Genomic DNA, 72,089 nt, shown 5'->3' with positions numbered 1-72,089 from the left:
GTTTGCAAAGTTTTACAAGTTCGATACTTTGGCCTCTGAGGACCTTCAGTTTGGTCAATCAGTTCTGCAGGATCCAAAGCACTCTCCGATCCGGTTTGGGAGCTTTGGTACTTCCCCATGGTACTAAATGGAACCCCAGTATCCTCTAGGACATAAGAGAAAATAGGATTTTAATTATCTACCGATAAATTATTTTCTCGTAGTCCGTAGAGGATACTGGGCGCCCGCCCGGTGCTTCATTCTTCCTGCAATGTTACTTGGTTAAGTATTGTTGTTTGGTTCAGCTGTTTCAAGTTTGGTTAGCATGGCTTTCCTCTTGTTGTGTGTGCTGGTTCGGAATCTCACCACTATCCTTATTTATCCTTCTCTCCAAGTATGTCCATCTCCTCGGGCACAGTTTCCTAGACTGAGTCTGGTAGGAGGGGCATAGAGGGAAGAGGGAAGCCCACACTATCAAATTCTTAAAGTCCCCATGGCTCCTAGTGGACCCATCTATACCCCATGGTACTAAATGGAACCCCAGTATTCTCTACAGACTACGAGAAAATGATTTACCGGTAGGAAACTAAAATCCTATTTTCGGTGCATGTCTCAGTCTACGACGATGACCCCATACGCAGAAAACATGGCACCAGTATCTCAGTTCCTGCAGCCATTCTGCACTACCATAGTGTGACTCGGATTATCAAAGTATCTACAACCACCACTCCTTATTTGTACGCAGTTGCTTGGGTCTGCAAAGTCGCCAGTGGGCATCCTAATATATTTCCCGGCTGCTACAGCATTCACATAATTTCTCACATCCGTTGCACACAGCTGCAAATGTATTAGCGTACATCTGTAAATAAGGCCCCCTAGACCAGGGCTCAAATTTACTTGTTTGGGTATCTCTACCGAGGAATACTACTCATTCTAAAGAACTTTAAAATAATGTGGAAAGTATTTCCTTAAGTTGCTGAGCGTCGGCAGGGTGCATGTATTCCTGGTTTACTCCAGGAGACAACAGTGATACATGCACCTGGCTGGTTGCAGTAAGAATACAGGTGATCATTCAAAGTTGTTTGCTCGCTAGCAGTTTTTTGCAGCCATGCAAATGCTATGCCGCCTCCCACTGGGAGTGTATTTTAGCTTAGCAGAAGTGCGAACGAGAGGATCGCAGAGCGGCTACAAAGTTTTTGTGTGCAGTTTTTGAGTAGCTCAATACCTACTCAGCGCTTGCGATCACTTCAGACTATTCAGTTCCTGTTTTGATGTCACAAACACACCCTGCATTCATAGGCGTGCGCAGCACATTTTATTAGGGGGTGCACCATCGGAGGGGTGTGTCTAGCACCGCCTTTTGGGCGTGTCTAGCACCATCTATTGACGGTCAACGCAATATAAAATATCCACCCTTGTACCAATCCAAATAAAGCAGATATATTGGAGGTCATTCCGAGTTGTTCGCTCGCAAGGCGATTTTAGCAGTATTGCACACACTAAGCCGCCACCTACTGGGAGTGAATCTTAGCTTCTTAAAATTGCGAACGATGTATTCGCAATATTGCGATTACAAACTTCTTAGCAGTTTCAGAGTAGCTTCTGACTTACTCGGCATCTGCGATCAGTTCAGTGCTTGTCGTTCCTGGTTTGACGTCACAAACACACCCAGCGTTCGCCCAGACACTCCCCCGTTTCTCCAGCCACTCCCGCGTTTTTTCTGGAAACGGTAGCGTTTTTTCCCACACGCCCTTAAAACGGCCTGTTTCCGCCCAGTAACACCCATTTCCTGTCAATCACACTACGATCGCCGGAGCGAAGAAAAAGCCGTGAGTAAAAATACTATCTTCATAGCAAAATTACTTGGCGCAGTCGCAGTGCGGATATTGCGCATGCGCACTAAGCGGAAAATCACTGCGATGCGAAGAAATTTACAGAGCGAACGACTCGGAATGAGGGCCATTGTCAGATGTTGTGGTGTGCACCAAACAAACACCCCTGATGGCACTCACTGCAATTACACTGCTCCTCCTCAGCCTGGTCTGGCTCCCCCTCTCTTTCCCCTGTTAGCTGCAGCAGCTTACTTACAAGTCAGTCACTCACTGACACTGACAGTCGCAGACTAGTACTGCTGCTGCTGGGAAAACGAGTGACGTGTCAATACTGCTGCCGACTGCCTGCCAGTATTGAATTTGTCTTCCTAAGAGGAACCCTGGCTGCATGCTGATCCTCATCAGTGGCTGGCATTGGCATAGCAAAGAAGGAGAGAGGTGGGCATGTGGCGGGTGTGGCAGGTGGGCGTGCGAGCATGTTTTTGTACATGGAGGTGAAGCCGGGAGTTTGAAAGCCGGTGGCAGTGGCACCCTTGATTAACCCAGGCGTTCGGTCAGTAATGCAGTCCTGACAAGGTGCAACGCAGAGGGGACAGTAATCAGCCTGCTCGGCAATCATTGCATCAGGCATGTGAGATTGGGGTGCCAGACATTAGGGGGTGCCTGTGCACACCAGGCACCCCCCCTGCGCACGCCTATGCCTGCGTTCACCCAGCCACGCCTGCGTTTTTCGTGGCACGCCTGTGTTTTTTCGAACACTCCCTGAAAACGGTCAGTTGACACTCAGAAACGCCCACTTCATGTCAATCACACTGCGGCCAGCAGTGTGACTGAAAAGCTTCGCTAGACCCTGTGTGAAACTACATCATTTGTTGTAATAGTACGTTGCGCGTGCGCATTGTGCTGCATACGCATGCGCAGAAGTGCTATTTTTTAGCCTCATCGCTACACAGCAAACGAATGCAGCTAGCGATCAACTCGGAATGACCACCATTGTGAGCTGTGAGGTGGTCAAAATTGACTGGAAATTACTGGAAATTAATAAACTTCACACGTCAGATGCATTCGCACGCCACTCAACCACACTTATCTTAGTAAATAAAGACACAACAACCGTAATTGGCGTGAAAGGGGTCAGCTTTTTATTTTGACTGAGAGGAAGGCCTATTAATACTAAAACTAAAAATGCAGACTTCCCTCTCTAATTAACGTGGCGGGGAGAAGAACGGTTAATCACGATAAACAACTTAATAAGGGTGATCCAAAATTATATGACAACATAGAGCAATAAACATATGTGTGAGGGGGCCTTCTGCCCCAGATGTTCCGGGATCGGCCTCCTGCCTCCATCCCGAGCAATAAAAAACATGTGTGAGGGGGCCTTCTGCCCCAGATGTTCCGGGATCGGCCTCCTGCCTCCATCCCAGACATCGGAAATCTAAAATCCAAGGACAGGGGTCGACCTTCTGCCACTACCCCTGCCCACCAACAGTTGTAGGGACGGAGGTACGCTCCGCCCCTATGGGGTAAAAAATTGGGCCTCCGACCCCAATATCCACATATGTTTATGATCTATCATATGGGCCCACCAAGTACGGTGGTGCCCATCAATTACTTATAAGACTATAAAAATACCTAAAAGTTCACCCGAACTTACTAACAATAAACTCCTTAAGCTAAACAAAAATAACCGTTCAGAAACCGGCCACCAAAAGCCGACACAAGTAACCCCACTGTAGCAACAAAAAAACAACTCCCCAGGGCGGGAGGGTGGGTCATGGAAAAAACTGGAAGAGGCAGGATGTCCTAGGTCTGAAGACTATATGTATGTCAGACCAGCCCCTATACAGAATCCAGCCAATCATAATCCAGGCAGTTTTCCTTTATGTTCCTCCCACAAAAACTGTAACCCCTTCCGTGCCAGAGTGATGCATTAAGAGGCGTGCAGCAGGCCCAGCTGGTGAGTTTATGCTGTTACGGCCATATTACATGACCTACGCAGTCTTGTTTGGAGGTTAAAAATACTATAGGAACATACAAAGACCCAAGTTATGTAATTTTAGTTTTTTTTCCAATCTTTGAAAAAAATTCAAATCCAAAACCAGTCACAGCGGTTTGGCAAATCCAAATCCAAAGCCAGATGATGAATCAGAGCCAAATCCAGCAAAAATGATCTGGCGCACATCTCTAGTTGCAGTGCCTAGAAACCAGATAGGGCTGCCATTATAGCAGGGGAGTGATTTCAGCTTTGAATCCACTCTCTCTGCTAATCATAGTCTGGTCTGGCAGTCCCAGGGGGATAAACATCTGCCGATGCACAGGTGCATTGTCCCTCACCTGCACACAGGTGTATTGTCCCTCACCTGAACAAAGGTGTATTGTTCCACACATGCCCACAGGTGTATTGTGCCTCACCTGCACACAGACGTATTGTCCCTCAACTGCACACAGGCATACTGTCCCTCACCTGCACACAGGTGCATTGTCCCTCTTCAGGTGTATTTCCAATAATGAAAGCTGATATGGTGTCCTGCGCTTGCTAGGGTTAAGCAGCTCAATTAAAATATTGTAATTAAAAATTGGACAAATGAGTGCTAATGTTGTGTTTTAGAACCAAGTAGCTACAAAGAAAAAATGAGTAGGCATTTTTTTTTAAAAACATAAAATATGTTTACACTCCTTCAGTGAAGGAATAGGTTTTGGTCCTCAGAGCAGTGGTGGCATAACGGTAATGAGGCGCTGTCCCTATCTTACCCTCAACACTTGCGGTGGCTTCGTTCTCCTGAGATGCAGCTCACTGGTCTTTGCTTACACTCTCCGTGCCGTGTCTCCAGCTACGGCGCTTTGGCAGTGACGTCGCGCACCACCTGTGACGGAGCAGGAGGCTTTAGCTGGTGTCTGCTGATGATTGCTCTCTTGGCCAAGTGTCCCCGGTGTCAAACCAATGTGTTTCGCACCCATTGCAGGTGCTTTGTCAAGGATGAAATGTGCTGTTGGTGCAGCTATTTTTATACTTTATTTAACAGGATGTGGTCATCATAAAAACAGGAAGTTGTTTGTTAAAATGGTGGGAAGCACATACTTCATCATCATAAATAGAAATTAAAGATATACAGTTTACTTGGTTCAGAAAAGTATGTAAAAATGTTTTATGTAACAGGCTTGTTTAAAAATAAAAAAAAAAGAATGATATTGTATACCAGCGCGCTGGCTGTTTAAAATCAATCAGATTAAAATAATAGAGAATTATTCGCAGGGCGGTAGGTATTAAAATAAAATAATGAATAATGAATTTAATACACAAAATATATAAAACAGTTAAAATATTATCACAGTGCTAATTAGCATATTATGAATATTAAAGAATGACACATTCGTTTGACTCCTTTTGAAGAAATATCATACCCTGGCTAGGACATTCTCTGGAATCTTATCCACATGAAGTTATCAGAGGTACTGATGTAAAACCAATCGAGACCAAGGTAAGTCCCCAGTTTTATCCAGGAATGTGCAGTAGCTTGGTTTAAGGGGTGCCTCCGGTTCCTCTGAAGATGTTTGTTTTAAAATGTCAGTAAAAAATTGAAATTAACGAAAGATAGTATTTTTACAAAAAGACTGCTAATTCTATGTCTATATTGAGTCCATAAGGCTCCAAGGTTTTTAGAAGGTAAATCCATTCGGTCTTTCTTTTTTTATGTTGTTTACTTTGTATACCCACGATTTTCAAACCGAATGGTTTTTTTTTTATGGAACTTGTTAAAATGGGCGTATGTGTTTCTAAACCTTGCTTGATGTAATAAATATTTTCCTTTTTGTTTGACCTACATTCTGCGTTCCACACGGGCATTCCAACAGGTATATTCTGCCCTCGGTTTCACAGCTCATGTGTGTCGTTTTCATGTGATCTTTCTTTGTTTGATTAGAGTGGATTTTAGTGATTGGTTTTATGCTTGGTTTTTGATTCAATGCAATTCAAACAAAAGTGGATTTATTCTGGGCAGCCTCTTCCTTTAAGTAACTTTTGGTCAATTCTTGATGAAGAATCTTGGCTCTCTTATATATTATTTTTGGTTAAGGTGTTCTCTCTTTTTTCAGTGTTTCGTCCAAAAGTAGTATATGACGGTTAATCGTAAGAATTTGTTCTTTTTCTCGATGGTCACTGCTTTGTATTGTGTGATAAATGATATTTTTGGAAGTCTTGATTTTCTTTTTGTTTATAATTGACGAGTTCTTGTCTTTTCAAGGTAGACAGTTTCCTGATTTCTTCTTCCAGGAAATTTCCTCATAAACTTTTTGTTGAAATTGGTTCTTCATTTCCAAACTTTGAGTTTTGAATGTTGGGGTATCTGTACAATTTCTTTTAAGTCTTCAAACTATCCTCTCTGTACTGAATATTTTTTATCCATTATCTTTGGTGGTTACTGGAAACGGGTATGGGTCGTTGGGTCGACCACTATTGGTCGACATGCATTAGGTCAACATGGTCATTAGGTCGACATGTACTATGTCGACAGGTCAAAATATTGACCTAAGTGGTGTCGACCTAATGACCGTATCCCCTGCAAACTGGTAGAAAGTTGTTGCCATTTCCCTTCTTCCTATGTGTTCTTGTCTGTATTTTATTGTTGTCAATTAAAATTTCTAAGTCCAAGAAAATCGCCATTTGTGTACTATAGTTGGTCGTAAATTTGAGGTATATCCATTAATGTCTATGACTGGATTTGTGTGAACTCCCAGTCACTGATCTTTGCCTACAGTACATGAGAACTCTTTGCCATAGTCCAGTTCTTTATCTTCCGTCGTAAGTGCAGAAGCGATCAAAATGCTTACAACTCTGAGTGCACTCAATTTTTGTCACATGCACAGTGCAAATTCACAGATCATGCGCCGTGCAAACGTCTGTCCTGCTCATCATCTGCCCCTAAATCTATTACCTGCCTATTCACATTTTTCTTATGGACAAAACTAGGGATTGAATGTTTGCAATAAACCAGGATATTTCCTCCATATTATGGCTGCCGAACAAGCTGAGTGACTCAGAATATATTCCTCTGTGTATTTTCCCAGCCTATTACGTGTAAGCCATGCAGCTGCACAACATTCATATGATGCACAAACTGTAATAATCTGCCCTCTTGATGCCTCAAAATTAGCTGGAACACTTCATCCAAAGTAAATATTGGAGCCAACTGCGGAAAAACACATAAATATATGCATGCGCCTCTGGAAAACAAGAGATACTACTCACCAAAATGGCAGGGGAACTGCATACCTCTTCACATTTTTAATTCAGATCAGAAGTTGAATTTTTAAGTGCAAAACTCATAGGAAGAAACATGATTTTAAGTTAAGAACCCTTCACCGGGTTTTTGAAGTGCTGCAGCATTATATATGTATATATAGTGTATATATATATATATATATATATATATAGTTAGTTAATGTTATGGCTTAAAAGAATGTTCTCTGTACAAAAGACTGTTCCAGGTAAAGAGTGCAGAATTCAGCGTGCAACCTTATTACAAAGTGAAAAGGACCATAATTTTAGTGTGGAAAAGAATAGGCGTTTGATAAGGCTGCACATTACTGAAATAACATGTAATCTGCAAAAATAAAAAGAGTCAGGAATTGTAGAGATCTTAAAATAGAGATTGAATTGCACATTTTATAACTCTTAAAATATATATATATTTTGGCCTGAAACACAAAGGAATAGAAAAAGATGCACAGATGCCCCCAAGCCCAACATAAATTGCAATCAGGATTGGGTTTACTGTATATTTCAACATTTTTTGGGGATGACATGTCCTTTAAGGAGAACTGAAACAAGATGTAGCACCTTTTACACTGGGGTCTTGTGGTGTAGGTATACTCACCCAACATTCAAGCTGCCCCCTGCTGGAACAGGCTGGCAACATGGGCTTTGCATGAAACTTGACACAACCCATATGTTCATCACAAATTGCTATGTCAAGTTCCTGGACTAAGAAGATAATCTACACTCCCAGGAATCCAGGAGAACTCACTGAAATTCATGCTCTAACCTGAGATAACACGCTTTCAAGATAACTTTTTCATATTCTGTACAATGCTTCCTCTGAATATTTCTAGAGCTGAACCAAAAGATACAGATTTAAAATATTTTTGTTTTGTATCATGGGGTATGTGAGCTTGGAACTACAAGGGGCAGTGGTACACCATAAAGAGGAAATGCTGTACATCACTATATTTCATTCCTGCTACACTTTAGTGCATGAATTCTAAATGTAATTGTTTAATAAACTAATAGTGAAACCTTATGTGACAGGGTCCTGGAGCCAGGTTCTTACTTACCGAGTCCAGTGGCGCTGGTCCCCTGGGGCTGCAGTGCTCCAATTGTGGGCCAGTGCCAGCCCGCACTCACCACAGTAGTCCCTTTGCTGCCAGTGGTCCCTCTCTCGGCTGCTACAGGGTCTGCTGGCATCATCTTCTCTGCCAGTGGCTGTGTTTACAGGCGGCTGTGGCTCCTATTGGGCCAGGCGCACCAAAAGTGATGTCACGTTTGGTACCAGATAAAAGGAGGTCTCTGAGCACTATTCAGTGATGGAGTATTAGGTTCTATATCTGTTCTCTAGTATCTGTTCCTGTTTGATCTCCCACTGTTCTGATCTGGTTTGTCTGACCATTTTCCTTGCCTGCTCCCTTGGTGATCTCCTGGTTCCGACTTTAGCTATCCCTCTTACCTGATTCTGCCCGCCCCCTAGTACTGCAGTGCCTAATTGGTTCTGACCAATTTCTGTCAACTACGTTCCAGTACGCCTCACTACCTGCCTCCAGTTTCTCCAGCGTCCACCAGTCCCATACATAGAAACTCAGTCAGAGTGCTGTGACCATTGTGGGGATCTCAGGTGAAGGACACTTATGTGGCAGATGCTGCGCCTCTGTTCTGGGTCCACACCAATCCTAATTCACACCATCCTTGCAAGAGTTGAGACACATGTATGCCCTCTACATTTGTTTGGTGATGTAGTCTTAGACTCTTATACTTTCCACTCAAGTCTAGCTCATTCCTATTCTTTTAAGGGTACAATGGCAAACTCATAAACCAGATACAGGTTGTATATCAAAAAAGTTAGATATTTATGAACTACTAACATGCTTAGTAATACAGTACTGTACAAGAGCTGACTGTACACTCAGCACTATCATGGTCTATTATCATCCTAATCTTACTTCACTAACACGTTTTGCCTCGCTTAGGAGTCTATTCATGAAGCAGTGAAAAGTGTGGAGAAGTGAGCCAGTGGAGAAGTTGCCCATGGCAACCAATCAGCATTGAAGTAACATTTATAATTTGTATACTATACAATTGAAGGAGTAGCTGATTGGTTGACATGGGCAGGGATGGACAGACTTACACAAACTCCTCTCAAGAAGATGTTAGTGATTCGCATAAAAAAAAAAGACTCATCGACATACTTAGAACAATTTGTCTGTGGTCCCTTTCATAGGCCAGCCAATCACAAGTGGCCAATGTGGGAAAAAGCTGTTGATTGGATGGTTGGAGAAAGGAATCCCCAGGACTCTTGGCTATAGTCAGACATGGAGTGCAACTGCTATGTTTTTGTATGGGAATTTGTTGTCTTGTTTTGTTTGTTTTTTCTCATTTGGGTTATGACATATCAAGAAAAAAAGAAACATGATGGTGTGTAAATTTCTGCAGTATATAGTGCTATGTGTAGATTACACTATAATGTATACTACACATGCCAGATTAAAGGTGACAGAGACATACAGTGTACTGGGCAAGGCTGTAAAGATAGCAATCACACAATCACACTACGTAAGTTAGATTTAATAAAAAGTGTTAACTCAACATGAGCCAAATGAATCCATATTTTGCATAAACACTAACTTGAGAAAAACGCGTCAGTGATCCTGCCTCTGGCCTACATCCTGCCCCCGCTGCATTTTTATAAAGTGTAAAGCCTCCATAGACCCTGGTTCTGGCGCTGTGGCTCCTCCTCCCACCTGACCCTTTCCTCCATATTCCTCACCACAGCTTCCATATTGAGGCATTCAAAATGGTTCCCTTTTGCCAAAATGCAATGGCCAGACTTGCATGGAGGTATTGGTGCTTTCTCTATAGGTTTTTAAGGTTGTAATAGGCCAATCTTGTGAGATTTCAGCAATCTCATCTGCCGAAGCCACTTCTATAATTTTGTTTGGTTTGAATTTTCAGGCTTCCCTCCAGCTTGTCACATCGCAGCTTGATATAACTGGCAATTTATGAAAAAAACCTAAAAGTGATTAGCGCTGGGTTTGGGAATGACAACTTCGCTGTGATTTTTTGATGGATGCCAAAAAGTGTCAGTTTAAGCAAATCACGGATTGATAAATTTATTCCTAGGAGTCACCATCTTGGTACTCACCCCGGTCCTCTTTCTTCAGGGTTTGATACAGAGACAGCCTGTCATAACTGTAACACCAGGGCCATTGGCAGAGCCGTCCCTAGGCATAGGCAAAATAGGCAAATGCCTAGGGCATTTGGAATGCCATGGGGCACAACCAGCTTCTGCTGATTGAAATGATATGCAGCATGTCTATATTCTTTGTGTGACTGCGGCTCAGTCTATCTGCATACGAAATGCATTACTAATTGTGCGGCAGTATGTGTATAAGGTGTACTACAGTACTTTGTGGTGTAACGTATAGAAAGGGCACTACTGTGTGGTCTAATGTGAATAAAGAGCAATATGGTGTGATGTAATGTAAATAAGGGGCACTACTGTGAGGAGTAACGTGGTACTACTGTTTGATGTAATGTGAATAAGAGACACTATTGCATGATATAATGTGAATAAGGTTACAGTACTGTGTGGAGTCATTTCAACTGGGGGTATTATTGTGTGGCCATGCCCCTTCCCAGCAAGAACACGCCCCATTTTGGGATGCGCACCAAATGTGCACACTGTTTCTATTTAAAATATAGGGGGTAGGAGCACCAAAATAAGGACTGCTATGGGTGAGGGGTGATGGTGCTGGGAAAGGGGTACAGGGTCAGAGGCGGAACTAGCGTCTGTGCAAGGAGGCACCAGCCAAAATCTTGCCTGGGGCATCATATTGGTTAGGGCCGGCTCTGGCCATTGGGACGGCGTACAAGGAAACAGTTGCTGGCAGTGACACCCCTTCAAAATGGTTATGACACGACTGCACTTCTGTTGCCACCCCATCTTACTTCCCACAAATGCTCCCTGTCAAGCACTCTGCATGCAAATCATCTCTGCAAATGGCGTTGGTAATCCTTTGTGACACATGTACTGCGCAGTACAAAAAATATCGTCCATTTCATAAACATTAACATTGCAAGTTTCCGACCATGCCCTCAGTTGGATGATTGACTTTCACACAGATGATCAGTTCTTGCAATGTATTTTTGTTAGTGAGTTCAGAAGGGATCAGCCTGAAAACAAAGGGGGTAATTCCAAGTTGATCGCAGCAGGATGTTTGTTAGCAGTTGGGCAAAACCATGTGCACTGCAGGGGAGGCAGATATAACATGTGCAGAGAGAGTTAGATTTGGGCGTGGTGTGTTCAATCTGCAATCTAAATTGCAGTGTAAAAATAAAGCAGCCAGTATTTACCCTGCACAGAAACAAAATAACCCATCCAAATCTAACTCTCTCTGCACATGTTATATCTGCCTCCCCTGCAGTGCACATGGTTTTGCCCAATTGCTAACAAAACTCCTGCTGCGATCAACTCAGAATTACCCCCAAAGGGGGTCATTCCGAGTTGTTCGCTCTGTATTTTTTTCTCGCAACGGAGCGATTAGTCGCTAATGCGCATGCGCAATGTCCGCAGTGCGACTGCGCCAAGTAAATTTGCTATGCAGTTAGGTATTTTACTCACGGCATTACGAGATTTTTTCTTCGTTCTGGTGATCGTAATGTGATTGACAGGAAGTGGGTGTTTCTGGGCGGAAACTGGCCGTTTTATGGGAGTGTGCGAAAAAACGCTACCGTTTCCGGGAAAAACGCGGGAGTGGCTGGAGAAACGGGGGAATGTCTGGGCGAACGCTGGGTGTGTTTGTGACGTCAAACCAGGAACGACAAGCACTGAACTGATCGCAGATGCCGAGTAAGTCTCGAGCTACTCAGAAACTGCTAAGAAGTGTCTATTCGCAATTCTGCTAATCTTTCGTTCGCAATTTTGATAAGCTAAGATTCACTCCCAGTAGGCGGCGGCTTAGCGTGTGCAAAGCTGCTAAAAGCAGCTTGCGAGCGAACAACTCGGAATGACCCCCAAAGTGTAGAGCTTTGAGAAAGTTTTAGCAATTGTGACCCAGTGTGTCTAAATTATTCAATTTTTATGTGTCTTAGATCTATGTCATTTCATTGTTCTTTATGGTCTTTTATAGACTGATTTCTATGTACTAGGACGGTTTGTATAATCCTTTTGTGTTGTTCATTTTATTTTGAAATATTTACCATGAGATTTATTCATATAATTATATGATAGATCATTTATGTATTGGTAATTAACCATTTTCAGATTCTTCGGGTTCTCTTTTCTATGACTTGTGTTCTGGAGTTGCCACTTGCACTTAGCCCTTGTTGACCTAGCTAGAGATGCTCACACTCCATTAAATTCAGTAATGCGCACAATATCATTCATTACAAAGCAGATGTCAAACGATCGGGCTGTTTCCCAGGAATATGTTCCATCAAACTGCAACCCATCCATTGAAAAGAGTTCCTGTACAGTGGCTACCAAAGAATCCAAAAAGTTGTGTGTATTCTGGCAGCTAGCACTAGATGAGTGGAGCAGATAATTAGCCACTTGTGAAGCACTGTTTAGGAGGTAGAAGGTACAGATTTCCCGGACTGCCATGTGCACTGGAAATACAGTATATATATATATATATATATATATATATATACAGCAAACATTCGGCGGCACTCATGGATATTAAGCAAGTCAAAGACAGGTATATGTCTTGTGACTTTCTTAATGTCTGTGAGTGCCGCCGAATGTTTGCTGTATATTTAATTGAAGTAGGGGGCACTCGGTGCTTATTATTATTACCATTTATTTATATGGCGCCACATGGGATCTGCAGGGCCCAATTACAGAGTACACAAATAAGCAGAACATGAAGACAGTGACTTACAATTCAATACAATATAGGACAAATACAGGATATATAAACATAGTTGCATCAGTAAACAGCACTGAAATAAGTATCAGGGTGGCAGAAAACCGAAGGATTTGGTGCCATAAAGGGAGTATTGAAAAGAAGATAGGTTAAGTAAGAGACGTAAAAGCACATGAGGGAAGAGGACCCTGCTCGTGAGAGCTTACAATCTAAAGGGATCATTATTGAAAGGAAAGAGTGAGTGCCGAACCTTGCTTTACATTTATATATATATATATATATATATATATATATATATATATATTGATAATGTTGATATTATCTTAGACCGTAAAGCTATACCTCTAGATACACTATTACCGTGGAGCCGCTATGGCCGCTAGACTGAATACACGTGCTACGCACCTTGTACGCTATTTGCGTACAGAGTCCCGCACGTGGTACGTACTTGGCGTACACACGCCGCGCTGAGTGGACAGAGTACGCTCAGCGTGCGCACACACAATTGATAACCTTTAAACCTTAATAGTGATACAATGCAATGATATGATTACACTTTAAATCCTTAGCAACAAAGTACTGCAACGATGTTATACCTTAAACCTTAAGTAGCGCTGACGGTATAAAGTACCCGCAGTGCGTACACCTTATCAATACTTATACACCTTATACAGATAAATACACTTTAAAACCCTTGCAGGAAAGTGAAGACACAACACCGATTTGTAGTTGAAACCACAGGGTTCTAAGGCCACCGTGGATTATTCCAAAAGGTAAAACAGTACAAATCATACACTACAGGCTAACAAGATAAATCTAAAACAGAGTAATGGCTACAGAGAATGTACATACGTGAGAATGTTCGCAAGCGCAACCCGGCCGGTCCTCCGCTAGTCAGATAGAAAGCGTTCAGAGTCTTCTGACCGGCCAGGCAACAACGGTCTTTTTATAGACAACTTACATACGCAATACAATGGTCACTGCAATCTCATCGTCCATTGGACACAGAGATGTGTCTTTTCATTACAGGTAAGGTCATAGGTTGATTTGAAAAGGTGGGCGATGTCTTTCCCTAACTGCTCTTGTGGGTGGTATCCTCTGGATTCCCGCCGCATACATAATATACAGTAAATACAGTTAATATCTATATTCTACTTTTGCACATAACTATACGCAGGAACATGCGATCTTTCTCTAACCAACACCGGAATGTTACCCTCAAAATACCCTACAGCTGGATACTAGACATCACCTTCCAACCTTTATCTGACCCTTCCTATCATGCAAAGGCGAATCCCTTAGTCCTGGAACTGTTTAAACTATTGATACTCGCTGATGTGGTGTAGGGGAACTATGGGTACAAAATGCACTATTTGGGTTAAATATGTAATGTTCTAATAACCTCCTATGCGCTCACAAACTCCGCCGTAAATACCCATATCACGCGCATGATCGCCGGAGCGATCCTACGCAAATTGCGGATATGTGCACGCACGGCGGACTGAGTGCACGAGCAGCGGGCATGTGCATGGGGTTAGTACAGGGCATATGCATTACAATATTTTTCGACTTTGACTATATATATATATATATACATTTATATATATATATATATATATATATATATAAATAATGTATTTCCTATGGGAAGCGGGAGTTGCGATGCATTCGCACCCATGTCCCGTTAGCTGGTAAGATGAAGGTAGACCCATCTGTGTTTGTGTACATTTTCTAAGTAATAAGCACAAAACAATACTCTTTACTGAAACACAGAGAAGAGTGGATATGGGATCCTAACACTAATGAAGCATTAGTGTCCGAGGGGGGTATATTTACTAAAGCTTCCAAAATTGAAAAGAGGTGATGTTGCCCATAGAAACCAATCAGATTCTGTCTTTCGTTTTGTAGGATGCAATAGTACAGAATCTGATTGGTTGCTATGGGCAAGATCACCATTTTTAGAAGTTTTAGTAAATTTACCCCTCAAGGAAGAACCAACAAAACACAAACAATATCAAGGGTCCTATTTTTGAAAGTTCACGCTTGTGCCACACTCATCAACATCTCAATATGGCTATTAGTCATTAAAGGGGAGATGTACTAAGCTATGGAAAATGCTGTGTTTAAAAAATGACAGCAGCTGATTGGTTGATAGTTTATCTCTCTCCCCTTTATCACTCTCCTAGGCTTAGTACATCTGTCATGTAGTCATTCTAGAATGGTGCTTATGTTAGGATGCTTTCCCTGCAATGACTCGACACCATTTAAAGCTTACCATAGCTGTAAGGTAGACATGTTGACTTTGCATGCTTGGCATGATAGTTGCAGGAGAAAGATCCAAGGGAACCCTCCCACCTTAGAAAAAACTCAGCTATCTCCTGCAATTCACTTTTGATAAATACCAGAGTAGTCAAGTCAAGCAGAAACTTAAGTTTCTTTATGAATTTCTTGAACAAAAGGCATCTCTAAACAGTCCTCTAAGATTCTTGGTTCCAGTGGATTTATCACAAACAAAGCTAGAGGCAATGGGGGTCTTTCCGAGTTGATCGCCCGCTAGCTGTTTTTAGCAGCCATGCAAATGCTATGCCGCCTCCCACTGGGAGTGTATTTTAGCTTAGCAGAAGTGCGAACAAAAGGATCGCAGAGCAGCTACAAAATAATTTTGTGCAGTTTCAGAGTAGCTTTAGACCTACTCAGCGCTTGCGATCACTTCAGACTGTTCAGTTCCTGTTTTGATGTCACGAACGGCCAGCCACGCCTGTGTTTTTCCTGGCACGCCTGCGTTTTTCTCAATACTCCTTGAAAACGGTCAGTTGACACCCAGAAATGCCCACTTCCTGTCAATCACTCTGCGGCCAGCAGTGCGACTGAAAAGCTTCACTAGACCTTGTGTGAAACTACATTGGCCGTTGTGAAAGTACGTCGCACGTGCGCATTGCAGAAGTGCCTTTTTTTGCATCATCGCTGTGCAGCGAACATTTTCAGCTAGCGATCAACTCGGAATGACCACCAATGTTCCCTCAAGCAGGCAAGCCAGGAGCCTATGGGTCAAATGTAATATGGTTTTCCCATTTTGAACATACAACTCGCCCAATGTAATAGGGTGGGAGTTCTAAACTCGCACATAAAACTTTAACAAAAAAATTGCAGGAAAAATAGACCATATTTACATAGGCGAGTTGTATGTGAGACTTTGGGGGGGAAATATAAAAAAATTACTGTTAAAGCATATTTACATAAAAACAATTAATAAATTATATATCAAACTAGAAACCCATTTTTTAATGATTATACCCCTTAAAATAGTGAACCTAAATGTAAGTGAAAACAACCCATTACACAAACTCATTACCTATAATTAGAGATGAGCGGGTTCGGTTCTCAGAGAACCAAACCCCCCCGAACCTAGGGGATCCGGGGCCATCCGAGCCACAGCTCCGATGTCCCTGCCTGCCCCGGATCCCGAATTTAAACAAAACCTCAGGATTCCACTGTCGGATCCTGAGGTTTTGCCTCGGACGCTGGTCTCCATAGTAACCTATCGAAGGCCACTGATTGGCTGAGAGATCTGTCTGTCGTCTGTCACAGCTCTCAGCCAATCAGCGTTTCATCATAGGCTACAATGGCCCCAAGATGTATGCCCCCACAGCGCTAATAGCGCCGCCGCCCGCACTGCCGACACCACCACCCACACTGCCGACACCGCCGCCCGCACTGCCACCCCGTCTCCCGCACTGCCGACACTACCGACCGCACTGCCGACACTCCCGCACTGCTGACACTGCCGGCACCCCTGCACTGAGGACACTTCCAGCACTCCCATACTGCTGAAACTGCCGGCACCCCTGAACTCCTGCACTGAGGACACTTCCAGCACTTCCGCATTGCCGACACTGCCGACACCCCTGCACTGAGGACACTTCCGGCACTCCCACACTGCTTACACTGCCACACACCTGAACTCCTGCACTGAGGACACCTCCAGCACTCCCGCATTGCCGACACTGCTGGCACCCCTGCACTGAGGACTCTGCCAGCACTGCTGCACAGAGGACACCTCCGGTACTCCTGCATTGCCAACACTGCCGGCACCCCTGCACTGAGGACACTGCTGGCACACTGCATTGGGGACACTGCCAGCACTCCTGCGCTGAGGACACTTCCCACACTGCCGACACTACAGGCACCCCTACACCGAGGACACGTCCGGCACTCCCACACTGCCAACACTGCCGGCACCCCATAATTCCTGCACTGAAAACACATCAAGCACTCCCGCATTGCCAACACTGCTGGCACACCTGCACTGAAGACTCTGCCAGCACTCCTGCACTGAGGACAACTCCGGCACTCCCGCATTGCCGACACTGCCGGCACCCCTGCACTGAGGACACTGCCGGCACTCCTGCACTGAGGACACCTCCAGCACTCCCGCAATTGCCGACACTGCAGGCATTCCTGCAGTGCCGACACTGCTGGCACCACCACACTGAAAACACAGCTGACAACCCCGCACTGAGGACCCTCGGTCACAGTAAGTGCACTATTGGTGTATCTAACCTGCACTGTATCTGACCTGCACTGTAACCCATGCTGTATCTGACCCACACTGTATCCGACCCACATTGTATTTGACCTGCACTGAAACTCGCGCTGTATCCAACCTACACTGCACCCGACCCGGATTGTATTCGACCCGCACTGGATCTAATTAACACTGTATTTGACCTGCGCTGTATCCAACCCACACTGTATTCAACCTGCACTGTATCCAACCCACACTGAGTCTGACCTGCGCTGTATCCAACCCACACTGTATTTGATCCGCACTGTAACCTGCACTATATCCGGCCCACGCTGTATCTGACCCACAATATATACATCTCACAATGTATGCGACCCATACTGTATCTGACCTGCACTTTATCTCGCACTGTATCCGACGCGCACTGTATCTGACCTTGCACTGATTCTGACCTTGCACTGTAGCCAACCCTCATTGTATGCAACATACACTGTATCCAACCTGCACTGTAGCCTACACTGTATCCAACCCACACACTGTATCCAACCCACACTCTAGCCTGCACTGTATCCGACCTGTACTGTATCTTGCACTGTATCCGACATTGCGCTGTAGCCAACGCGCACTATATCCAAGCCGCACTCCAACCTGCACTGTATCCGACTTGCATTGTGTGCAATCTGCACTATATACAACCCGCAATGAATTCCATCTACACTGTATCCAACCCGCTTTGTATCCAACCTGCACTGTAACCTGTAACCTGCACTGTGTCTGTAACCAGCACTGTAACCTGGTCAATATTTAACTGTGTGTCCCAAAGTATTCCGCACTGTTCTACACAGGTACAGATTGCTGTTTTTTTGTGATTAGGGAGAATTTGGGGAGCTGCTCGACAAAATGGCTGATTGGGGCTTTACATGGTCACAGGGTGCCAGTCATCAGTGACCCAGGGTCCCCAGGAGGGAGGTACAGACTTGGCACTGAGAATATGCATGTGCTGGGGGCATGTGCACGTGTGTAGGGGGCATCAATGTCTGCTGTTGCTATTTTACACATGGTTTAGGTTTTTTTTTAAATTTGCTGTTTGGTTACTACTTCAGAGCAATGATATTGTACACACGATTCTGACGAAATTTCTGTGTTGGATTGTTTTCTATTGGCTTGATTGGTTATTGCTAATACAGTACTAATTTGTAAAACATTTTTAAACATCAATAACTGCCATGTGTTTGTGCCGCTACTCTGTTGCTTAGTTTAGCCAGCCAGGCTTTGGCCTCTGTTGGTGAACAATATTGTGAGGTGTAAGGTGGTCAAAATTGACTGGAAATGAGTGGAGATTAATGTTATTGAGGTTAATAATACTGTAGGATCAAAATTACCCCCAAATTCTGTGATTTGAGCTGTTTTTATGTTTTTTTAAAAAATCACCTATATCCAAAACCAAAACACGAAAGGGTGATTTTGGCAAAACCAACCCAAAACCAAAACACGAGCGGGGAATTAGAACCAAAACCAAAACACGAAAAGTGCCCACCGCACATCTCTACCTATAATATTCCCCCTAAATAATGTACTGTATCTACAGCTACATTAGAAAACTCATTACCCAAAATGTAATACCAATTACTGTACACTAACAACTTCACTTTAGAAACACACTTTTTTTAGAACACTTTATTAAATGAATGAAAGATAAAATTGAACATGAACCAAAAAACAATATTAAACATAAATAAAAAAACAGTGCCTCTGCCTCTTCCTGCCCCCTTAGGTGTCCCTCTTGTACAGGAACAGAACCTCGGGGGAGTGAGTGTTGAGGCTGGTAGGTTTGGGAGCTGTCAGTAGATACCGATGGAGCATCTGTAACAGCCCTTTGGCCCACCAGCTCCCTCTGTATGGCCACAAATGGGGCTTTTACACATCTCTCCTGCTTCTGACTTCTTGCTATCTCTGGGTGAGCTGGAAAACCCAGACCTCTGTTTCTCTAGTTGTAGCTGTGCAATTCAGAAAGCCCGGAGTTATAAATCTCCACTGCAGGTGCAGATTGTGCAGGTCTTGATTCTTCTCTCTTGGCGGGAGCTGATCCCACCAGAATGTGGGCAATTGTGGTGAGACACAAGCCCTCTCACCACAATAAATATGTTAGATTATTATGCACAGGACTATGGTGTATTTCCTACAGTGCATTGCTTTTATTAATCTGGTGTATTGTCATGCATGCACTAGCAGTTTTTACTATGTATATTTATCAAGGGGCATAGACCATGCACTCGCTAATGGTTAGCCAATCCTCTAAGCATGGGTCCTACCACTGCATTCCCCCGATAGACCCTTCATGCCCCAGTCCGGCACTGTGCTTTTCTACCTTTCAAAGGACAAAATGGAGGATCAGGGGTTTATATAGCGTGTGTGATGCATAAATCAGGCAACTTTTGGGTGCCAATGGGTGACTTTCTATTAAACTGTGCAACTTGCATCGTGAAACTTGCAATCCGGTTGGTCTAAAAAATGCATGCTTCCTGGTGTGAAATCTCATGAGAAGACGTATGCGTTTGTGTCTGAAACTCGCACCCTATTACATTGTGCAAGTTGCTGGACAAACTTGCACATTTAAATGTGCGAGAATGTGTGACTGTGTCCCACACAAAAACTTCACCCTATTACATTTGGCCTTACTGTATGTGTCAGTTGCCATGACACCACAGTGATGATTGCCTGAGGAAAAAATGTCTTTAGCAATGGAATCTAAGAAATGTCATAATTATATTTATAGGAGTAGCACAGTGGTTCAAACAAACCACAAGCTGAAGAAAGTATTTAAGATCCACTGAAGAGAGCTCCACCACTACAATAAAGGGTGTTGCTGAAATTGGGGAGCTTTTGAAGTTTCATTCTGTCTGCTAATAAGTTACGGCCTTGCTTGAGCTGTCAGATGTTAATCTAACACTGTCTTCCAAAAAACAAATTTCTAAAGATTTGCAACTTACCATTTAATTTAATACTGTTTCAGGCCATGCATCATAAACTACATTAGCAATGTGACTTTTGACAAAGTATATAATAACAAAATAAAATGTAATGCATCACAGAATAGTACAGATCTTAAACTGGATTTAATGATCTTGTTTACAAAGACTGCAGCATGCTAGTTTATCAAATGATTGTTAATAAATATATTTTCTCTCTCTTTCCATGTTTGAATTCAGGCCCCATCTGAATTCTATGTGGGGCAGTATGGATGGTGTAATGGTTAGTATTACAGCCTCACAGCACTGAGGTCATGGGTTCATTTCCCACCATGGCCCTAACTGTGACATGTCTGAGGAAGGGTATACGTTCCTGAAACGTCACCAAATAAACACACACTGAGGGGTCCTGTTTCTTCAGTCTCTGAGTGCCGCCTGTGTTCAGTACTTTATTATAGAGAGAGAGAGAGAGAGAGAGAGAGAGAGAGAGAGAGAGAGATGCATTATCTGGGGAACAGATTAATAATAATGTGATGGGGAATGTGTGACACTGACTTTCTCTTTATCAATACAAGGAGGTTAACAGAGGTAAAATAAGATGTATCAGAGCTAAATATCTCTTACATAAGGGTGTATGCTTTTTTCCCTCTATGATTAATGTGTGCAGCAATGAACTAAGCTGTGGTCAGTCATAGATTCAACTTCACTGTCCAAGCGAGTATGATTCCCTCTTTTTAAACACTTATTCTGACAAACTTGCTCCACAGTAGAGATGAGCGCCTGAAATTTTTCGGGTTTTGTGTTTTGGTTTTGGGTTCGGTTCCGCGGCCGTGTTTTGGGTTCGAACGCGTTTTGGCAAAACCTCACCGAATTTTTTTTGTCGGATTCGGGTGTGTTTTGGATTCGGGTGTTTTTTTCAAAAAACACTAAAAAACAGCTTAAATCATAGAATTTGGGGGTCATTTTGATCCCAAAGTATTATTAACCTCAAAAACCATAATTTACACTCATTTTCAGTCTATTCTGAATACCTCACACCTCACAATATTATTTTTAGTCCTAAAATTTGCACCGAGGTCGCTGTGTGAGTAAGATAAGCGACCCTAGTGGCCGACACAAACACCGGGCCCATCTAGGAGTGGCACTGCAGTGTCACGCAGGATGTCCCTTCCAAAAAACCCTCCCCAAACAGCACATGACGCAAAGAAAAAAAGAGGCGCAATGAGGTAGCTGTGTGAGTAAGATTAGCGACCCTAGTGGCCGACACAAACACCGGGCCCATCTAGGAGTGGCACTGCAGTGTCACGCAGGATGGCCCTTCCAAAAAACCCTCCCCAAACAGCACATGACGCAAAGAAAAAAAGAGGCGCAATGAGGTAGCTGTGTGAGTAAGATTAGCGACCCTAGTGGCCGACACAAACACCGGGCCCATCTAGGAGTGGCACTGCAGTGTCACGCAGGATGTCCCTTCCAAAAAACCCTCCCCAAACAGCACATGACGCAAAGAAAAAAAGAGGCGCAATGAGGTAGCTGTGTGAGTAAGATTAGCGACCCTAGTGGCCGACACAAATACCGGGCCCATCTAGGAGTGGCACTGCAGTGTCACGCAGGATGTCCCTTCCAAAAAACCCTCCCCAATCAGCACATGATGCAAAGAAAAAGAAAAGAAAAAAGAGGTGCAAGATGGAATTGTCCTTGGGCCCTCCCACCCACCCTTATGTTGTATAAACAAAACAGGACATGCACACTTTAACCAACCCATCATTTCAGTGACAGGGTCTGCCACACGACTGTGACTGATATGACGGGTTGGTTTGGACCCCCCCCAAAAAAGAAGCAATTAATCTCTCCTTGCACAAACTGGCTCTACAGAGGCAAGATGTCCACCTCATCTTCACCCTCCGATATATCACCGTGTACATCCCCCTCCTCACAGATTATCAATTCGTCCCCACTGGAATCCACCATCTCAGCTCCCTGTGTACTTTGTGGAGGCAATTGCTGCTGGTCAATGTCTCCGCGGAGGAATTGATTATAATTCATTTTAATGAACATCATCTTCTCCACATTTTCTGGATGTAACCTCGTACGCCGATTGCTGACAAGGTGAGCGGCGGCACTAAACACTCTTTCGGAGTACACACTTGTGGGAGGGCAACTTAGGTAGAATAAAGCCAGTTTGTGCAAGGGCCTCCAAATTGCCTCTTTTTCCTGCCAGTATAAGTACGGACTGTGTGACGTGCCTACTTGGATGCGGTCACTCATATAATCCTCCACCATTCTATCAATGTTGAGAGAATCATATGCAGTGACAGTAGACGACATGTCCGTAATCGTTGTCAGGTCCTTCAGTCCGGACCAGATGTCAGCATCAGCAGTCGCTCCAGACTGCCCTGCATCACCGCCAGCGGGTGGGCTCGGAATTCTGAGCCTTTTCCTCGCACCCCCAGTTGCGGGAGAATGTGAAGGAGGAGATGTTGACAGGTCGCGTTCCGCTTGACTTGACAATTTTGTCACCAGCAGGTCTTTCAACCCCAGCAGACCTGTGTCTGCCGGAAAGAGAGATCCAAGGTAGGCTTTAAATCTAGGATCGAGCACGGTGGCCAAAATGTAGTGCTCTGATTTCAACAGATTGACCACCCGTGAATCCTTGTTAAGCGAATTAAGGGCTGCATCCACAAGTCCCACATGCCTAGCGGAATCGCTCCCTTTTAGCTCCTTCTTCAATGCCTCCAGCTTCTTCTGCAAAAGCCTGATGAGGGGAATGACCTGACTCAGGCTGGCAGTGTCTGAACTGACTTCACGTGTGGCAAGTTCAAAGGGCATCAGAACCTTGCACAACGTTGAAATCATTCTCCACTGCACTTGAGACAGGTGCATTCCACCTCCTATATCGTGCTCAATTGTATAGGCTTGAATGGCCTTTTGCTGCTCCTCCAACCTCTGAAGCATATAGAGGGTTGAATTCCACCTCGTTACCACTTCTTGCTTCAGATGATGGCAGGGCAGGTTCAGTAGTTTTTGGTGGTGCTCCAGTCTTCTGTACGTGGTGCCTGTACGCCGAAAGTGTCCCGCAATTTTTCTGGCCACCGACAGCATCTCTTGCACGCCCCTGTCGTTTTTTAAAAAATTCTGCACCACCAAATTCAAGGTATGTGCAAAACATGGGACGTGCTGGAATTTGCCCATATTTAATGCACACACAATATTGCTGGCGTTGTCCGATGCCACCAATCCACAGGAGAGTCCAATTGGGGTAAGCCATTCCGCGATGATCTTCCTCAGTTGCCGTAAGAGGTTTTCAGCTGTGTGCGTATTCTGGAAAGCGGTGATACAAAGCGTAGCCTGCCTAGGAAAGAGTTGGCGTTTGCGAGATGCTGCTACTGGTGCCGCCGCTGCTGTTCTTGTGGCGGGAGTCCATACATCTACCCAGTGGGCTGTCACAGTCATATAGTCCTGACCCTGCCCTGCTCCACTTGTCCACATGTCCGTGGTTAAGTGGACATTGGGTACAACTGCATTTTTTAGGACACTGGTGAGTCTTTTTCTGACGTCCGTGTACATTCTCGGTATCGCCTGCCTAGAGAAGTGGAACCTAGATGGTATTTGGTAACGGGGGCACACTGCCTCAATAAATTGTCTAGTTCCCTGTGAACTAACGGCGGATACCGGACGCACGTCTAACACCAACATAGTTGTCAAGGACTCAGTTATCCGCTTTGCAGTAGGATGACTGCTGTGATATTTCATCTTCCTCGCAAAGGACTGTTGAACAGTCAATTGCTTACTGGAAGTAGTACAAGTGGGCTTACGACTTCCCCTCTGGGATGACCATCGACTCCCAGCGGCAACAACAGCAGCGCCAGCAGCAGTAGGCGTTACACGCAAGGATGCATCGGAGGAATCCCAGGCAGGAGAGGACTCGTCAGAATTGCCAGTGACATGGCCTGCAGGACTATTGGCATTCCTGGGGAAGGAGGAAATTGACACTGAGGGAGTTGGTGGGGTGGTTTGCGTGAGCTTGGTTACAAGAGGAAGGGATTTACTGGTCAGTGGACTGCTTCCGCTGTCACCCAAAGTTTTTGAACTTGTCACTGACTTATTATGAATGCGCTGCAGGTGACGTATAAGGGAGGATGTTCCGAGGTGGTTAACGTCCTTACCCCTACTTATTACAGCTTGACAAAGGGAACACACGGCTTGACACCTGTTGTCCGCATTTCTGGTGAAATACCTCCACACCGAAGAGCTGATTTTTTTGGTATTTTCACCTGGCATGTCAACGGCCATATTCCTCCCACGGACAACAGGTGTCTCCCCGGGTGCCTGACTTAAACAAACCACCTCACCATCAGAATCCTCCTGGTCAATTTCCTCCCCAGCGCCAGCAACACCCATATCCTCCTCATCCTGGTGTACTTCAACACTGACATCTTCAATCTGACTATCAGGAACTGGACTGCGGGTGCTCCTTCCAGCACTTGCAGGGGGCGTGCAAATGGTGGAAGGCGCATGCTCTTCACGTCCAGTGTTGGGAAGGTCAGGCATCGCAACCGACACAATTGGACTCTCCTTGTGGATTTGGGATTTCGAAGAATGCACAGTTCTTTGCTGTGCTGCTTTTGCCAGCTTGAGTCTTTTCATTTTTCTAGCGAGAGGCTGAGTGCTTCCATCCTCATGTGAAGCTGAACCACTAGCCATGAACATAGGCCAGGGCCTCAGCCGTTCCTTGCCACTCCGTGTGGTAAATGGCATATTGGCAAGTTTACGCTTCTCCTCCGACAATTTTATTTTAGGTTTTGGAGTCCTTTTTTTACTGATATTTGGTGTTTTGGATTTGACATGCTCTGTACTATGACATTGGGCATCGGCCTTGGCAGACGACGTTGCTGGCATTTCATCGTCTCGGCCATGACTAGTGGCAGCAGCTTCAGCACGAGGTGGAAGTGGATCTTGATCTTTCCCTAATTTTGGAACCTCAACATTTTTGTTCTCCATATTTTAATAGGCACAACTAAAAGGCACCTCAGGTAAACAATGGAGATGGATGGATTGGATACTAGTATACAATTATGGACGGGCTGCCGAGTGCCGACACAGAGGTAGCCACAGCCGTGAACTACCGCACTGTACTGTGTCTGCTGCTAATATATAGACTGGTTGATAAAGAGATAGTATACTCGTAACTAGTATGTATGTATAAAGAAAGAAAAAAAAACCACGGTTAGGTGGTATATACAATTATGGACGGGCTGCCGAGTGCCGACACAGAGGTAGCCACAGCCGTGAACTACCGCACTGTACTGTGTCTGCTGCTAATATATAGACTGGTTGATAAAGAGATAGTATACTCGTAACTAGTATGTATGTATAAAGAAAGAAAAAAAAACCACGGTTAGGTGGTATATACAATTATGGACGGGCTGCCGAGTGCCGACACAGAGGTAGCCACAGCCGTGAACTACCGCACTGTACTGTGTCTGCTGCTAATATAGACTGGTTGATAAAGAGATAGTATACTCGTAACTAGTATGTATGTATAAAGAAAGAAAAAAAAACCACGGTTAGGTGGTATATACAATTATGGACGGGCTGCCGAGTGCCGACACAGAGGTAGCCACAGCCGTGAACTACCGCACTGTACTGTGTCTGCTGCTAATATAGACTGGTTGATAAAGAGATAGTATACTACTAATATTATATATACTGGTGGTCAGGTCACTGGTCACTAGTCACACTGGCAGTGGCACTCCTGCAGCAAAAGTGTGCACTGTTTAATTTTAATATAATATTATGTACTCCTGGCTCCTGCTATAACCTATAACTGGCACTGCAGTAGTGCTCCCCAGTCTCCCCCACAATTATAAGCTGTGTGAGCTGAGCAGTCAGACAGATATATAATATATATAGATGATGCAGCACACTGGCCTGAGCCTGAGCAGTGCACACAGATATGGTATGTGACTGACTGAGTCACTGTGTGTATCGCTTTTTTCAGGCAGAGAACGGATATATTAAATAAACTGCACTGTGTGTCTGGTGGTCACTCACTATATAATATATTATGTACTCCTGGCTCCTGCTATAACCTATAACTGGCACTGCAGTAGTGCTCCCCAGTCTCCCCCACAATTATAAGCTGTGTGAGCTGAGCAGTCAGACAGATATATATAATATTATATATAGATAATAGATGATGCAGCACACTGGCCTGAGCCTGAGCAGTGCACACAGATATGGTATGTGACTGACTGAGTCACTGTGTGTATCGCTTTTTTCAGGCAGAGAACGGATATATTAAATAAACTGCACTGTGTGTCTGGTGGTCACTCACTATATAATATATTATGTACTCCTGGCTCCTGCTATAACCTATAACTGGCACTGCAGTAGTGCTCCCCAGTCTCCCCCACAATTATAAGCTGTGTGAGCTGAGCAGTCAGACAGATATATATAATATTATATATAGATAATAGATGATGCAGCACACTGGCCTGAGCCTGAGCAGTGCACACAGATATGGTATGTGACTGAGTCACTGTGTGCTGTGTATCGCTTTTTTCAGGCAGAGAACGGATTATAAAGTAAACTGCACTGTCCTCACTAGTAAACTCTCTCCACTCAGTCTCTACACTTCTACAGTAACAGTACTCCTCCTAGTCAGCTCCAGTAAATCTCTCTCAGTCTCTTATAATCTAAATGGAGAGGACGCCAGCCACGTCCTCTCCCTATCAATCTCAATGCACGTGTGAAAATGGCGGCGACGCGCGGCTCCTTATATAGAATCCGAGTCTCGCGATAGAATCCGAGCCTCGCGAGAATCCGACAGCGTCATGATGACGTTCGGGCGCGCTCGGGTTAACCGAGCAAGGCGGGAAGATCCGAGTCGCTCGGACCCGTGAAAAAAAACATGAAGTTCTGGCGGGTTCGGATTCAGAGAAACCGAACCCGCTCATCTCTACTCCACAGCTGCTTCAGCACCACCTACACTGTGGACAGCTCCCTAACTACACAGTGAGGCTGATTAAGAGCCCGAAGCAAAGCAAAAACACAGATACAGGGGGTCATTCCGAGTTGATTGCTAGCTGAAAATGTTCGCTGCGCAGCGATGAAGCAAAAAAACCACTTCTGCGCATGCATATGCGGCGCAATGCGCACGTGCGACGTACTTTCACAATGGCCGATGCAGTTTAGCACAAGGTCTAGCGAAGCTTTTCAGTCGCACTGCTGGCCGCAGAGTGATTGACATGTAGTGGGCTTTTCTGGGTGTGTACTGACCATTTTCAGGAAGTGTTCGAAAAAACGCAGGCGTGCCAGGAAAAACGCAGGCGTGGCTGGGCGAACTCAGGGCGTGTTTGTGACGTAAAATCCGGAACTGAACAGTCTGAAGTGATCGCAAGCTAGGAGTAGATCTGGAGCTACTCTAAAACTGCACATTTTTTTTTGTAGTCGCACTGCGATCCTTTCGTTCGCACTCCTGCTAAGCTAAAATACACTCCCAGAGGGCGGCGGCTTAGCGTTTGCACGACTGCTAAAAACTGCTAATGAGCGATCAAACTCGGAAATGACCACCACTGGGCCTAATTCAGGGGGTAATTCAGAGTTGATAGTAGATGTGCTAAATTTAGCACATCTACGATCATTTACTCTGAAATGTGTGTGTGGGGGGGGGGGGGGGGGGGGACGCCCAGCACAGGGCAAGTCCACCTTGCAAAGGCTGACCATAATATCCCTTTAAGCTGGGGCACTCATAAATTACACAGGTTCTGGGGCTCATTAAAACCAGGCAACATACAGACTTGAAGTCAGCCAGCCACAGAACCTTGCATATCAGGCCCTACCCCCCCTGCACAGGTACAAAAGCATTGCACGGCGGCAATGCTTTTGTACCTGGTGAATAGCTCCTTACCTGCGCAGCTCCTGTGCACTGGCTGGGAGCTACCCACTGTGTTCCAGGTCGCAGCGGCTGTGTGTGATGTTACACAGCTGCTGCGGCCCACCTACCCAATGGTCCAGACATGCCTCCGATGTCCAAAACACGCCCCGCCAACGGCGTTCTAATTAGTGATGTGCACCGGACATTTTTGGGGTTTTGTGTTTTGGTTTTGGATTCAGTTCCGCGGCCGTGTTTTGGATTCGGACGCGTTTTGGCAAAACCTCCCTGAAATTTTTTTGCTGGATTCGGGTGTGTTTTGGATTCGGGTGTTTTTGTACAAAAAAACCTCAAAAACAGCTTAAATCATAGAATTTGGGGGTCATTTTGATCCCATAGTATTATTAACCTCAATAACCATAATTTCCACTCATTTCCAGTCTATTCTGAACACCTCACACCTCACAATATTATTTTTAGTCCTAAAATTTGCACCGAGGTCGCTGGATGACTAAGCTAAGCGACCCAAGTGGCCGGCACAAACACCTGGCCCATCTAGGAGTGGCACTGCAGTGTCAGACAGGATGGCACTTCAAAAAAATAGTCCCCAAACAGCACATGATGCAAAGAAAAAAAGTGGCGCAATGAGGTAGCTGTGTGACTAAGCTAAGCGACCCTATTGGCCGACACAAACACCTGGCTCATCTAGGAGTGTCACTGCAGTTTTCTAGCGAGAGGATGAGTGCTTCCATCCTCATGTGAAGCTGAACCACTAGCCATGAACATATGCCAGGGCCTCAGCCGTTTCTTGCCACTCCGTGTCGTAAATGGCATATTGGCAAGTTTACGCTTCTCCTCAGACACTTTTAATTTTGATATTTGGGTCATTTTACTGAACTTTTGTGTTTTGGATTTTACATGCTCTCTACTATGACATTGGGCATCGGCCTTGGCAGACGACATTGATGGCATTTCATCGTCTCGGCCATGACTAGTGGCAGCAGCTTCAGCACGAGGTGGAAGTGGATCTTAATCTTTCCCTATTTTACCCTCCACATTTATGTTCTCCATTTTTTAATGTGTGGAATTATATGCCAGTATCAATAGCAATGGCCTGCTACTATATATACTGCGCACAACTGAAATGCACCACAGGTATGGATGGATAGTATACTTGACGACACAGAGGTAGGTAGAGCAGTGGCCTATTGTACCGTACTGCTATATATTATATACTGGTGGTCAGCAAACTGTGCAAAACTGAAATGCACTACAGGTATGGATGGATAGTATACTTGACGACACAGAGGTAGGTAGAGCGGTGGCCTACTGTACCGTAATGCTATATATTATATACTGGTGGTCAGCAAACTGTGCAAAACTGAAATGCACCACAGGTATGGATGGATAGTATACTTGACGACACAGAGGTAGGTAGAGCAGTGGCCTACTGTACCGTACTGCTATATATTATATACTGGTGGTCAGCAAACTGTGCAAAACTTAAATGCACCACAGGTATGGATGGATAGTATACTTGACGACACAGAGGTAGGTAGAGCAGTGGCCTACTGTACCGTACTGCTATATATTATATACTGGTGGTCAGCAAACTGTGCAAAACTTAAATGCACCACAGGTATGGATGGATAGTATACTTGACGACACAGAGGTAGGTACAGCAGTGGCCTACTGTACCGTACTGCTATATATTATATACTAGTGGTCAGCAAACTGCAAAACTTAAATGCACCACAGGTATGGATGGATAGTATACTTGACGACACAGAGGTAGGTAGAGCAGTGGCCTACTGTACCGTACTGCTATATATTATATACTGGTGGTCAGCAAAATTATGCACTGTACTCCTACTATATACTACAATGCAGCACAGATATGGAGCGTTTTTCAGGCAGAGAACGTATAATACTGGTGGTCACTGGTCAGCAAAACTCTGCACTGTACTCCTCCTATATAATATACTGGTGGTCCCCAGTCCCCACAATAAAGCAGTGTGAGCACAGATATATGCAGCACACTGAGCACAGATATGGAGCGTTTTTCAGGCAGACAACGTATAATACTGGTGGTCACTGGTCAGCAAAACTCTGCACTGTATTCCTCCTATATAATATACTGGTGGTCCCCAGTACCCACAATAAAGCAGTGTGAGCACAGATATATGCAGCACACTGAGTACAGATATGGAGCGTTTTTCAGGCAGACAACGTATACTGGTGGTTACTGGTCAGCAAAACTCTGCACTGTACTCCTATATAATACTGCTGGTCCCCAGTCCCCACAATAAAGCAGTGTGAGCACAGATATATGCAGCACACTGAGCACAGATATGGAGCGTTTTTCCGGCAGACAACGTATAATACTGGTGGTCACTGGTCAGCAAAACTCTGCACTGTACTCCTCCTATATAATACTGCAGGTCCCCAGTCCCCACAATAAAGCAGTGTGAGCACAGATATATGCAGCACACTGAGCACAGATATGGAGCGTTTTTCAGGCAGAGAACGTATAATACTGGTGGTCACTGGTCAGCAAAACTCTGCACTGTACTCCTCCTATAATACTGCTGGTCCCCAGAATAAAGATATGCAGCCCCCTGAAACAAAGTGAGAGGACGCCAGCCACGTCCTCTCACTATCATTTCCAATGCACGAGTGAAAAATGGCGGCGACGCGCGGCTCCTTATATAGAATCCGAATCTCGCGAGAATCCGACAGCGGGATGATGACATTCGGGCGCGCTCGGGTTAACCGAGCCATACGGGAGAATCCGAGTATGCCTCGGACCCGTGTAAAATGGGTGAAGTTCGGTGGGGTTCGGTTTCCGAGGAACCGAACCCGCTTATCTCTAGTTCTAATGCCGTTGGCATGCCCCCTCTCGCCCCGCGATCACCTCTGCCTGTCAATCAAGCAGTGGCAATCGCAGCCAGTGAGATGCTGATAGTATCTCACTGGGCTTCAAGAGTGTGCACGTGCAGTGCGGCCACTGTGCGTGCGCACTCCACAAAGTAATTCAGACTGCAATCACTGCCATCTGAACTATCCCCTCAGATCTGATCACAGCAGCAAATTTGTTAGAAGTTGAGCAAAACCATGTGCACTGCAGGGGCGGGGGGAGGGGGGCAGATATAACATGTGCAGAGAGAATTAGATTTGGGTGGGGTGTGTTCAATCTGAAATATAAATTGCAGTGTAAAAATAAACCAGCCAGTATTTACCCTGCACAGAAACAATATAACCCACCCAAATCTAACTCTCTCCGCAAATGTTATATCTGCCCCACCGGCAGTGCACATGGTTTTGCCCAACTGCTAACAAATTTGCTGCTGCGATCAGATCTGAATTACCCCCTCTGTACAGTAACTTGTATCTGGAACAAACCATGTTCCAATGCAAGGGCTGCGGAAGACATGTCTGAGGAAGGGGATACGTCACCAAATAAACACACCATGAGGCGTCCTTTTTCACAGTTTCACAACTTTCTCTCTTTCCATGGTTTGATATATCTCCCCACAGGGACCAATTCAAAGGTGAGGTGAATTCTAAGTGGAATTGTATGAAGATTTTCACTCACAATAGCCTATGCCATAGAAGCAAACACTTTATGTACTGTAAATGAGTTAATATGCACCCCAGTGACACCAATCCCATCATTTTCTCATCTTGCAAACAAAAGAAAACAAAAACATTCCTTAAAAAAACAAAAATGACACAAACAAACCAACACCATAATCCCTCATCAAGTTTTAGCAGCAATAGGCAGAAATGAACCTGAAAGTGTGTCTGCACCGAAAGCTCAAGTCAGTCTCTGTTGCATTGCAGCAGCATCAGATTTTTCCCCGGGGAAGAGGAACTGAAGAGCTGAAAGGAGAAATACAGAAAAGAGGTTTGCAAAAAAAAAAGCAGACATGATAAACTATAACTTAGAGGGAAGGGTATCCAGCGCTCGTGTGTATGAGTATTTTGATTGTCCTAAGGCTGCAACCTGTTTCAGAAGTACCTCAAACTTCAGTATAGATATAGGAGAATGCAGGGACAGGTGCGCCAAATAAACAATAATTACAAAAGAGATGTTGTTGTAATAATAGTCGGACTAGTGACCATATTTGTTTTTGAACTCTTATCATATTGGACATATTACAGACACCGATCAGAGGCTCTGGTCATTCTAACAGAACTATAGACACTACAGAGGTGGGACGCCACCAACCTGAGTGTCTCCATTTTTTCATATAAACGGACTCGATACTGTATCTCCAGATACACAGACTTAATCTCTCCCCCCCCCCACATCCCCCACCGCCCCGTCCCCTTCCCAATTTTTAACCACAACCATCTTTTAGAACTGCATAAGCTCTTAGTGATTGCAGCAGATGCAGACATAACTTCAGTTTGAATAAAAGATACAATTTGATACTATATGGTCACTAGTCCGACTATTATTACAACATCTCTTTTGTAATTATTGTTTATTTGGCGCACCTATCCCTGCATTCTCCATGATAAAATATAAGTATGACAGAGGACTCCAAAATATCATGTGGTCTTAAAATGGAATACACACTCTCGCTTATACTTGTTCAGAGCTTTACCCTGGGGAAATGGTGGCACTTGGAAAGGCCAAAAAAAACAAAACAATTTAATTAATTTTTCCCGTTCTCTACTGCGAACGATCGTTTCACTTGTTATTAAGTTGCTGGACTGACGGAGAGAAAAAGGCATGAAAAAGATGTCCTGAGAATTCATGGAAAGCGTTAGCTCCATAATCAGTAAAGAGACATTGGCGACGCCATTAAATTAATCACTGGGTTTTACTGCACTGGGTCTTGCAGCACAGCGAGAGGTACAGCAGTGATAGCATGACGGACTGCTGCTGCTATGCTGGCTTTTATGAGTTCAGTTATCCAGTGCTGACTTGCAGCTCCTGCTGAACTGTGTCTCAATTGCAGCCTTGTGCATGGGGTATTGGGAGATTAATGGCTAATTTTACTTTTCAATCTCTGCTCCTCAGAACCTATTATGTTCCTCATCAGTGTAAGGGGTACTTTGTTGCTTAGCTGCCACCGTTCCTTACAACCTATGAGCCATCAGGGAGCACCTTCCTCAGAGGCAGGCTTCAGAACTGCCATGTCTTTTACAAACGCTTTCAGGCAGCAATTGAAAATGAACAAATTCTTCAAGCACAACAGAGTAAGGAGGGGAGACTGCTGCACATTACTCTATGGTTCATTATATGCTGTAGGCCTCTGTCGCACTGAAGGGTTGTAAACAATGCCTGTGCATTTACATTTCTTCTACTTGGATTTTTCTTTAGCTGGAAGCATGTAGGCGGAGATGTACCAAGCTGTTAGAGCAACTGGGGTCTATTTACAAAGCCTTGGATAAAGATAAAGTGGACTGAAATGAAGTACCAGCTAATCAGCTTCAAACTGTCATGTTACAGGCTGTGTTGACAGTTAGGAGCTGGTTGGCTGTAACTTTAACTCCGTCCACTTTATCTCCTACCAAGGCTTAGTAAATAGACCTCTTTAAAGTGTAGTCATTTCCCAGAGCTACTGATCAGCATGTAACTCATTTCAAACACTGAGGGAAATGTACTAAGCAGTGGAGAAGTTGCCCTTGGCAACCAATCAGCTGCTCTGTATACTTTTATAGTATGCAAAATATAAATGTTATGTCAATGTTAATTGGTTGCCATGGGCAACTTCTCCACTTGCTCACTTCTCCACTTTTATCACTGCTGTGCTTAGTACATCTCCCCCACTGTGCTAGATACATGACAGATAAAAGCTGTTTGGTTGATATCTTGAATCTTGATACCTTCAACAAAAGTTACATATACAGTATTTCTCCATAAATACGGGTATATTTGCTAATGTATAGGCTCAAATAGTATAAGCAATGTGGAAGGTGCTTGGTTTCGACTTTTCTTAAAAATAATTATTGACATAAGAAGCAAACGGTAGACAATGGGCTTTTATCGGCTGTTTTTAGTTTAGCAGGGGTCCAGATAGCACATTGCTTCTCACAAGAAGACTCAAATATTTTGGGGACTGAGAAATTGCTGGTAATCAGGGATCATTCATATTAATATTGGCATGTGGTTTGCATCTTCCAGAGGTACCATATATGGAAAGTGCAATTTTAAATGCATTTAACGAAGGTAACTTTCACGTTGTTTTTTTTTTTTTGGGTGCTGTAGACTGTGAACTGCAGCATACATTCAAAAAAAGGGGTTGTGTGATTTCGCACCAGTCAGAATATTATAAGTGGGCATGAAAAAAGAAAATTGACAATAGCTACCGCAAGTGATCAAGTCCGGACAGCGGGCAAAACGTGTCTTCCGCCTTCCTCCAGGCTCCAATCATCAATGTCACTCTAGCGGGACACCACACATTGCTAAAACGGCTTCCATCGCAGCTTTGCTGTAGTTATACTTACTTTTATTTTTCAATACTAACATGCTAATTGTTTTGAAGACTGAATGAGTGTACTGTGGTGCTGCATAATTACACATGGGTATTGACCCTGTGTATGCCTGACTCATACTGAATTTCCCTGTTGACATATCAGATGGCAATAGAATGTACAGTAACTTTAGCTAATCTTGTCCTCCTGCGAAACAACAGTTCATTAGCATCTGTCACCAAGTCTTTATCATTGTCTATAGGCTTTATCCTGAATATGTGTATTCATGATTATCAAAACTTAATGTTTAGCAAGGATAATGTGGTATCCGTTCACATGGTCGACCATGTTATGGTCGACAGTCATTAGGTCGACCACTATTGGTGGACATTGACATGGTCGACATGGACACATGGTCGACACATGAAAATGATCGACACATGAAAGGTCGACACATGAAAAGGTCGACATGCATTTTTTAACTTTTTTTTCTTTTGGGGAACTTTTCCACACTTTACGATCCACATGGACTACGATTGGAACGGTAAAGTGTGCCGAGCGAAGCGGTAGCGGAGCGAAGGCACCATGCCCGAAGCATGGCGAGCGAAGCGAGCCATGCGAGGGGACGCGGTGCACTAATTGGGGTTCCCAGTCACTTTACGCAAAAAACGACACCAAAAAAAGTAAAAAAACTCATGTTGACCTTTTCATATGTCGACCTTTCATGTGTCGACCATTTTCATGTGTCGACCATGTGTCCATGTCGACCATGTCAATGTCGACCAATAGTGGTCGACCTAATGACTGTCGACCATAACATGGTCGACCATTCATACCGGAACCGGATAATGTATGCACCTAGGAATTCTCAATAACATACTTTTGTCATATAATCCTATAATGCTTACGGTGCCAACACATACTAAATACACGTCATGATTCACTGTCCAAACGGTGTCCTGTATAAATGCTATATGGATTCCTGAGAATTGGTTAAAAACGATAACTTCCATGTGTACTCTCATCAGCGATTCAGGGGCCCTCATTTCTAAGAACCAAGGCTCTGCTAGCGCATAGATCTACTCCTGTCTAATGCTGACAGCAGATCCACCTTACTATACTTCTATCTAGAGTTCGTCATATGACTCCACTCCAGTCTAATTTTCTTTCTCATCACACATACTCTAACTTTATTCTGCTAAGTGAACTCTCATCAGTGATCCCGGAGCAGCCCCTATTCACAATTTTATCTACTACCACACCACATTGTAGACGCCCAATACTGTCCGATCTTGGAAGCTAAGCAGTGCTGGGCTTGGTCAGCACTTGGATGGGAGACCACCTGGGAATAACAAGTGTAGTAGAGATCTTAGGATCCAGAATACTGTGTGCCAAGCACTGGCAGCAGATTCACTACTTATCTATTTCTCATACTATAACAGACACATTTTTGACATAGTAGCATCTTTATTGGCCAATAGCGTTAGCACCTTCAAACTTCCACAAATATAAGGGTACCTGATTGGCATATCTACAAAGAACTACCCTATAAGAAAAGGGCTTTGTGAGAGCCTCTATCCACAACACTCACGTGGGTTTCCTCGTTGACCTACAGAGGGTTCTAAGATATTTAGTATTTCTTTGTTGGTCCAAGTGATCATTGCAATTTGATAACACCCTTTGTGTGTACATTGAGTGATCCTACAGATACTTAGGGACCACAGATTATTTGTCTTTAATAATTGAAATGTTTGTCTTGTTGGATACACCAATACGTATTTAAATAACTACCTAATAAAAGTTAGGTTTTAATCTTTGTCAATTTAAAACTGTTTGCTTATCTCCAAGAGACCACCCAAAAAGAGTTGTTTTATTCTGTTTCTGTTGTAGCCAAACTGCCGCATACCCCTTAAGGGGTGTGAGCACCAACCAGAGGGGTGTGACCATCCAACAGAGGTGTGGCCAACCAAATCAGAGGTGTGTCATCCACAATAAAAGTCTCTATTATACATCTGACTAGGAAGTAACGGACGACACTACGGGTGGCTCTACAGGATTTGGGGTGTGTTCATGGATCTGATCTGCAACAACACTACTGGCTGCAGGGTGCTAAACCAGGCACCCTACAAGCCAAATGCAGGTGCCATGGGGCAGCAATGGTGAATCTCCTATTTCCCTAAATGGCAGTATGGCTTGCACAAACCTGTGTATGGGTGGCTGCTGCTGGATTGCATGGTCTCAAATTGGTGGTCTGATCTGTTTGCTTTTTCTTTGCCACCATACTAGTTATAGTTATTTGTTATCAATAAATTGCTAACCACATTTAATACTATCTCTTGTCTGTGTAGTTGTTTATTAGAGTTTAAGATTATCATTTTGTATTCTAGCAGTACATAGTTGGCATTAATTCTGCCATGCAATCAGGTGTCCTGTGCTTTGCGGGTCAGGCCACGGCGTCAGTTGGCCTTGGAAGCATTACTGTTAATTAATCTTCCAATAATATATTTAATGGAAGTCACTTACTTAAAAGTAAAAAAATCATTTAACACTCTCCTCATGGACCTCACACCGACCATTCCAGGACAAGTAGATTATATAACAGTTGCTCAGCTGTATTAATTAGTGAGGTGTGTTCTAAAGAAATCTGCATCTGTTACACTTTATTTTGTTACCAGCAGGGGTTCCCAACCACAGTACTCAAGGCACACTCATTTACTATTGTTTGTTTTTTTATTCGATTTTATGTTTGCTTTAAATTGACTGAAATCTAATCAAATCAAACTTCTTCATTCATCAAATTCCATATTTACTATACTAATATTCGTTTTTGCATTTGATTTAAAAATCAAATTCGCTGTTGTTTGATTTTGACTAGTTATTTTCTTTGTTAGGTTTAGGATATTAATTTCAAAATCACACATATATATTGGGGCGTGGCCTGCCAGACGCTCTATTCTCCATTTGAACTGCTTGTTCCGACTGGTCCCGTGGCGCGGTGTCCTGGCGGGTCTCGGCTGTTATCCACAGCCGGCAGCGCCGTGTATGGTCCCCGGTAGCTCTGGCCTTGTGGAAGTACATTCTATAATGTGGTAACCAGCCCACAGTGTGGGTGATCAGGGTATGAGTCTTATCTTCAGTGTTTGACCTGTCCTGTGATAATGTTTTATTTAATAAAAATTGATCTGCACTATGAGCGCAATTTCTCTCCATCCAGGGGGTCCCACACACCACACACCCTGCACCCATTTAATTATAGTTACCGGTCTGTCAGCCCAGCGCTGGCTGCAGAGCTGCTAAAATCACTAGGAAAATGGCAGCCGTGGCCCCCACAACGCCATGATTCTCGGGGTCCGCGGGAAGGGGGCAGGGCTAAAATGACGCGATTTGCATAATTTTAACCCCTGCCCCACCGCACGGACCCACGAATACGAGAGATTATCTCTCCATCCTGCCCGCATCACTAGGTTGAGAGCAGGATGCAGGAGACCAACCTACTCTTCCAGGGGTGCGGGGGGACTACCCCAAAAACCGTGAGCCTCCCGCAGCATCCGGGAGAGTAGACAAGTATGGTTGAGATATGATCGGTGGCTGCAGCCTGATGCGCATCCTTCCTTGTATAGAACACCAGCAGACAGGAGTGACTTAGCTGTTCTTTAAGTCAGTGTGCCTTCTACAAATGAACCCTCTCAGGTCTGAGTTCTCTTCTATTGCATCTCTCCCCCTTCACACACTGCCATTCTCATCCGAAAAGATTATCTTCTGTCCATCTTCCGAGATACAGCTGATGAGGCTTTTCATTTAGCTGGCAGCCATCCCAGACTGAGGTCGACAAGCTTTAAACACTGCCACCTCCATCACTACACACACACACCCCTCCCTTGTTTTTTGTGTTTTTTAATCCTTCACCCGTTATGTACCATTCACCGGCTCTCAACCTCAGCTGCCGTCGTGCAATTAGGCCAACAAAAAAAAAGTGAAAATCAATATAATTTTAAAAGAAAGAGATGGAAGCAAATAAAATAAAGATTAAATGGGAAAATGGTTTAAAGTCTTGCTGGCGAACCGCAGGCACGTCGGATATTTACAGATCCAAGCACAAAGGCGCAGTCCTTCTCTCCTGCTTGTTTCCATTACACGTTGTATACATCAGTGTAATATTTTGTAGTGTGCCTGTACAATAGGGAGATATTGTTCCGCTGCGTTAAACACACTGATACTTGGAATGGGTGATTTAGGAGGTTAATATATCCAAGGTTTGGTTCTTAATCCAAACGTTCCTTAATAATGTTATGGTAAGCGCTAAATGGCCCTGTTCCTGTTGTACATACAGGTTAAACACAATTGCATTGTTAAATTTACTATACTGTGTGTGGGTTGTGCTGCATGGAGATTTTATGCTGTTTATTTAAGTGCAGAATCGAAGAGTCAGTGTAAATAGGTTTGTTGAATATATTATACAGCAATTTTGGAGAAATAGCGCTATATAAGTAACATTATTATTATTATTATTATTATTATTATTGGTTTTATTATTTGTATTGAATAACACATTTACACTTGATTGCCTCCCAATGTACTCAGTGTCGGACTGGAGCATGAATGGCCCACCGGGGGAATGCAATAGTAGGGGCCCACATATAGGGGTGTGGCCAGTATCCAGAAGGGGTGTGGCCTCTTTGGTTTGCCTAACCATTAGAGTGTGCATTGGCTGGGACCCTTGATAAATATATATAGCTAGTACATACGTAACAATGTAGCAGATTAATAATATCAATGCACTGTAGATAATAGTCCATAGTCCTTTGCAGTATAAGGTAAACTATGTCTATAAGTGCACAGTTTTGAACCTAATCCCACGAGGAAGAGGTGGGCCCCCTGGGCAGTGGGGTCCACCGGGGGTTTTCCTTTACCCCTGTGGGCCAGTCCAACCCTGAATGTACTGTACAGCAGTTTTGGCCACTTGCTAGCCAAATGGAAAATAATTAATAAAGTACTTGGGCCAGGGATGGACTGCAGACTCCATCTGGCCCTGGCATGCGCATGCACGAGAAAGGGGGGGGGGGGGTGCGCCATGTAAAGGGCACGCGGACACTGCATATGGGGGCATGTCGTGAGTCAGGAGGCGTGGACTCATATTGCTTAGCAATGGGGCATGTCTGGCAGCGCCGGCGGCAGCGGTGGAACAAACCAGAGGGCTGGGAACTGCACTGAACGCAGCCTTCCCGGCACTCTGTGGACCGGACCGGCCCACCAGCCCATCGGCCCTTCTGACATTTGCCAGAAGTGCCACATGGCCAGTCCGGCCCTGACTTGGGCACACATTAATTTCTTAGGGCAGTGTCGGACTGGATCATGAAGGGCCCACCGGGGGTATGCAGTAGTAGGGGCCCATGATTAGAGGTTTGGCCAGCCACCACAGAGGTTTGGCTAACCATTATAGAGCACTTGGTCTGGACTCCTTGATAATTTATATAGTAATTAATGCTAGTGCATGCATGATAATGTACCAGATTAATGACAGCAATGTACTGTAGAGAATACATCATAATCCTGTGCAGTATAAGGTAACATATGTATAATATATAAATCAAGTGCACAGTCTAGAACCTGATCCCTAGAGGAGGAGGAGGGCCCCCCAGGTAATGGGGCCTACCGGTGGTTTCCCCTGTACCCCTGTGGGCCAGTCCGAGCCTGTCTTAGGGTACTATCTACGTGACAATTTCAATGCACTATATGTAGATACAAAGCTGTACTCAGTTGTCCGATCTTAAACATGTTAGTGTAAATATATATATACACTGTAGAGTGTTATATAGGATCCCGGCGGTTGTGATGCTGATGGTCACATGAACGACATTGGCATCCTGACAATTAGAATGACGACAGGGGATATGGTAATTATTTTATCCCTCCCCTGTCCCTTACCCAAACGCACCTGGGATGGAGCTAGGGCTAAGATAGTGAGGGTGGCGGCTAGGGCTAAGTCAACGGAAATGGTGCTAGAGCTAGACTTGGGCAGTGGCAGCTACTGCTAACCCCCCTCAGCGGTCACAATACCGACGCCTTCATCCCAATCAGTGAAATCCCGACACGGGCAATGTAAGTATGTTCCCCCCTTTCCCCTACCCCCTAACCATAACCCTACCTTCCGCAGCCTAACCTTAACCTACCCTTAGTGCTTAAACCTTTCCCCGGTGGTGCCAAAACCCAAGCCCTCCTCTCCGCGGCCTAACCTTATCCCTCCCCATTTAGTGCTTAAACCTAACCGACCCCTGGTGGTGCCTAACCATAACCTCCCACCCCACAGCTGAACCCTACAGCACCCCATCCCCCACCACTGACTAAACCTAAACCCACTGGGTGGTACCAAAACCTAACCCCATCCCAGCCCTAACCCGTCTGCTATACATACGGTAGGGATGCCGGCTGTCGGGATGTCGGCTGTCAGAACTCCAACATCTGACCCTGTTGGGATTCTGGTGTCGGCATTCTGACAGGTGTCGGGATTCCGGTGTCTGTATCCCCCGAATTTCATTTTCAGCCACAACAGAAGCCTGACACAGTGGAGTTGCATGGAACCTGTCAGCTCACTCACACCAAGCGTCTTCCATTGCGTGGCGTACTGAGGTTAGATCAGTGGTACCCAAACTTGGTGCCGCAGTACCCTGGAGTGCCTCTGGGTTCTTGCAAGGGTGCCTTGGGTTGGTGGTCCAGGACCAATTCAAAATTTTATGGTCAGTGTAACAGGCAAAACCAGTGTTGGTGGCTTCCAGTAATACAGTATGTGGACAAACAGAAGCAAATCCTGTCCCACGTCACATAAATGACCCTGATGATGACATATATAAACACAATTTACTCAATTTATTATGCTTTCTGAATTTCTCAATAAGAAACTTTTGGTCTTGGGTGCCGTGAAAAAAATTCTGATACTCTAGGGCAGCGTAAATCAAACAAAGTTTGTGAACCACTGGGCTAGATGTACAGCATGAGGAAACATCTGTATGACACATATTTAAAGTGTAAAATCTGGCATATGAATGTGTTAGTTGACTTTCAGCACTCCTAGTCACATATGCCAGGGAAGATTAGTAAATTACTTTCTTAATAACTCAAGGTGATAAAATGCTGTTAGTTACTGCTGCAAATACTAAAATGATAATAATTGGGCAGCTAGAACACTAGGTTAATGATGTTAGTTATTGTTGGTGGTATATCTGGGGTCTATTTACTAAGCCATGGACGGAGATAAAGTACCAGCCAATCAGCTCCTAACTGCCATGTGTTTGAAAAATGACAGTTAGGAGCTGGTTGGCTGGTACTTTATCTCCATCCACTGTATCTCCATCCAAGGCTTAGTAAATAGACCCCGTTGTATCACAGCAGGGACGGACTGTGGGCCGAAAATGGTCCTGGCATGTGCATGCCAGGGGTGTCCGCGCCGCATATGGGGCACGGAGGCACTAAAGATGCGGGCGCGACGTGTGTCAGGCACGCCGCCATTTCCATCGATATAGGCAGAGGCGCGTGACCCGCGCATGGGGGTGTGCCACGAGTCATGGGGGCGTGGACTTGCGGCACTCCTCCATTTCTATGGAGACAGCAGGGGAGGCCAGAGAACGGCCAGAGCAGAGAGACGGAGGCTGTGCTGCGTGCGGCCTTCCCGGCTCTCTGCCTAACAGGGTCGGCTCACCAGCCCTTTTGGCATTTGCCAGAAGTGGCAGATAGGCAGTTCGGCCCTGTATCACAGGGACACTAACGAATATGCTGCCATAATTTAACAAGACTCTCCAGCAAGGTCCAGCGAGATACTCTTGGTGTCAGCGATGGGCTATTAAGTAATGCGCATTGCACTTTCACCTGGCAGAGAACAGCAAAGCTTGGAAGGCTTCACTGAAGCCGAAAAGGCTGTTCCTAGTTTCCTATTGCCAGCAATGGTGACCATATTGCTAATGCCATCTTTAGATGATGTAAGCGGTACAGTGACTAACAGCAGTAAGATAAGCAAAACTAAGTCTCATATAAGCAGTCCACCACCAGAATCTGCAGGTCGGCAAGTGTCAGTGTTCTAGGGGCAATACCATGTTGCAGTGTTGGCACTGTCAACATTGGCTGTTTGACTACTTCCTGGCTGTTTGACATGTAAAATTTCTGTGGTAGGCATTGTTTGGACCCAGATGTAAACCTTGCCACATTGTGTGCCATTTCTGTTCCTGCTAGGCACAGTGGTGCAACACTCTACATCAAGCCTATCCCAATTCTGCAAAACCTTCTTCCTGTTGGGAAAGCATTATCTTGTGGAGGGCCATCCTTCCTCTAATGTCCATTGGTGGATTGCTCTGAAGCTGGCATTCATGTGCATGGGCCCCACAGACAGCCTCTGGCCCGGGCAGGGGTTCCAACTGAGTTCTTTGATCTCAACCACCCCCAGTCCTCTTTACTGTCATCTATTAGGGCATCTACTGGCAAGTTGGAAAAGGCACTGGTATTTCCATCATGTTTACCTCCACACTAGAGCAAACTTTTTATTGGAATTTGGGCAACATGGGGTGACCCAACTTTGTTCCAAGGCTCCCATCTTGGCATTGTCACTGACAATCTCAAATGTCTCTCCTGTAAATAATAATATGTGTGACTTCTTTTTCTTCATAATGGTTGTCACAGTTCAGGTAAAAAAATGCATTTCAATTTATTTACAAAAGTAAGGAGGGGGGGTTTGCTGGACTGCACACCCTAATTTCAAACAAGAGTTGCCACTTTGCTGAGACTTGTAGTGCCACACAGAAAAAAAGAAAAAGGTGCACCGTCTAAGCACTAAAACCACTGGTAATCAAAACAATTATAATAATCTCTGCAATTTAACATGGAGTTACATTGAGGTTCTTTTCACAATTTTTGTGCCCACCTACAACATCACGGTGACCTCATCAGGTAGTCCTAATATCTCTAATACTGACATATTATATAAATGTTTCCAAGTCTTACCTATCATAGTATCCATTCTAATACTGTATGTAGACAGCAAATGGAATTAACCATACTAATTAATAACACCTAAGGGCAGGTGGGTGGGGTATTAGTCCAAGTAGAAGGGTTTCCACCTTCAAATGTACATACAGAGGTTTTTTCCCTCCTGCTCATAAATCTGTGCACATGAAGCATAATTATGACATGCAATGGGCATCCAAGAAAGTACCAAGATGATTAAGATGATTAGCCCACATTCTTGGCCAAAAATTGTGCTAAGGACCTCAGTTTTACTCCATGTCAAATTGTAGAGTCCATTATAATTGTTTTGATTACCAGTGTGCTTAGTGCTTAGAGTTTGCCTTTTTTCTGTATTGCTTAAAAGTACTATACTCCACAAGAAGAGTAAAGGCTCAGCTAGCGTTAACAAATGACTGAACAAATGTATGATTTTTTTTCTGCAGAAATATAACTTCATCAACTTATATAACTCAGACAGAAAGAGGTTAATTTATTTACAATTTAATAACATTCTCACCATGACCTACGTATAAGCCTAGTCGCTCTCTGTAATTTACTTACCCCTAAAGAAGGGCTACTGGCTACACTGAGTATGCTTTCATCTCTATAGCTTTTGATTTAACATGATTGCTGTTTCTTTAATGTTTCAATCATTTTTAGGCTTCTAATATGCCAGATATGCTTCCTCCACACTGAACCAAACAGCAAAAGCTTATTTGTCATTGGAAGATACCGAAGTTATAAATTTTATATTACGCTCCATTTTTAAAGTAGAGAAATAACTGGTTATAAATTATTTAAAAATATGTAAGATACGACAAATGTTTATAAATGTTTATAAAAGGTCCTTGGAAAGAAAAACATCACTTCATATTAGTGATGGCTAAGTTCATCTCCCCCTCCATGGTAGTACATTTTTTAACATGGGTAGTGGCTGTCTGATTCTTACCATAATTAGGGATGGAGAGACTAAACAGTAGCATACTTTTCTACTGAAAAATTGCTTTCTATTAGAGTTTAAATGCCCACATTAGGCATGTCCTTACATGAACCATTCATCACTTTTTAAAATGCACTGTGTGGTCTTTCCAGAAGGATGAGTTAAAACTTGTTTGTTAAAAAGGAAGAACACCAAAAATAGAAAAAGTTAAGAGATATTTAAAAAAAACAGAAATGAGTGACGGAAAACAAAATATCTGGAACGGAAGAGAAATAATAGGAAACGGATTGGAAGCCAGTGGCATATGTTACTGTGGAATAAACTAGGTTTTTGGTAGCATAAGGTGTATTTGGTCATGGAGGATGGTACAGTGCCATACAGTAGCTCTTAGTATTGATGACCTAAAGAATAAGAGTTGTGGCAATGATCTCCACCAGTGTGCCATCTGTTTGTATACTCTCCCCATGACTTACATGGTTTCCGACAGGTACTCTGGTCTCCTCCCTCACACATACTGCTCAATTGGCTTCTGGTTAATTTGGATCTCAAGTATGTGTGTCCATTTTGTGTTAGGGAAATCGGATTGTGGCCTCCACTGGGGCAAGAACCAATATACCTAACTAAACTTCTATGTACAGTATTGCAGAATATAACCAGCGCTCAGAGGCGGAACTACCGCCAGTGCAACCAGTGCGTTGCACTGGGGCCCGCCTCTGTCCAGGGGCCCAAAGCATGTAATGAGTCAAACTGACTCATTACATGCCGCTGTGTGCTGCGGGCAACCACTGCCCGCAGCACACAGCCGCCCAGAGAGGAGAGGAGCGCACTGCAGAGGCACAGGGGAGACGGAGGAGGAGGGAGGTGGAGGAGGGAGCCGCAGCAGCGCTTTGTTACTGGTTGAGGTGCTGCTGCTGCTGTCCCTCTGCTTCACTATAGGCTGTCTTCCGAGAACAGCCTATAGTGAAGCAGAGGGGCAGCAGCGCCTCCACCAATGACACAGCGCTGCTGCGGCTCCCTCCTCAACCTCCCTCCTCCTCTTTCTCTCCTGCCCGGGAATCGTCAGAAGCTGCACCGAGGAGCCTGAGCCAGCAGTATAATTCTTTTCTTTCTTTCTTTCTTTCTTTCTTTCTTTCTTTCTTTCTTTCTTTCTTTCTTTCTTTCTTTCTTTCTTTCTTTCTTTCTTGGGACTGTCTGCCGCAATGTGTAAAAAGGGGGAATCTGCCTGCCGCAATGTGTAAAAATGGGGAATCTGCCTGCCGCAATGTGTAAAAAGGGGGAATCTGCCTGCCGCAATGTGTAAAAAGGGGGATTCTGCCTGCCGCAATGTGTAAAAATGGGGAATCTGCCTGCCGCAATGTATAAAAAGGGGAAATCTGCCTGACACAATGTGTAAAAAGGGGGAATCTTTGCCGTAATGTGTAAAAAGGGGGAATCTTTGCCGCAATGTGTAAAAAGGGGGGATCTGCCTGACGTGATGTGTAAAAAGGGGGAATCTGCCTGCCGCAATGTGTAAAAAGGGGGAATCTGCCTGCCGTAATGTGTAAAAAGGGGGACGCTGTCTGCCGTAATGTGTAACAAGGGCACGCTATCTGCCGTTATGTGTAAAAAGTGTACGCTGTCTGCCGCTATGTGTAACAAGGGCACGCTGTCTGCCGTTATGTGTAAAAAGGGGACACTGTCTGCCGTTATGTGTAAAAAGTGCACGCTGTCTGCCGTAATGTGTAAAAAGGGGGACGCTGTCTGCCGTAATGTGTAAAAAGGGGACGCTGTCTGCCGTAATGTGTAAAAGGGTCTCTACCTAGTGTAGTGGTGCTACTGTGTGGCGTAATTTGAATAATGGAGACTACTGTGCACCGTTTTATGAATTGGTATTATTTTGTGGCCACACCCCTTCACCACAAAGCCACGCCACTATGTATTTTTGCGCACGCCTACAGCGCGCACTGCCCCTGTTTTGCATGCAGGGGTGGGGCTCAGATGCCATTTCTTGCACACAGTGCTAAAATGTCTAGTTACGGCACTGTTGGTATCCATTTCTCTGGCCCTGAGCAGGTTCCCCTCACCAGATCCTCTCCAGGGGTGAGGGGGTGGACTTGGATGGGATGGGGGGGGGGGCAAAGCATTTTGTCGCACCTGGGCCCACCGCTTGCTAGTTCCGCCACTGCCAGGGCTGGTTCTACGCCTTGTGGTGCCCAGTGCGAAAGTTTCCACTGGTGCCCCCCACCCCAGTGGGAAAACAGTTAGTGCGCGCCAAAGGAGCGTGCAAAAAAAAATAGGGGCGTGGCACAATTATGCCCCAGTGGTTGTGCCCCCAGTAACTGTGCCCCCAGTAGATTTGCCCCAAGTAGTTGTGCCCCCTGTAGCTGTACCACTGTAGCTAAGCCCCCAGTAGCTGTGCCCCCAGTAGATATGCCCCCCTGTAGCTCTGCCCCCAGTAGATTTGCCCCAGTAGTTGTGCCACCTATAGCTATGCCCCCAGTAGATTTGCCCCAGTAGTTAAGCCCCCTGTAGTTGTGCCCCCTGTCACTGTGCCCCCAGTAGTTGTGCCCCCTATTACTGTGGCCCTTAGTAGCTGCTTACAAACACACATAAAAAAAACCAAAAAAAAAAACCCAATACTTACCACTGCCCTGCTCCTGCTTCCCGACCGCTGCTGCTGCTCCGTCTGGCCGCCGTCTCTCCCATAGCAGCGCCGCACAGACACTAGAGATCAATAATGACCTCTAGCGTCTGACAGGTGCGCCGGCTGCAGTGGATGCCCACACAGCCCACGGCATCTGCTGCAACCGGGGAGTGGGATGCGGGTAGGCGGGGGGCATCTGCGGGGTGACTGCGGCTGCGCCCCGGGTGCAGGCACTGCTTGCCCGCACCAAGATCCGCTCCTGAATATAACATACTGTAAGTGCTATAAAAATAAAGTGTCCTCACTTTTAATTAAAGGAGGATTGGTTATCAAAAAGGTAAGAACAAAATAAATATACCCAAAATGATAGGGGGGAGTTCTATCGTGCATGAAACGTTTTTTATTCACAGGCAGTAGTTTAAAATTAACATCACAATCTAGAAGATAATGCTCATCTTATTTCAACAAACACTATGGATGTTATGCCACATGATATTATATTGCACCACCACAGGAGCTCTCCAATAATAGTGCGACTGCATAAGTCGGGACATTCACTCTGCACCACCAATCAGCTTTAACAGACTGCAGCATGCCGGGACCCGGAACCATAGGCACAGAAGGAGGAACAGGGCAACATCACCACCATCAACCGGGCCACACCTTAACGCGTTTCATCATCAACTTTGTCAGGAGGCTGCATCCTGGTGTAGTCGATGATAAAATACGTTGGTGCATGGCCTGGTTGACTCAGGACTAGGAATCACAGGCACAGGAGGGGGAACAGGGCAGCATCAACCAGGCCACAACTTAACGCGTTTAGTCATTGACATTATATGGTCAACATGTAATAGGTCAACAGTTACAAAAGGTTGACATGACAATGGTTAAATCACATATGGTTGATGATGGTTGACATGACAATGGTTAGTACACATATGGTTGATGATGGTTGACATGACAATGGTTAATACACATATGGTTGATGATGGTTGGTACATTTTTTAGGAAGTTTTTACATGTTTTCCCAACATTTGCTTGATTTACTGTATTATCCATGTGGACTACGACTGGGAATAGTAACCTGTGGTGAGCACATCGAGCCACCTTTCCCGAAGCATGGTGAGAGAAGCGAGCCTGAGAGGGTCTATGTTTCTAATGATGGTGGTCACAGAACATGAAATATACAATATGTGGCCCACAAAAAAATCAACAATTTTTGAGTTGACTATTGTCGTGTCGACTTTTTAACCCTGTTAACCTTTTATATTTATCAACCTTTTGCACCTAGTGACATTTTGAACCTGCCGAGGTATTGCATGTAGACAATTTGGTGTCAACCTATTGGGAGGCAGTTGATATGCCGGCGGTCGGGATATGGGCGGTCAGGATACCGACACTGGAATCCTGACCTCTGACAATGCCGCCAGCCGGAATGTCGTCTAACAGGAGCTATTCCAACTCCTGGGTGTCCACGACACCTATAGAGTGGAAATAGAACCTATAGTAAGTGCAGCAAGCCACCGAGTACTGTGTCTCTTGCCCCCCCGCCAGCATTCTGGTAGTCAGGATCCCGGGGTCGGTATGCTGACTTCCAGGATCCTGACCAACCGTCGACATATCAGCCCCAACCCAACCTATTCACTATCTAACTAGACACTGTAGATTTACTATGCCAAACCCTTTGGAGGCCCCTGCCTAGTTTGTGTGCATATGGAGCAACACCTCCCAACTGTCCGCCAAATCAAGATGAATGTGCTAATCATGGGATGGAGGGGGAGTCCCCCTAAAAAATAAATTTTGACTGTATTGAAAAAAGGCTGTAAAAAATTGTTGGGGGTTATACTATTATATCAGTTTTCCTTTCCAGTTATTTATGATTAGGGATTACACCGTTTTTTCATTACCATTGCTGTCCCAGCTCTATTCATAAACAATAAACTCAGTGGAATGAGGAATTCTTCCAATACCTTCCTCAACTGACTGTCCATTACCAGCAAACCTGTGGCTGATGCCAGACAGACGACTGGTGATGGCGTCCGATATTGTCCAATCACCATATCTATCTTCCGTCCTCAGTGTACTGAGTCCGTAATGATTGGCCAGAGGCGCAGGTAAAAATCACATCTTGTTTCTGTACTTTATTTTTCCAACTGCTCATAAATCTGCAATTAGGACCTGCAATGGTCAACCAAGGAAGTCTGAAGATGACAAAATGAATCATGTTCCATCTGTGAATTCTAAAAACATTCACTGTCGGGGGGATTTAGGAGGACAGGTTTCAAAAACGCTGGCTGCACAGAATGTCTTTGTATAAATGTAAATCTGTCTCGCCAGTGAGAAATTCATGCGTATCACACAGGCCCCAACCCTTAACAGAATAGGTGAATTTAGCATACTGAGCATATTTCAAGCCTGATTCAACACTGTATGCATTGTGCTCATAAGCTAAACAAAATAACCTTTTCTGATATGAGAAGTACTTGGGCTTGTTTTCCAGCAGAGGGGTTAGGCACATGAAAACATCCATTACAGCCACAGGGGGGAAAAAAACAGCTGAAAGCTTCAGCAGATTACTCTATTTAGCCTTCAATAATGGAAGAGCCTGTGATGCATTGTGTAATAAGCAGCAAAATGGTTAAACAATTACAGAACAGCAAATTGGTTAAATAATGAAATTACCACCTGCATACTAACTAGCAGGTGCGCGCAATACCTCCGCATTATTCTCAGACGTCTCACTCTGAGGAGTATGCCAATATACATTTTTTTAAAACATATGTCTCGGAAAATACCCAGTGAAATAAATCCTAAAACGTCTGCTATTTATCATAATGTAGCACACATTTCGATTTGCTGCCAAGAGATTTCCATAGAGTGTAGATACATTCATTTCATATATAGGGCCTGCTTCAGAGATGTAAACAAATGCATTTGCAGCTGCAATTTGTATGCAGCCGTTGTGCTTAAATATGCAAATATTGCAGCCACCCGGATTTGTATTGAGGCGCCCATCGGTGGCATTGCAAATCCAATCGGCTGCGTACAAAGACTCTTCATCAGTCGCAGAACAATCGATTTTCTGAGTAGCCGTATCGTCACGCACTATGGTCGCACAGCTTGGCTGCAGGAAGTAAGACGCCGGGTACATTGCAGCTGTGTGTGGGATTGCAGTTGCAGACTCAGACACACCTCCGAAATGGTTGCGACATACCTGAGGTTTTGCCACCACTCCCTGTTACCTCTCACAAACACAGACCTCCGTCACAAGACCGTGTGACACATGCGCAGTGCGACTGTGGCGCAGTGGCAATAAATCACTCCACTGAGTAAAACTATGAATCAGGCCCATAGGTTGTATATCATACTTACCTACTTTGTAAGTCTCCTCTCCGGGAGAAGCCCGGAGAGGAGACGTTGCAGGTGTCTTCGGGGGGTGGGGCCGGACTGTGACATCACTATGCCCCGCCCCCACATCGGGAAATGCCACGATTTGCGGGTCCGCGGGAAGGGGGCGGGGCGAAAATGACGCAATTTGCGTCATTTTAACCCCTTCTCCACCCGACGGACCCGCGAATCTCTCCATCCTGCTCGCATCACTAGGGTGCGAGCAGGATGCGGGAGACCTGCCCACTCTTCCGGGGGTGCGGGGGGCTACCCCAAAAAACGGGAGCCTCCCGCAGCTTCCGGGAGAGTAGGTAAGTATGTTGTATATTTAATTAGCAGTATGAACCTGCTCTAAGAAGCTCAACCTTGCAAATATACTGAGTTCCTCTCATTGCGACTCTTCTATACAGTATGCGCGCAAATGCACCCAGTTGTCCAAGAACTGCTGGTCATGGTGCATGCTTACTCCTAAGTGCTAATATGGGCCCTCATTCCGAGTTGTTCGCTCGGTAAAAATCTTCGCATCGCAGCGATTTTCCGCTTAATGCGCATGCGCAATGTCCGCACTGCGACTGCGCCAAGTAAATTTGCTATGCAGTTAGGAATTTTACTCACGGCTTTTTCATCGTTCTGGCGATCGTAATGTGATTGACAGGAAATGGGTGTTACTGGGCGGAAACAGGCCGTTTTATGGGCGTGTGGGAAAAAACGCTACCGTTTCCGGAAAAAACGCAGGAGTGGCCGGAGAAACGGGGGAGTGTCTGGGCGAACGCAGGGTGTGTTTGTGACGTCAAACCAGGAACGACAAGCACTGAACTGACCGCAGATGCCGAGTAAGTCTGGAGCTACTCAGAAACTGCTACGAGGTGTGTAATCGCAATATTGCGATTACTTCGTTCGCAATTTTAAGATGCTAAGATTCACTCCCAGTAGGCGGCGGCTTAGCATGAGCAAATCTGCTAAAATCGCTTTGCGAGCGAACAACTCGGAATGACCTCCATGGCTACTGACATCTCTACAGAGCCACCTGCGATAAGGGCATTTACCATGGATTTATGTTTGAGCCTCCCTCAAGGGAGACTCAAACAGAAATATGAGGTCTGTAAGTGAATAGCCCCTGCCCCTGAATTAGAATGCAGTTAATTACCGTGCAAATTGAACACGTACCTCTAATTACAACATATGGCTGTGATACTGTATATTGGTGGTCATTCCGAGTTGTTCGCTCGTTGCCGATTTTCGCTATGCTGCGATTTGCTGCTAAATGCGCATGTGCATGGTACGCAGAGCGCATGCCCTAAGTTATTTTACACAAAACTTAGTAGATTTGCTGGTGTTCGTGTGGCGCTTTTCAGTCGCACTGCTGATCGGTGAGTGATTGACAGGAAAGGGGCGTTTCTGGGTGGTAACTGAGCGTTTTCTGGGAGTGTGCCAAAAAAACGCAGGCGTGTCAGGGAATAACACGGGAGTGTCTGGAGAAACGGGGGAGTGGCTGGCCGAACGCAGGGCGTGTTTGTGACGTCAAACCAGGAACTAAACGGACCGAGCTGATCGCAATCTAGCAGTAGGTCTGGAGCTACTCAGAAACTGCAAGGAATTATTTAGTAGCAGTTCTGCTAATCTTTCGTTCGCTATTCTGCTAAGCTAAGATACACTCCCAGAGGGCGGCGGCCTAGCGTGTGCACTGCTGCTAAAAGCAGCTAGCGACCGAACAACTCGGAATGACCCCCCTTATCTCAAAAACCTTGCAGGAAAAATATATATTTATAATGAGAAATGCAGAAGTCCTCACAATTTGTATATTATGTAATTTGAACAGCTGACACTAGTGTTACATATAGTAATGGGACTATGGGGGGTCATTCCGAGTTGATCCTAAATATAGCACAGCTACGATCAGGAACACAGACATGCGGGGGGACGCCCAGCACAGGGCTAGCCCGCCCCGCATGTCAGTCCCTGTGCTGGGCATGCGCAGTTCTGACCTGATCGCTGCGCTGCGATAAACTGCAGCGAGCGATCAGGTCAGAATGACCCTCTATGTCGTTAAGGGGAAGCAACCTCCATTCTATTAGCTGAAGTCCTGTTTGCTTGCAAAGAACTGCAGTCCCCAGAATGAACATTCCGCTCCGGCTCCAGTTCAGCTCTGAGATTTGGAGCAGTGCACACTGAATAAGCTAAAGGCCGATATATTGAACGGCCGATATATCGCGGGTCCGTCGGCCAGTGTGTACGGGTGATACTGTATGTCTGTGAACTCCGTAGTTTACAGACATATCGCGTCAGGCCCGCAGCACAGTCGACAGCCAATATATCTACCGATATATTGGCGCATCGCTGTGTGTGTGCGGGCGACCAGCCAACCGCCCGTACACATGCTGCGGCAGCCGGCGGTGATTGACAACTGAACTGGGCGGGCTTGTGTACACACCCGCCCAGTTCATGACGTCATTCCCAGATGGATCGGGCAGTGTGTATGCACAGCACACTGCCTTATCCGTCCATAGATATATCTGCAGATATATCTATCAGTGTGTACCCCCATTAGTGTAGGTAATGGCTTCTGGCAAAGCTTCTTTTCCTATAGACTCGAACTCCTGGTCTGTCTCAGCCTGTGGGGTTATTCCGATTTTCGCAGCGCAGCGATCAGGTTACTACTGCGCATGCATATGCACCGCAATGCGCAGGCTCGTCGTACGGGTACAAACAGCATCGTTGCTGTGCAAGGCTTCTAGCTACGAAACCATTCGCACAACCGATCTCAAGGAGATTGACAGGAAGAGGGCGTTTATGGGTGTCAACTGACCGTTTTCTGGGAGTGGTAGGGAAAACACAGGCGTGTCCAAGCGTTTCCAGGGTGTCTGACGTCAATTCCGGGACCGGACAGGCTGAAGTAATCGCAAGGGCTGAGTAAGTCCAGACCTACTCAGAAACTGCAAAAAACATTTTTTGGCCCTTCTCGGCTGCACTAGTGATCGCACACTTGCAAAGCGAAAATACACTCCCCTAGAGGCGGTGACTATCTGATCGCTGCTCTGCAAAAAATAGCTACCGAGCGATCAACTCGGAATGAGGGCCTATGGGGGTAATTTTGAGTTGATCGCAGCAGGAACTTTGGGGGTAATTCCAAGTTGATCGCAGCATGACATTTTTTAGCAGTTGGGCAAAACCATGTGCACTGCAGGGGGGCAGATATAACATGTGCAGAGAGAGATAGATTTGGGTGTGGTGAGTTCAATCTGCAATCTAAATTGCAGTGTAAAAATAAAGCAGCCAGTATTTACCCTGCACAGAAACAATATAACCCACCCAAATCTAACTCTCTCTGCAAATGTTATATCTGCCCCCTCTGCAGTGCACATGGGCCCTCATTCCGAGTTGTTCGCTCGGTATTTTTCATCGCATCGCAGTGAGAATTCTCTTAGTGCGCATGCGTAATGTTCGCACTGCGCATGCGTCAAGTAACTTTACTAAGAAGAAAGTAATTTTACTCACGGCTTTTTCGTCGCTCCGGAGAACGCATTGTGATTGACAGGAAATGGGTGTTACTGGGCGGATGTACGGCGTTTTAGGGGCGTGTGGCAGGAAACGCTACCGTTTCCGGAAAAAACGCAGGCGTGTCTGGAGAAACGGTGGGAGTGCTTGGGCGAACGCTGGGTGTGTTTATGACGTCAGCCGGGACCGAAAAGCACTGAATTGATCGCACAGGCAGAGTAAGTCTGGAGTTACTCAGAAACTGCTAACTCGGTTTTGATCGCAATATTGCGAATACATCGGTCGCACATTTAAGATGTTTAGATTCACTCCCAGTAGGCGGCGGCTTAGCGTGTGTAACTCTGCTATAATCGCCTTGCGAGCGAACAACTCGGAATGAGGGCCATGGTTTTGCCCAACTGCTAAAAAATTTCCTGCTGCGATCAACTTGGAATTACCCCCTATCTACAGTATATAGCGAATGAACACTGACAACACCAATCCCCCAATGTAATATGGTGTGAGAATTAGTGATGTGCACCGGACATTTTTCGGGTTTTGTGTTTTGGTTTTGGGTTCGGTTCCGCGGTCGTGTTTTGGATTCGGACGCGTTTTGGCAAAACCTCACCGAAAATTTTTTGTCGGATTCGGGTGTGTTTTGGATTCGGATGTTTTTTTCAAAAAACCCTAAAAAACAGCTTAAATCATAGAATTTGGGAGTCATTTTGATCCCATAGTCTTATTAACCTCAATAACCATAATTTACACTCATTTTCAGTCTATTCTGAACACCTCACAATATTATTTTTAGTCCTACAATTTGCACCGAGGTCGCTGGATGGCTAAGCTAAGCGACACAAGTGGCCGACACAAACACCTGGCCCATCTAGGAGTGGCACTGCAGTGTCAGGCAGGATGGCACTTCAAAAAAATAGTCCCAAAACAGCACATGATGCAAAGAAAAAAAGAGGCACACCAAGGTCGCTGTGTGACTAAGCTAAGCGACACAAGTGGCCGACACAAACACCTGGCCCATCTTGGAGTGGCACTGCAGTGTCAGGCAGGATGGCACTTCAAAAAAATAGTCCCCAAACAGCACATGATGCAAAGAAAAATGAAAGAAAAAAGAGGTTCAAGATGGAATTATCCTTGGGCCCTCCCACCCACCCTTATGTTGTATAAACAGGACATGCACACTTTAACGAACCCATCATTTCAGTGACAGGGTCTGCCACACGACTGTGACTGAAATGACTGGTTGGTTTGGGCCCCCACCAAAAAAGAAGCAATCAATCTCTCCTTGCACAAACTGGCTCTACAGAGGCAAGATGTCCACCTCATCATCATCCTCCGATTCCTCACCCCTTTCACTGTGTACATCTCCCTCCTCACAGATTATTAATTCGTCCACACTGGAATCCACCATCTCAGGTCCCCGTGTACTTTCTGGAGGCAATTGCTGCTGGTGAATGTCTCCACAGAGGAATTGATTATAATTAATTTTAATGAACATCATCTTCTCCACATTTTCTGGAAGTAACCTCGTACGCCGATTGCTGACAAGGTGAGCGGCTGCACTAAACACTCTTTCGGAGTACACACTGGAGGGAGGGCAACTTAGGTAGAATAAAGCCAGTTTGTGCAAGGGCCTCCAAATTGCCTCTTTTTCCTGCCAGTATACGTACGGACTGTCTGACGTGCCTACTTGGATGCGGTCACTCATATAATCCTCCACCATTCTTTCAATGGTGACAGAATCATATGCAGTGACAGTAGACGACATGTCAGTAATCGTTGGCAGGTCCTTCAGTCCGGACCAGATGTCAGCACTCGCTCCAGACTGCCCTGCATCACCGCCAGCGGGTGGGCTCGGAATTCTTAGCCTTTTCCTTGCACCCCCAGTTGCGGGAGAATGTGAAGGAGGAGATGTTGACGGGTCACGTTCCGCTTGACTTGACAATTTTCTCACCAGCAGGTCTTTGAACCTCTGCAGACTTGTGTCTGCTGGAAAGAGAGATACAACGTAGGTTTTAAATCAGGATCGAGCATGGTGGCCAAAATGTAGTGCTCTGATTTCAACAGATTGACCACCCGTGAATCCTGGTTAAGCGAATTAAGGGCTCCATCCACAAGTCCCACATGCCTAGCGGAATCGCTCTATTTTAGCTCCTCCTTCAATGTCTCCAGCTTCTTCTGCAAAAGCCTGATGAGGGGAATGACCTGACTCAGGCTGGCAGTGTCTGAACATACTTCACGTGTGGCAAGTTCAAAGGGTTGCAGAACCTTGCACAACGTTGAAATCATTCTCCACTGCGCTTGAGTCAGGTGCATTCCCCCTCCTTTGCCTATATCGTGGGCAGATGTATAGGCTTGAATGGCCTTTTGCTGCTCTTCCATCCTCTGAAGCATATAGAGGGTTGAATTCCACCTCGTTACCACCTCTTGCTTCAGATGATGGCACGGCAGGTTCAGGAATGTTTGGTGGTGCTCCAGTCTTCTGTACGCAGTGCCTGAATGCTGAAAGCGGTGATACAAAGCGTAGCCTGCCTAGGAACGAGTTGGCGTTTGCGAGATGCTGCTACTGGTGCCGCCGCTGCTGTTCTTGCTGCGGGAGGCAATACATCTACCCAGTGGGCTGTCACAGTCATATAGTCCTGAGTCTGCCCTGCTCCACTTGTCCACATGTCTGTGGTTAAGTGGACATTGGGTACAACTGCATTTTTTAGGACACTGGTGAGTCTTTTTCTGAGGTCTGTGTACATTTTCGGTATCGCCTGCCTAGAGAAATGGAACCTAGATGGTATTTGGTACCGGGGACACAGTACCTCAATCAAGTCTATAATTGCCTCTGAATTAACGATGGATACCGGAACCATGTTTCTCACCGCCCAGGCTGCCAAGGCCTGAGTTATCTGCTTTGCAGCAGGATGACTGCTGTGATATTTCATCTTCCTCGCAAAGGACTGTTGGACAGTCAATTGCTTACTGGAAGTAGTAGAAGTGGTCTTCCGACTTCCCCTCTGGGATGACGATCGACTCCCAGCAGCAACAACAGCAGCGCCAGCAGCAGTAGGCGTTACACTCAAGGATGCATCGGAGGAATCCCAGGCAGGAGAGGACTCGTCAGACTTGCCAGTGACATGGCCTGCAGGATTATTGGCTTTCCTGGGTAAGGAGGAAATTGACACTGAGGGAGTTGGTGGTGTGGTTTGCAGGAGCTTGGTTACAAGAGGAAGGGATTTAGTGGTCAGTGGACTGCTTCCGCTGTCATCCAAAGTTTTTGAACTTGTCACTGACTTATGATGAATACGCTGCAGGTGACGTATAAGGGAGGATGTTCCGAGGTGGTTAACGTCCTTACCCCTACTTATTACAGCTTGACAAAGGCAACACACGGCTTGATACCTGTTGTCCGCATTTGTGTTGAAATAATTCCACACCGAAGAGCTGATTTTTTTTGTATTTTGACCAGGCATGTCAATGGCCATATTCGTCCCACGGACAACAGGTGTCTCCCCGGGTGCCTGACTTAAACAAACCACCTCACCATCAGAATCCTCCTTGTCAATTTCCTCCCCAGCGCCAGCAACACCCATATCCTCATCCTGGTGTACTTCAACACTGACATCTTCAATTTGACTATCAGGAACTGGACTGCGGGTGCTCCTTCCAGCACTTGCAGGGGGCGTGCAAATGGTGGAAGGCGCCAGCTCTTCCCGTCCAGTGTTGGGAAGGTCAGGCATCGCAACCGACACAATTGGACTCTCCTTGGGGATTTGTGATTTAGAAGAACGCACAGTTCTTTGCTGTGCTTTTGCCAGCTTAAGTCTTTTCATTTTATTAGCGAGAGGATGAGTGCTTCCATCCTCATGTGAATCTGAACCACTAGCCATGAACATAGGCCAGGGCCTCAGCCGTTCCTTGCCACTCCGTGTCGTAAATGGCATATTGGCAAGTTTACGCTTCTCATCAGACGCTTTCAATTTAGATTTTTGGGTCATTTTACTGAACTTTTGTTTTTTGGATTTTACATGCTTTCTACTATGACATTGGGCATCGGCCTTGGCAGACGACGTTGATGGCATTTCATCATCTCGGCCATGACTAGTGGCAGCAGCTTCAGCACGAGGTGGAAGTGGATCTTGATCTTTCCCTATTTTACCCTCCACATTTTTGTTCTCCATTTTTTAATGTGTGGAATTATATGCCAGTATCAATAGCAATGGCCTACTACTATATATACTGCGCACAACTAAAATGCACCACAGGTATAGAATGTAGATGGATAGTATACTTAATGACGACACAGAGGTAGGCACAGCAGTGGCCTTCCGTATCGTACTGCTATATATAGTATACTGGTGGTCACTGTGTCGGCAAACTGCAAAACTAAAATGCACCACAGGTATAGAATGTAGATGGATAGTATACTTAATGACGACACAGAGGTAGGCACAGCAGTGGCCTTCCGTATCGTACTGCTATATATAGTATACTGGTGGTCACTGTGTCGGCAAACTGCAAAACTAAAATGCACCACAGGTATAGAATGTAGATGGATAGTATACTTAATGACGACACAGAGGTAGGCACAGCAGTGGCCTTCCGTATCGTACTGCTATATATAGTATACTGGTGGTCACTGTGTCGGCAAACTGCAAAACTAAAATGCACCACAGGTATAGAATGTAGATGGATAGTATACTTAATGACGACACAGAGGTAGGCACAGCAGTGGCCTTCCGTATCGTACTGCTATATATAGTATACTGCTGGTCACTGTGTCGGCAAACTGCAAAACTAAAATGCACCACAGGTATAGAATGTAGATGGATAGTATACTTAATGACGACACAGAGGTAGGCACAGCAGTGGCCTTCCGTATCGTACTGCTATATATAGTATACTGGTGGTCACTCTGCACAGATATGGAGCGTTTTTCAGGCAGACAACGTATACTGGTGGTCACTGTCAGCAAAACTCTGCACTGTACTCCTGCTATATAATACAGCTGCTCCCCAGTCCCCACAATTAAGCAGTGTGAGCACAGATATATGCAGCACACTGAGCACAGATATGAAGCGTTTTTTTCAGGCAGAGAACGGACTGGTGGTCACTGATCAGCAAAACTCTGCACTGTACTCCTCCTAACAGCTGCTCCCCAGTCCTCCCCACAATTAAGCAATCAAGTTCAACAATAAAGTGAATAAACGGAGAGGACGCCAGCCACGTCCTCTCCCTATCATCTCCAATGCACGAGTGAAAATGGCGGCGACGCACGGCTGCTTATATAGAATCCGAATCTCGCGAGAATCCGACAGCGGGATGATGACGTTCGGGCGCGCTCGGGTTAGCCGAGCAAGGCGGGAAGGTTCGAACCTGCCTCGGACCCGTGTAAAATGGGTGAAGTTCGGGGGGGTTCGGTTTCCGAGAAACCGAACCCGCTCATCACTAGTGAGAATCAGAAAGTGATTTTGTGAGAGTTCTGATTTTTTTAAGTGCCAATCATTTATATGGCAAAATCAACCTAGTTTTGCCATGTAAATGATTGCCACTTTAAAAAAATCAGGAGAACTCTCACAAAATCTCTCACTTCTTGATTCTTACACCCTATTACATCCCCCCTTCTCAAGGTACATTTTCAGAGAAGCTCTATCTAGCAGGAGACTGGATTTCATCTCCGTATCATTGGAGTCATTGGTGGACTGCAAGATTCAGGGGAACACTAGACCTTGGTTAAGTAGGTTACTTTATTATAACACAAACTTTGATGACACACTTTACTGGAGCAAAACTTTACCGAAACACAAATTCTATTGTGGAACATGTACAGCTCTGCCAATTTCTCTACAATAAATGCACATACTGTACATACTGTATAAACAATAAAACATACACTCAGTTGTACAGTACATTAAAATTTCTCTCCTGTTGCAGTCTTCATACCTGAACGATCGTACATGTAATGAAGGCAAATGAAACGGCTTAGGCGCCTTGCAAGCCTTCAGCATGTAATGTGTTAGTAATTTCACACACATAAACAGCCAAACAAAACATAAATCAATCTTTCGTCTGCTTTTTGTTACGTTCACTGCGACCTGAATTGGCAAAATATCTCATTATACCTACAAAAAAGGAGAGAGATGAGGCAGAGAAGGAATCTAATTACAGTGTGACTAAATTAGGCATTTAACGGGCAGCCTTGCATTTTAAAAAGACAGACGGGGCTGTGTGTCCAGGCATGCAAACTGAGGGACAGCGACCGGAAGATGTCGCCCATTTACGCAGATACAGAGAGTCCAGATGGAATCTTTAACCACTTTATTGTAGTGCTAACTCCAAAAGCAATGAAACAATATATATCAAATAATGACCCAGATTTTTAACTGCCATGTTACAGGCTGAGTTTGAAAAATGACAGTTAGGAGCTGATTGGCTGGTACTTTATCACCGTGCAATTTATCACTCTCCAAGGCTTGATAAATCTGGCCCAATGACTCATATAAAGGAATGGGTCAATGTGTAATATGTATTTCTTTCTAGGTGTTTGTCAAAGCAAAGTGTTCCCTGAAACCATACAGCAGGAATGACTCTATAATACCGTCCTAGTATTATTAATCACACCACCAACACTACCACCAAGGCCACCACATCCATACAGAACCAGATTAAGGCTGACTGATAACCAAAGAACAGCATTCTAATGGTGCCCACTTCTCCTCTCCATCGCTTAACTGTCAAGACATTAAGGGAATGATTCTGAGTTTGATGCTGCCACATCCATGTGTGAATATTTTGCAGCTGTAGCGTGAGCAACTTTAAGCTAATGCCGGTAGAAGCCCTTTCCTGGTGTACATCGTATGCATTCGCAAGGACTACGGGTCTATTCATGAAGCAGTGAAAAGTGTGGAGAAAAGAGCCAGTGGAGAAATTCCCCACGACAACCAATCAGCTGCTACGTATCGTTTTATAGAATGCATATTATAAATGTTACCTCAACACTGATTGGTTGCCGTGGGCAACTTCTCCACTGGCTCACTTCTCCACACTTTTTACTGCTTCATGAATGGACCCCACAGACACCTATAGTGAGCTTTTCTGACACTGAAATACTGCTTGGAACAACCATCGGGAGCGCTGTCTAAACTAGTGCTGGATCCATGCTACAGTAAGTGCAGAATCTCCATCAGTGCAGTGCCGTATTACCAAATAGGCAGAATAGGCATGTGCCTATGGGCCCGGCACCTTTTATGCGCCCCCGCGTCAACGGATTAAACTAATATTTATTTGATCTTGAATGAAAATTACAATCCAGCTTTCTTAAATTGTTTCCAAAAGAGAAAAAAAATGAATCAACTCAAAGAAACGAAAACTTGACATTAAACACTCTATAAAGAAAATACTGTATTACTGTAATGTGCCTATTAACAGCTTAAAGTACAATACATAAACCACAGACATCAAACAGACATTACAGTTTCCACATCGTAGACTGTTGGTTGGTAAAATTACAAACATATTAGGAGATAAATTGCAAGGGGGGCCCCGAGAGTTCGATTGCCTGGGGGCCTCCACAGGGTTACAATCTGGCACTGCATCAGTGTATGGACTTTTAGTAAATGTACCCCTTAGACTCAAGAAATGCGTAAGGTAAAATAAGAGTGTGTTACTCACCCTAACCCTAGCCCGTACCCCCACCAAACCCCCTCCCCCTTTCAAACCCCTCCCCCAATACCCACACACACTGCTTAGGCCACAGGTTCTCAAAATTGGTCCTCAGGACCCCACATGTTTTGCAGGTCACCTGTAGCTTTTTAAAATGTGACAGCTGGTGATACACAGTGCAGCTGCTGGGTGACATGGAAAACATGAACCGTGTGGGGTCCTGAGGACCGAGTTTGAGAGCCATTGGCTTAGACCAATGCTGAAGAATTAAGGAGCCTATTACTAAGCCTTGGAGAGAGGTAAAGTAGATGGAGATAAAGTACCAGCCAATCATCTCCTAACTGCCATGTCACAGGCTGGGTTTGAAAAATGACAGAAGCTAGTTGGCTAGTAATTTATAGAGATGAGCGGGTTCGGTTCCTCGGAATCTGACCCCCCCCCCCCCCCCCCCGAAACTTCACCCATTTTACACGGGTCCGAGGCAGACTCGGATCCTCCCGCCTTGCTCGGTTAACCAGAACGCCCCCGAACGTCATCATCCCGCTGTCGGATTCTCGCGAGATTCGTATTCTATATAAGGAGCCGCGCGTCGCCGCCATTTTCACTCGTGCATTGGAGATGATAGGGAGAGGACGTGTGCAGCGTTCTCTCAGTTGTGTTCAGTGTGCTGCAAATATCTGTGCTCAGTGTGCTTGCAAATATCTGTGCTCAGTGTGCTTGAAAATATCTACGTTCTCTGCCTGAAAAACGCTCCATATCTGTGCTCAGTGTGCTGCATATATCTGTGCTCACACTGCTTTATTGTGGGGACTGGGGACCACCAGTATTATATAGTAGGAGGACAGTGCAGAGTTTTGCTGACCAGTGACTACCAGTATTATACGTTCTCTGCCTGAAAAACGCTCCATATCTGTGCTGCATTGTAGTATATAGTAGGAGGACAGTGCAGAATTTTGCTGACCAGTGACCACCAGTATTATATCAGTATGGTACAGTAATCCACTGCTCTACCTACCTCTGTGTCGTCAAGTATACTATCCATCCATACCTGTGGTGCAATTTAGTTGTTGTGCGCAGTAGTAGGAGGACAGTGCATAATTTTGCTGACCACCAGTATATAATATATAGCAGTACGGTACAGTAGTCCACTGCTCTACCTACCTCTGTGTCGTCAAGTATACTATCCATCCATACCTGTGGTGCATTTTAGTTGTTGTGCGCAGTAGTAGGAGGACAGTGCATCATTTTGCTGACCACCAGTATATAATATATAGCAGTACGGTACAGTAGTCCACTGCTCTACCTACCTCTGTCGTCAAGTATACTATCCATCCATACCTGTAGTGCATTTTAGTTGTTGTGCACAGTAGTAGGAGGACAGTGCATAATTTTGCTGACCACCAGTATATAATATATAGCAGTACGGTACAGTAGTCCACTGCTCTACCTACCTCTGTGTCGTCAAGTATACTATCCATCCATACCTGTGGTGCATTTTAGTTGTTGTGCGCAGTAGTAGGACAGTGCATAATTTTGCTGACCACCAGTATATAATATATAGCAGTACGATACAGTAGTCCACTGCTCTACTTACCTCTGTGTCGTCAAGTATACCATTCATCCATACCTGTGGTGCAATTTAGTTGTTGTGCGCAGTAGTAGGAGGACAGTGCATAATATTGCTGACCACCAGTATATACTATATAGCAGTACGGTACAGTAGTCCACTGCTCTACCTACCTCTGTGTCGTCAAGTATACTATCCCTCCATACCTGTGGTGCATTTTAGTTGTTGTGCGCAGTAGTAGGAGGACAGTGCATAATTTTTCTGACCAACAGTATATAATATATAGCAGTATGGTACAGTAGTCCACTGCTCTACCTATCTCTGTGTCATCAAGTATACTATCCATTCATACCTGTGGTGCATTTTAGTTGTTGTGCGCAGTAGTAGGAGGACAGTGCATAATTTTGCTGACCACCAGTATATAATATATAGCAGTACGGTACAGTAGTCCACTGCTCTATCTACCTCTGTGTCATCAAGTATACTATCCATCCATTCCTGTGGTGCATTTTAGTTGTAGTGCGCAATACTAGGAGGACAGTGCATCATTTTGCTGACCACCAGTATATAATATATAGCAGTACGGTACAGTACTCCACTGCTCTACCTACCTCTGTGTCGTCAAGTATACTATCCATCCATACCTGTGGTGCATTTTAGTTGGTGTGCGCAGTAGTAGGAGGACAGTGCATAATTTTGCTGACCACCAGTATATAATATATAGCAGTATGGTACCGTAGTCCACTGCTCTACCTACCTCTGTGTCGTCAAGTATACTATCCATCCATTCCTGTGGTGCATTTTAGTTGTTGTGCGCAGTAGTAGGAGGACAGTGCATAATTTTGCTGACCACCAGTATATAATATATAGCAGTACGGTACAGTAGGCCATTGCTATTGATATATTACTGGCATATAATTCCACACATTAAAAAATGGAGAACAAAAATGTGGAGGGTAAAATAGGGAAAGATCAAGATCCACTTCCACCTCGTGCTGAAGCTGCTGCCACTAGTCATGGCCGAGACGATGAAATGCCATCAACGTCGTCTGCCAAGGCCGATGCCCAATGTCATAGTAAAGAGCATGTAAAATCCAAAAAACAAAAGTTCAGTAATATGAGCCAAAAATCTAAATTAAAAGCGTCTGAGGAGAACCGTAAACTTGCCAATATGCCATTTATGACACGGAATGGCAAGGAACGGCTGAGGCCCTCTCCTATGTTCCTCATGACTAGTGGGTCAGCTTCACATGAGGATGGAAGCACTCATACTCCCACTAGAAAAATGAAAAGACTTAAGCTGGCAAAAGCACAGCAAAGAACTGTGCGTTCTTCTAAATCACAAATCCCCAAGTAGAGTCCAATTGTGTCGGTTGCGATGCCTGACCTTCCCAACACTGGACGGGAAGAGGTGGCACCTTTCACCATTTGCACGCCCCCTGCAAGTGCTGGAAGGAGCACCCGCAGTCCAGTTCCTGATAGTCAAATTGAAGATGTCACTGTTGAAGTACACCAGGATGAGGATATGGGTGTTGCTAGCGCTGAGGAGGAAATTGACAAGGAGGATTCTGATGGTGAGGTGGTTTGTTTAAGTCAGGCACCCGGGGAGACACCTGTTGTCCGTGGGACGAATATGGCCATTGACATGCCTGGTCAAATTACAAAAAAAAATCACCTCGTTCGGTGTGGAATTATTTTAACAGAAATGCGGACAACATTTGTCAAGCCGTGTGTTGCCTTTGTCAAGCTGTAATAAGTAGGGGTAAGGACGTTAACCACCTAGGAATCCTCCCTTATACGTCACCTGGAGCGCATTCATCAGAAGTCATTGACAAGTTCAAAAACTTTGGGTGACAGCGGGAGCAGTCCACTGACAAATAAATCCCTTCCTCTTGTAACCAAGCTCCTGCAAACCACACCACCAACTCCCTCAGTGTCAATTTCCTCCTTAGACAGGAACGCCAATAGTCCTGCAGGCCATGTCACTGTCAAGTCTGACGAGTCCTTTCCTGCCTGGGATTCCTCCGATGCATCCTTGAGTGTAACGCCTACTGCTGCTGGCGCTGCTGTTGTTGCTGCTGGGAGTCGATCGTCATCCCAGAGGGGAAGTCGGAAGACCACTTGTACTACTTCCAGTAAGCAATTGACTGTCCAACAGTCCTTTGCAAGGAAGATGAAATATCACAGCAGTCATCCTGCTGCAAAGAGGATAACTCAGGCCTTGGCAGCCTGGGCGGTGAGAAACGTGTTTCCGGTATCCACCATTAATTCACAGGAAACTAGAGATTTGCTTGAGGTACTGTGTCCCCGGTACCAAATACCATCTAGGTTCCATTTCTCTAGGCAGGCGATACCGAGAATGTACACAGACCTCAGAAAAAGAGTCACCAGTGTCCTAAAAAATGCAGTTGTACCCAATGTCCACTTAACCACGGACATGTGGACAAGTGGAGCAGGGCAGACTAAGGACTATATGACTGTGACAGCCCACTGGGTAGATGTATTGCCTCCCGCAGCAAGAACAGCAGCGGCGGCACCAATAGCAGCATCTCGCAAACGCCAACTCGTTCCTAGGCAGGCTACGCTTTGTATCACCGCTTTCCAGTAGAGGCACACAACTGACAACCTCTTACGGAAACATCATCGCAGAATGGCTTACCCCAATTGGACTCTCCTGGGGATTTGTGACATCGGACAACGCCACCAATATTGTGCGTGCATTACATCTGGGCAAATTCCAGCACGTCCCATGTTTTGCACATACATTGAATTTGGTGGTGCAGAATTATTTAAAAAACGACAGGGGCGTGCAAGAGATGCTGTCGGTGGCCCAAAGAATTGCGGCCCACTTTCGGCATTCAGCCACCGCGTGCCGAAGACTGGAGCACCAGCAAACACTCCTGAACCTGCCCCGCCATCATCTGAAGCAAGAAGTGGTAACGAGGTGGAATTCAACCCTCTATATTCTTCAGAGAATGGAGGAGCAGCAAAAGGTCATTCAAGCCTATACAGCTACCTACGATATAGGCAAAGGAGGGGGAATGCACCTGACTCAAGCGCAGTGGAGAATGATTTCAACGTTGTGCAAGGTTCTGCAACCCTTTGAACTTGCCACACGTGAAGTCAGTTCAGACACTGCCAGCCTGAGTCAGGTCATTCCCCTCATCAGGCTTTTGCAGAAGAAGCTGGAGACATTGAAGGAGGAGCTAAAATAGAGCGATTCTGCTAGGCATGTGGGACTTGTGGATGGAGCCCTTAATTCGCTTAACCAGGATTAACGGGTGATCAATCTGTTGAAATCAGTGCACTACATTTTGGCCACCGTGCTCGATCCTAGATTTAAAACCTACGTTGGATCTCTCTTTCCGGCAGACACAAGTCTGCAGAGGTTCAAAGACCTGCTGGTGAGAAAATTGTCAAGTCAAGCGGAACGTGACCCGTCAACAGCTCCTCCTTCACATTCTCCCACAACTGGGGCTGCGAGGAAAAGGCTAAGAATTCCGAGCCCACCCGCTGGCGGTGATGCAGGGCAGTCTGGAGCGAGTGCTGACATCTGGTCCGGACTGAAGGACCTGCGAACGATTACTGACATGTCGTCTACTGTCACTGCATATGATTCTGTCACCATTGAAAGAATGGTGGAGGATTATATGAGTGACCGCACCCAAGTAGACACGTCAGACAGTCCGTACGTATACTGGCAGGAAAAAGAGGCAATTTGGAGGCCCTTGCACAAACTGCCTTTATCTTACCTAAGTTGCCCCCCCCTCCAGTGTGTACTCCAAAAGAGTGTTTAGTGCAGCCGCTCACCTTGTCAGCAATCGGCGTACGAGGTTACTTCCAGAAAATGTGGAGAAGATGATGTTCATCAAAATGAATTATAATCAATACCTCCGTGGAGACATTCACCAGCAATTGCCTCAAGAAAGTACACAGGGACCTGACCAAACCAACCAGTCATTTCAGTCACAGTTGTGTGGCAGACCCTGTCGCTGAAATGATGGGTTTGTTAAAGTGTGCATGTCCTGTTTATACAACATAAGGGTGGGTGGGAGGGCCAAGGACAATTCCATCTTGCACCTCTTTTTTTCTTTAATTTATCTTTGCATCATGTGCTGTTTGGGGACTATTTTTTAAATCTGCCATCCTGTCTGACACTGCAGTGCCGCTCCTAGATGGGCCAGTTGTTTGTGTCGGCCACTTGGGTCGCTTAGCTTAACCATCCAGCGCCCTTGGTGCACCTCTTTTTTTCTTTGCATCATGTGCTGTTTGGGGACTATTTTTTAAATCTGCCATCCTGTCTGATATTGCAGTGCCACTACTAGATGGGCCAGGTGTTTGTGTCGGCCACTTGGGTCGCTTAGCTTAGCCACACAGCTACCTCATTGCACCTCTATTTTTCTTTGCATCATGTGCTGTTTGGGGACTATTTTTTAAATCTGCCATCCTGTCTGACACTGCAATGCCACTCCTAGATGGGCCAGTTGTTTGTGTCGGCCACTTGGGTCACTTAGCTTAACCATCCAGCGACCTTGGTGCACCTCTTTTTTTTCTTTGCATCATGTGCTGTTTGGGGACTATTTTTTAAATCTGCCATCCTGTCTGACACTGCAGTGCCACTCCTAGATGGGCCAGGTGTTTGTGTCGGACACTTGTGTCGCTTAGCTTAGCCATCCAGCGACCTTGGTGCACCTCTTTTTTTCTTTGCATCATGTGCTGTTTGGGGACTATTTTTTGGAAGTGCCATCCTGTCTGACACTGCAGTGCCACTCCTAGATGGGCCAGGTGTTTGTGTCGGCCACTTGGGTCGCTTAGCTTAGTCATTCAGCGACCTCGGTGCAAATTTTAGGACTAAAAATAATACTGTGAGGTGTTCAGAATAGACTGGAAATGAGTGGAAATTATGGTTATTGAGGTTAATAATGCTATGGGATCAAAATGACCCCCAAATTCTATGATTTAAGCTGTTTTTGAGGGTTTTTTGTAAAAAAACACCCGAATCCAAAACACCTGAATCCGACAAAAAATTTTCAGGGAGGTTTTGCCAAAACGCGTCCGAATCCAAAACACGGCCGCGGAACCGAATCCAAAACCAAAACACAAAACCCGAAAAATGTCCGGTGCACATCACTAGTAATTTATCTCCATCCACTTTATCTCTCTCTAAGGCTCAGTAAATAGACCCCTTAGGCTTTACTGACTAATTGACTTAAACTTATGTCATGACAGACCACATATTCATATTCTGTATACGCCCTTCCCCTTCCTGCTTATAGTGCTTTACGTTTAATCCAGGGATACATTCATTTACAGTAGGCACCAGAATTGTGCTGACCATCCTACTTTCTTCTACCTGTTCTATTTGGTTTGTACTACAATGGAACCAATTGGTCTTCCATTGCTTGTGGAACAACATGCACCAGCATGGCAATCTGGAACATATACTGTAGTTCCACAAACACATGTAATACAATACATTTTTGCATATGTCACAAACATAGCATGAACAATTTAGTGTAGTACATTACACCAGCATTACACCTGAATGAACTGTTATGCGTATGGAGCATTTTTGCAGACCTATTGTTCCTGATAGTTAAATCCCATTGAACTTAATAAGACAGAGGAGCCTATAGCATCTATCAGTGCAGTGCTATGTACTGTGTAAGGCATATTCTTGTGGCGTAAACAGTCATATTCCATCACCTTCAATACCGTGCAGTATAATTTAATGTTATGGTGCACTATTCCATTTTACGGAATACATACGATTAACCGGCGGACGGGATGCCGGCTGTCAATATCCCGACAGCAGCAACTCATCTGCCAGAGTGCCGGAAGTGGGGCAAGCTTTACGAGTCCCCTTGCTGGCTAGCTGTGCTCGCCACGCTGCGGGCTCGGTGGCACGTTGCGCTCACTACAGGATCTATTCCCACTCTATGGGTGTCGTGGACACCAAAGAGTGGGAATAGCCCTGTTGCGCCAGCATTCCGGTTGTCGGTATTGTCGGTAGAGATGAGCGCCGGAAATTTTTCGGGTTTTGTGTTTTGGTTTTGGGTTCGGTTCCGCGGCTGTATTTTGGGTTCGACCGCGTTTTGGCAAAACCTAACCGAATTTTTTTTGTCGGATTCGGGTGTGTTTTGGATTTGGGTGTTTTTTTCCAAGAAAACCCTAAAAAACAGCTTAAATCATAGAATTTGGGGGTCATTTTGATCCCAAAGTATTATTAACCTCAAAAACCATCATTTCCACTCATTTTCAGTCTATTCTGAATACCTCACACCTCACAATATTATTTTTAGTCCTAAAATTTGCACCGAGGTCGCTGGATGACTAAGCTCAGCGACCCTAGTGGCTGACACAAACACCTGGCCCATCTAGGAGTGGCACTGCAGTGTCACGCAGGATGTCCCTTCCAAAAAACCCTCCCCAAACAGCACATGACGCAAAGAAAAAAAGAGGCGCAATGAGGTAGCTGTGTGAGTAAGATAAGCGACCCTAGTGGCCGACACAAACACCGGGCCCATCTAGGAGTGGCACTGCAGTGTCACGCAGGATGTCCCTTCCAAAAAACCCTCCCCAAACAGCACATGACGCAAAGAAAAAAAGAGGCGCAATGAGGTAGCTGTGTGAGTAAGATAAGCGACCCTAGTGGCCGACACAAACACCGGGCCCATCTAGGAGTGGCAGTGCAGTGTCACGCAGGATGGCCCTTCCAAAAAACCATCCCCAAACAGCACATGACGCAAAGAAAAAAAGAGGCGCAATGAGGTAGCTGTGTGAGTAAGATAAGCGACCCTAGTGGCCGACACAAACACCGGGCCCATCTAGGAGTGTCACTGCAGTGTCATGCAGGATGGCCCTTCCAAAAAACCCTCCCCAAACAGCACATGACGCAAAGAAAAAAAGAGGCGCAATGAGGTAGCTGTGTGAGTAAGATAAGCGACCCTAGTGGCCGACACAAACACCGGGCCCATCTAGGAGTGTCACTGCAGTGTCACGCAGGATGTCCCTTCCAAAAAACCCTCCCCAAACAGCACATGACGCAAAGAAAAAAAGAGGCGCAATGAGGTAGCTGTGTGAGTAAGATAAGCGACCCTAGTGGCCGACACAAACACCGGGCCCATCTAGGAGTGTCACTGCAGTGTCACGCAGGATGTCCCTTCCAAAAAACCCTCCCCAAACAGCACAAGACGCAAAGAAAAAAAGAGGCGCAATGAGGTAGCTGTGTGAGTAAGATAAGCGACCCTAGTGGCCGACACAAACACCGGGCCCATCTAGGAGTGGCACTGCAGTGTCACGCAGGATGGCCCTTCCAAAAAACCCTCCCCAAACAGCACATGACGCAAAGAAAAATTAAAGAAAAAAGAGGTGCAAGATGGAATTGTCCTTGGGCCCTCCCACCCACCCTTATGTTGTATAAACAGGACATGCACACTTTAACCAACCCATCATTTCAGTGACAGGGTCTGCCACACGACTGTGACTGATATGACGGGTTGGTTTGGACCCCCACCAAAAAAGAAGCAATTAATCTCTCCTTGCACAAACTGGCTCTACAGAGGCAAGATGTCCACCTCATCATCATCCTCCGATATATCACCGTGTACATCCCGCTCCTCACAGATTATCAATTCGTCCCCACTGGAATCCACCATCTCAGCTCCCTGTGTACTTTGTGGAGGCAATTGCTGCTGGTCAATGTCTCCGCGGAGGAATTGATTATAATTCATTTTAATGAACATCATCTTCTCCACATTTTCTGGATGTAACCTCGTACGCCGATTGCTGACAAGGTGAGCGGCGGCACTAAACACTCTTTCGGAGTACACACTTGTGGGAGGGCAACTTAGGTAGAATAAAGCCAGTTTGTGCAAGGGCCTCCAAATTGCCTCTTTTTCCTGCCAGTATACGTACGGACTGTGTGACGTGCCTACTTGGATGCGGTCACTCATATAATCCTCCACCATTCTTTCAATGTTGAGAGAATCATATGCAGTGACAGTAGACGACATGTCCGTAATCGTTGTCAGGTCCTTCAGTCCGGACCAGATGTCAGCATCAGCAGTCGCTCCAGACTGCCCTGCATCACCGCCAGCGGGTGGGCTCGGAATTCTGAGCCTTTTCCTCGCACCCCCAGTTGCGGGAGAATGTGAAGGAGGAGATGTTGACAGGTCGCGTTCCGCTTGACTTGACAATTTTCTCACCAGCAGGTCTTTCAACCCCAGCAGACTTGTGTCTGCCGGAAAGAGAGATCCAAGGTAGGTTTTAAATCTAGGATCTAGCACGGTGGCCAAAATGTAGTGCTCTGATTTCAACAGATTGACCACCCGTGAATCCTTGTTAAGCGAATTAAGGGCTCCATCCACAAGTCCCACATGCCTATTGGAATCGCTCCGTGTTAGCTCCTCCTTCAATGTCTCCAGCTTCTTCTGCAAAAGCCTGATGAGGGGAATGACCTGACTCAGGCTGGCAGTGTCTGAACTGACTTCACGTGTGGCAAGTTCAAAGGGCATCAGAACCTTGCACAACGTTGAAATCATTCTCCACTGCGCTTGAGACAGGTGCATTCCACCTCCTATATCGTGCTCAATTGTATAGGCTTGAATGGCCTTTTGCTGCTCCTCCAACCTCTGAAGCATATAGAGGGTTGAATTCCACCTCGTTACCACTTCTTGCTTCAGATGATGGCAGGGCAGGTT

The 72,089-nt window shown here is 45.3% G+C and overlaps 1 pseudogene; it reads left to right on the top strand.

Moving 5' to 3' along the window:
* Positions 1-35,991: 35,991 nt before the first annotated feature.
* On the top strand, positions 35,992-36,110 carry LOC134937108 (5S ribosomal RNA; annotated as a pseudogene).
* Positions 36,111-72,089: the final 35,979 nt, after the last annotated feature.

Source organism: Pseudophryne corroboree, chromosome 6 (assembly GCF_028390025.1).
Source record: "Pseudophryne corroboree isolate aPseCor3 chromosome 6, aPseCor3.hap2, whole genome shotgun sequence".
In the NCBI taxonomy this organism is placed as follows: Eukaryota; Metazoa; Chordata; class Amphibia; order Anura; family Myobatrachidae; genus Pseudophryne; species Pseudophryne corroboree.
The sequence above is the reverse complement of the archived record's forward strand: the minus strand, read 5'-3'. Positions and strand labels throughout refer to the sequence as shown.